Source organism: Helianthus annuus, chromosome 3 (assembly GCF_002127325.2).
Source record: "Helianthus annuus cultivar XRQ/B chromosome 3, HanXRQr2.0-SUNRISE, whole genome shotgun sequence".
Lineage (NCBI taxonomy): Eukaryota > Viridiplantae > Streptophyta > Magnoliopsida > Asterales > Asteraceae > Helianthus > Helianthus annuus.
The window spans coordinates 88,450,891-88,522,979 of NC_035435.2; the positions used below are offsets into that span (position 1 = coordinate 88,450,891).

General features: G+C 37.1%; 3 protein-coding genes and 1 long non-coding RNA gene across 5 annotated transcripts; all 4 read left to right on the forward strand.

Moving 5' to 3' along the window:
* The first annotated feature begins 3,686 nt into the window (after window positions 1-3,686).
* On the forward strand, window positions 3,687-6,378 carry LOC110929055. 2 transcript variants are annotated; one of them, XM_022172155.2, is made up of 2 exons: window positions 3,687-3,855; window positions 4,690-6,378. In XM_022172155.2, exon 2 carries the CDS (start codon window positions 4,900-4,902, stop codon window positions 6,115-6,117), a length of 1,218 nt encoding a protein of 405 aa, XP_022027847.1. In that variant the 5' UTR covers window positions 3,687-3,855; window positions 4,690-4,899; the 3' UTR covers window positions 6,118-6,378. The 2 variants fall into 2 exon arrangements, with proteins under 2 accessions (XP_022027847.1, XP_022027846.1); XM_022172154.2 differs by having other exon boundaries at window positions 3,692-3,855; window positions 4,685-6,378.
* Window positions 6,379-17,401: 11,023 nt separating this feature from the next.
* Window positions 17,402-20,649, forward strand: LOC110929056 (cytochrome c). The gene is made up of 3 exons (XM_022172156.2): window positions 17,402-17,587; window positions 19,542-19,675; window positions 20,294-20,649. The coding sequence occupies exons 1-3, from the start codon at window positions 17,485-17,487 to the stop codon at window positions 20,384-20,386; spliced, it is 330 nt and encodes a 109-aa protein (XP_022027848.1). The 5' UTR covers window positions 17,402-17,484; the 3' UTR covers window positions 20,387-20,649.
* A 989-nt stretch (window positions 20,650-21,638) lies between these two features.
* On the forward strand, window positions 21,639-45,996 carry LOC110931531. The gene is made up of 3 exons (XM_022174919.2): window positions 21,639-22,001; window positions 45,445-45,855; window positions 45,964-45,996. The coding sequence occupies exons 1-3, from the start codon at window positions 21,945-21,947 to the stop codon at window positions 45,994-45,996; spliced, it is 501 nt and encodes a 166-aa protein (XP_022030611.1). The 5' UTR covers window positions 21,639-21,944.
* A 1,968-nt stretch (window positions 45,997-47,964) lies between these two features.
* Window positions 47,965-48,479, forward strand: LOC118490158. The gene is made up of 3 exons (XR_004888412.1): window positions 47,965-48,031; window positions 48,121-48,327; window positions 48,408-48,479. It is a non-coding gene; the product is annotated as an uncharacterized LOC118490158 (long non-coding RNA).
* The last annotated feature ends 23,610 nt before the right edge of the window (window positions 48,480-72,089 follow it).

A 72,089-nucleotide genomic window follows, 5' to 3' on the forward strand; every position in this document is an offset into this window, starting at 1 on the left:
GGATTTAAAAGAACTCATTGAAAATGAAATTGTTTCCTTTGAACTTATTGTCTAACTAGTTTTTTCCCGCACGCGTTGTGGGATACTAAGTCGAATATTTCTCTCTCATAATATATACGTCAGTGTTTCGGTTACTTGTATATACTACTCGTAACACTTTCTAAACAAAATTACATCGAGTCAACCAATTAAAATAAAACACTACCATACTTTTGCTAAAAACACTAAAACGATGGAAATACTATAATTTTAAACCGGGAGCAAAATTGTATTTTTTATGACAAATGAGCATGTGTCAGGCAGTTGTCTGACACGAAAAAAAATTACATCGAGTTAACTAATTAAAACAAAACACTACCATAGTTTTGGGAAAAAAAACGATGACATGACTATAAGTTACACTTGGGGCAAAATCGTAATTTGACAAGTAAAAAAAACGATAACAAAACTGTAAATATGAACTAAGAGCAAAATTGTAATTTAGCTTAGAGGGAAAAAACAAAACCAATAGTAAAACTATAAATTCAAACGGGGCAAAACCGTAAATTGGTTGGACTAATGAGAAAGTGTCAGACAGCTGTCTTCCCATTAGATTGTAGATAATGATGTAGTAAATGTCTATATGCATCTGATCACAAGAAAACCATCGATGGTCAAATGTTGATGACGTTTCTAAGTTTATTAGTGAACATAAAAATAACGTTTATTATATTACATTTATGTAAAATATCATATTAGAATTTATTGGATGATTATCCTATTGTTGAAAGAATTTATTGGATGATTATCCTATTGTTGAACAAGTATGATGACCAAGGCCATCAAGGAAAAAGACATTTGAATAGAATTCTTCCTTGTTCATTGAATAGAATGCATCCTAAAATAGAGTCGTCATTCATTTAAAAAAAATGATTTTATCTTTTATACACAACACATTCTCAAACAAAATAATTTAAATATAAGTAGATATCAAAGAATAAGGATTGATGTTGTAATTCAAAACTTGTCTCAGCACAAATAATTTGAATTACAAAAAGGGTGCCGCTAAATGTACCCCATTTTCTACTGAACATACCCCTCCTTCAACTTTCACACTGATACAAATCAAACCCTTTTGTAATTTTTATCTTTAATTATTATTATTCTTATTACTAGTATTTGTCTTTAAAATGTTATTTTTTTTAAAAAGAAACTTTTTTTGGTTATTTGAAAAAAAAAAAACAGGTTCTTACGTTTTAAACTGAAGCAAGTCATTTTAGTTTTGAAGCAATTTTTTTTGTTCATAACGGCTTGAAGTGGGTATTCGAACTTAGTTTGTATCAATAATAATACCCAAAAAGTTCAATGAAGCTTTGAAGCTAGTCAACTTAATATAGTTTTTGGAGTTAAAAGAAGATAAATATATTTGAGAATCACCACGTGAATATACCCTCACAATAATTAAATTTCAACTTATATCAATTATTAATTGATATTACATGCTTAGATCAAATCATTTTATTACCTAATGTGCTAGTTAACGTTTTATTTTCTTTTTTCATCTTATTACTTTTAATAAATAAATGTTTTTAATTATATTATACAAATATTTTAATATAATAATAATACTAATAAAATAGAAATAGAAAGATGAAAAAACTAGAATATGAAATAAATTAAAAATATAAAATCAAATGTTTTTTTTTTCTAAAAAAGTTCTGAAACTTTTTTATTGTTTAAAAAATATCTTTTATATTAATTTTTAATAATGTTTAATAGAACATAATAAAATACAAGTTAGAGAAAAAGTCTTCAAAAACAATATTTGAATTGTATAGAGGGATGAAATTTAACAATTTTTAAACTATATTTTTAGAAAGAGAGTATGACTAGTAAAAAAGAAGGTGCATTTAGTCAACCCCTTAAAAAACACCCATATCTCATACATCCTATTTCTAAACATAGAAATTTTAATTGATAATGTAGACTCTCTCTGATTACAATAGATTATCTCACACAATCTCATTCAAGACTCAAGAGTACTTAACATATATAAATCACAACTGGGATTTGTTTTGATTCACTCAAAATATTTTTAACCCGGTGGAAAGTGAAACCATACAATGCAAGTGAAAAATATGATTTATTACAGACGACTCACATTTAATATTGACGTCTCATTTGATTCTTAACAAGTGCTTATAACATTATCGATTTGTTGACACGGTAAGGAACACACCTAACGTGTTTTCTCAATGATGGTAAAAGCCTGAATATTTTTATGATATGTAATTGGTCTTCGTATTTTAAACATGGACAAACAATTTTTTTTTGGGTGGGATAAGACTCGGAGACCATTAGATTTTGGGTTCGATTCCGACAAAGGTGAGGGGGGGGGGGATTCCCAAATTATTGGGTTTCCTCCTTAATTGGTGTTTAGACGTTATTGCCTAGTGGAGATGGATATGATCGGGTGGTTCCACTCGTGGCACAATGATACTCGAATGGTCTATCAGTGATCCAAATTTGCCGTTAAAAATAGGCTCTCAGCCATAAGGAAGGGTATATTTTACGTCTTGTCTAACTCTTGAAGGATGGGTATGAGATCAAGAATCCAACTTAAGATCACCAGATTAATGAAGTCTAGAAATTAGGTTAATATTACTACTTGTTCACCTTTTAAAAAAAATTGAATCCAACTAAAGGGGTATGTGAGATTCTTCGATACATGCTTATACAAACTCAGCAAGGGCGGACATAGAGTGATAGAAGGGGTAACCTTCGTTGCCCCTTGACGTTCCGTTGACGCTTCGATGGTAGTGTAAATTTTGGAAAAAACTGACGTTTTTTCGATTTCGTTACCCCTTTTTATTGAAACGTTACCCCTATGCGGATCTTATAGATACGCCACTGATGTTCAGTGTTTGAGTCTAACAACTGGTACTTCCAGGCTATACAGTTCTTGAATTTGATATAACATATCATAAGTTTTATTCACAAAGTCTTTTATCTATAAATTTTTATTCGACTTTCATATATAAAGATTTTAAGTTCTAAGTATCCGGATCACATCAACATTAGTTAAAACTTTATAAAAAAACTAAAACAAATAATTTCAATCAATATATCATACACAAAGTGTGAGGGTGGACGAGCCTTGAACAACAATGAAGTTGACAAGCGTAGTTAAAGAATAAATTCTTGGATAACCATTATGAATGAATAATTGCTAAAGTTTTACACATTTAATCACAACAACTCACAATAATGAACTTTCCATTAGGATTCTCACCAAAATATTATCATATCTATATCTTTTAAACAACATGATGCCCAAGTAATTAAATAATTTGGCGGAGCCAACCCCATCACTTTTCATTGGAGGTTATGGGTTGGAGATTTGGAGTCAATGCAATTTATTTTATTTTAGGTGAGCAAGTGGTTTTACTATAGTAAGTTTTCGGACGGTGAGTTTTTCTTAAAATGATGGACGGACCTGATCACGACAGATTACGTATTCACATAGTGTGAGTAACCTTTTACCAATGAGTTTGCTCATGTGACAAGACTTATACATTGTACATTGGGTGTTAAAAAAGTTAAATTATTTAATTTTTCATTTATTAAAATATAATGAATTAGTTGTTCAATTATTATTATTATTATTTATTTGATCCTATTTGTAGATTTTTATTTCTTTGAATGGTGTATTTGCTGGAGACAGGCTGTCATCAACAAAGCCCCCTCTTGCTCTCTATTTGCTTTGGTCCTCCCCTTACCTTACGTTCTCTCTCTCTTTCTCTCTAGGGTTTTCATTCGCGATTTTCATTCAAAATCTGGTTTCAGCTCACTCGATCTGGACTTCGACTTTGCACCGTAAGTTTCTTCGCCATTGATCTGCTTTTATCGCTCGATTTCACCGTCAATTGTTCTGTTTTTCTCGGTTAACTGCTTCGTTTAATGTTTTCTAGGGTTTCCAACTCATATTTGTGCAATTTTGTCTCGATTTCTAGCCGAATTTGTTTAAGTAAGGAGGTTAACTGGTTAAGAGATTGTTGTTTTTTTGATTTTGTGTATTTTGCTGTACTTGTACGGTTTTTTTTGTGTGTAATTTGAATTGCTAATTGAAGAGGTTGTTAATTGAGTTGTTAGCATGTGCTTATTGAACGAAGGATTTAGGTTTGAATGTGTGTGTGTGTTCTATGTGTTTAAGTTTATGAATGTTGAAAGTTTATGAAAAATTAGGGTTAATTGATGCAAGTTATCCTGTTTGGTGAGTTAACTAGTTGATAATTGTACAGATTATTGGTTAATATGTTGAGCTTTTTACAGATTTTATTTTCCTTCAACAATTTATCATTTGCTCTTGTTAGTGAATGTTGCTAGCCATGAGAAATTCCTGCCTGATGTTGATTATATGGAACCTTATTGGTCTTAGGTGTCCTTGAATTTAATTACAGTATATCGTTTTGTCTGCAACCTTAGTTTAAGAGCGCTCTTGTGGCGCGGTGGTTAATGCTTCTGACTGCATTGATTGCATGAGGCAACCGACGCGCTATGCGGAGCGCCGCCTATTGTATATGGGCAAATTATGTGTTTCTTTAAGGCTGTGCATATAACGTTTAATAGGTTATATACGGAAGTTATTTGCATAATAAATCTTTTAAAGATGTTTTCCTTTTATTGATAAGTCCATAACTATCAGTGCAGGCGGTGATCGTTATATCTGTCAAGTTATCCGGAGGTTTATTCCGACAGAATCAACCCTCAAGTGGCCATCTTGAATAGTCGGTTTGCCGAAGCTTTGAAAATCGATACCATTAAGTGTATGCTGGTATCCAAAAACTATTTTTCTCTTCGAGATATGATTAAACTCTGTCTTATTCATGTAGCTTGAACTCCAAGTTACCTGGGGTTTTTATGTATCCATGCTGTCGGAGAGCATGCGTGGAATCTGTCTTTTGGGTGATGCCCCTGACAAAATTAGTTGCTGATGCACTTGGTGTCGTCACAATATCACTCGTAGCTGTTTTGGGTCTTATCGGTTTCCTCTGCATCTTATACTCGTTCTACTTCCGATCTCACATTCGCGGTCAAGGGTATAACCGTCTTGGATATTTTGCGGGCCCGTGGGTCATCCGCGTCATTTTCATATTATTTTCAATTTGGTGGGGTTTTGGAGAGATTTTACGCCTTGAGTTTCTTCGACAAGACGGTCGCGTATTACGTACGCTTAACTCAAAATGGCAAGATATGGTTTGCAAATGCTACATCATGTCAAACCTAGGGTTTGCGGAACCGTGTTTATTCCTCACCCTCGTGTTTCTTCTTCGTGCATCATTACAAAAAACCGAGTCGGGCCCGTTGAGTCAAAACTGGAATTTCAAAACTGCCGTTTACGTTCTTCTATGTTGCTCGCCTATGTTTGCCCTTCAGTTAACGGTTGTTCTAGTCGGACCGCACTATAAAACCGACATGCATGTGCACACAAACAAATGGAGAAAGTTTTTCAGAATTACGTCTCATAAGCAAAACGAAGTGGCCCGTTGTTATTATCCGTTAATGAGTACCATCTTTCTTGGTGTTTTTGCCACCATGTTGACTCTCTATTTGTTCTTGCTCGGGAGGCGAATATTAAGTTTGGTTATAAGTAAAGGGTTGCAGAAACGCGTTCTCATATTAATAATTTCCATTTCTAGTTTCTTCCTGTTACGGGTTCTGTTACTCAGTCTATCCGTTTTCTCAAACCCCGGTGAAACCGTTTTTGAAGTTCTCGCATTCTTGGCGTTTCTTTCGCTTCTATGTTGTTCCGGGATCGGTGTTTGTATGCTTGTTTACTTCCCGATCGCGGATTCATTGGCGTTGAAGACTTTACAAGATTTAGAGGATAGGAGAAGGATTATCGAAGAACACAATGACACTCTTTCTCTAATTGCTAACCAAAGCCCTCTCGATGATCGCGATCGTGATAATTTGGGAAAGCAGGGGTCAATATCGTTTCGTGCAACGGAGATGAATGATCGGGATCGGTCGGGAGGGTTTGTGGAACTGAGTTTATTTTCGCCTAGTCAGCATTCGACTCCGGTGGGTTCACCTCAGATACTGGGCTGGCCTATGCTCCCCTCGGACGCAACCTGAATGAAAAAAAGGCTCAATTTTGTGGTAAATCAACAGTTTGTAAAGGGTTTTTAGACTTCTTAATAAGGATTGCTGTTTTTATTTTTATTTTTTTTTTGTTTTATTTGTTTTGGAGATTTGAGATATGTATGTTGGTTTGGCTGAAAATCCACCTTGTTTTTGTTTGGTGGGAATTATGATATGTATCTCATTACATTATGCAACTATAAACCCTTGTGAAATTTCTTCTTTCTAGTTACAATAGTTGGTGCATTCTGTTTATGATTTTTGGACCTGCGGCTTTCAGTTTTGTGTTATTGTAATGAAAATATATAACCAAATATTAGGTGTGTTGTTGAAACCGGTTAAACCGAATCAAATTCAATACGGGTTGATTCACAGTTCATTACTTTGAAAACGGGTTTAAGGATTCAACTAACGGGTTATAGTTTTATATTATAAGTTGATAAAAATAAAGGATGATCCATAGACGTTTTAAGCACACTGCCTCACAATTGAAAACGAACTTGTTTGAGGGAAATTGTGTCGGGTTGATAGATTTTGAGTTGATAGATTTTGAATTGACGTGTTGAAGCTTCTACCCATACATGACTCATATTTTTATTCATGTCAAAGACGTCAACCGTAATCTACATACACGTGAGATCTACTTACACTTGCACTTGAGATCATGCAACAAAAATATGATAATTTATTGGGGAGATAAATGCTCGGATAGCCCCCATGGTTTGTTCATTTTCACATTTAGTTCATAACTTTCTAAAATTACACCTATAGTCCCTAAGTTTTTGAATTTCGTTCCCGGATAGTGTGGATGGGAGTTAGTTTTTGTGTTAGGTGTGTGTGAAATGACAAAAATATCCTTCTTATCAAATTAATAACTAAAAAGTTAAAAGAAGTATAATTAATATTTTACATTTTATTTGAGACCCACCACCCGCCCTATCCCTTAATTAATATATATCATATCTCTTGTCAATTGTGTATATAGTTCAATATATATATGGCTTTAATTTGTTTTTCTGTTAGTTGTGAATCACCGGAACAGATAATAAAAATGAAAATTCTAACTTATGCAGGATGTTGCGGTCAAGGTATTTACATATCAAGAGTTTTCAGATGATGGCGGCGGTGGTGATTACGGTGAAGTGGGGGGAGGGGGTGTAGATGGTGGTGGTGGTTGAAGGTGGAGATGATGGTGGTGTAGAGTTGGGAAGATGAAGTGGGTAGAGTGGGTGGAGTGGGTGGTGGGTTCAACATAAATTATAAAATATTAATTATATTTCTTTTAATTTTTTAGTTATTAATTTGACAGAAAGGGTATTTTTGTCATTTCACACGCACCTAACACCAAAAACCAACCTCTATCCACTCCAGGGACTATCCGGGGAACGAAATTCAAAAACTTGGGGACTATAGGTGTAATTTTAGAAAGCTAGGGACTAAAGATGAAAATGGGCAAACCATAGGGACTATCTGCGTATTTTTCTCTTTATTGGGATATTGGATTTAAATAACCACAACTTTCACCAATCGGCCGATAACACTCCCAACGTTTAACTTGTTTTCCTCTGACACTTCCTAATTAACTGAACCCTAACCCACTTAGCTGATGTCAGATGTCACGTCATCAAAAATGCCACGTCCGCTGCCACATTAGCATCTACGTCATAAAAAAATGCCACATCAGATGCCACGTCATATGCCACATCAGCAAAAAGGGGTCACATCAAATGCCACATCAACAAATACTAACTGGGTTAGGCTTCAGTTAGTTAGGGAGTTGAAGAAACACTAGATAGCACTAAGCCATTTTGCCAGATTGTCTCATGTATGTTGGTTCAATCTCCTTCCTTTACTCGACAAATGACTGGATTTTTCTTAATGATTCTGCAAAACGAACAACACCGGTAACTCACTACAAGGAGGAGAAGATGGGGGGTTCTCCTTTTAACCACCATCCAACGTAAGAATAAGCAATCTTTTTAATGATAAAGTATGTGTATAGAGTGAGAGAGCAAGAGAACCGATCCTTAAACCTGGAGGTTGAGCCTTCTATTTATAGCCGGAGAATTGTAAAGGAGAAGGACTACCAGCTGTCCGACAAGGAGGAATATCCATTCTGTTCCCTCTGACGTAACCGGGCTTGGTACTGTACTGAAGGTGACGTGGCGTATGGATATTCGCTCCAGCTTAGCGTCCTTTTGTACCTGTTGTCGGTCTGTCCCATGAAGATCTTGTGACATGTGTTGGCGCCTTGTAATTGGTGCCACCTGTCGTCCTTTCCTGTTTGCTAGGAGCATCTTTCTATCACCAGGTGTTTCCTTCTAGAAACTTCTAGATCTCCTTGTGTGGCGAGATCGCATGTCTGGAGTAGTGTGGTCCCGTTAACACGTGTCTGTGTGTGGTTTGGGACCATACCTCTTCAAGTCCCCCAGTCCAGTGTGGCTTTCAGATGATTTTATCAGCTGTGAGCGATTCTGGACTCATAAAGTGTTTTTGTGTTTGAGGGGTATGTGCTCAAGTTAGTTGGATTAACATGTGCGACCGGCGTACAGTAATGAGCCAAACTAGCGTATGGGATTTGGCGTACAGAAGTGAGCCAGATCGGTGCATGGGATTTGGCGTACAGAAGTGAGCCAGATCGGCGCATGGAATTTGGCGGAAGTTTCTTCAAGGTGAAGTTTTCTTGCTAAGGGTGCATGTTGTTGGTTGGTGAGATTGATGTCTGACATTTGTCATTGTAACTCTGCTAGTTGAGGTGGTTGTTGCATTAGGGAGTGGAGCAGTCACCCTTTGAAGGGGTACGTCAGGGTGACAGGTGCTTTTTACGGCGATGTCAGGCGCGTGGCGGCCACACGCCTTTATAAGATGTCGTTTCTGTTTCTCCCGCCTGACGTGTCGCCTTCTTATTGGTTGGGGTTCCCCACCTGTCGGTACGGTTCCGCATCGCATTAATTGCGATGGGTATAAATATCCCGAGATCCATCGTAGCAAACCCTATCCTACCAACTTTGCCTTGGCGATCTTTTCCTCTCTTTTCTTCATTCTTCCTTCTTACATCTCATAATCTTTACTTGCAGTTCTTTGTTTTTTTTTTTTTTTGTAAATCATGGCGCTTTGATGCGTGTGAAGTGTGTTATATTTTTTGATGTATATTTTAAGCCCTTTTACACTTTTAGCCAAGTTTTAAATTTATAAAACACGATATTTACTAACACTAAACACACATATGGGCAAGTGCACCCATCGTGGACGTAGTATAGTGTTGGTAAGATACCGAGGTCGTCCAAGGACACAAGAGCTTTTAGTACCGGTTTATCCTCAACGTCTAATCAAATCAAAAAGTTAGAAAAAAGGTTTTTAAACTAGAAAAATAAAAACTAACTAAATGCTGAAAAATAAAAATAAAATAAAAACAGATAGGCAAGATGAATCACTTGGATCCGACTCGTGTATTAGTATAACCTTTGATTATTTTCGCACTTTTGCACTTGTTTAAGAGATTATCTTAGTTATTGTAGTAGGCCCCTCTTTTGAAGGCGACGTTACCCTCAACCCAGTAGTTTGAGTCAGCAAGGATACAATCCTAAAGGGTTGGATTATTGGAAGATAATGAATTAAGTTATTAATGCAAATTGTGGTAGGCCCCGCTTTTGGCGGTGACGTTACCCTCGGCTAAGTAGTCTGAGTCAGCAGGGATACAGTCCTAAATAGCCGGGTTATAGTATTAATAGTAGTTAACTTATGAGGGGGTCAAAGAGTTTGGATCCCCGCCATCCAATACCTATGGGCATTGAAGGAGATCCTACTAAATTTGACCCAGGTCCCTTGCAGGACCTCTAAACGCTGAACAAGGGCAAGACCCTTACCAAACCGTTCCCTTAACCCCCGACCAGGTAGCCAACATACCTCCATATAGACCGTGGAGATATGAATGGTGAAAATCTTTTATTTTATATAGACAGTAAAATAATGCCAAGACACCACGGACAAACGATAAGGAAAGATCACCTTCAACATAAGCAACTAGTTATTAAAGTCATTAATACAAAACCAAATAAAAAGTGCAAAAAATTAAAAATAAAAAGTATTATACTAAACACTTGTCTTCACCAAGTGATGTAAGAGACTTAGGCAAACATGGCCTTGATTGTCAAGAACTCTTACAATCAATCTTGGATCCCGAGACGACTCACACACTCTACGATGGACAATGGATGATGGTGGTGGATGATGGTGTTATGGTGGTGGTGGGTGGTGGATGAAGTGTGAGAGAGGTGGTGTGCCAAGGGATGAGTTGGAATGAAACCAAGCACTCCTATTTATAGGCTGAACAGAAGGCTGGGCACGGCCCCGTGTCCGCTGGACACGCCCCCGTGCCCGTCTGACACCCTCTCTCTTCATTAATTGTAATTCGTAATTACAATTAATGCGCCTGCTGTACTTTCGCCACGCCCCCGTGCTCACTGGACACGGCCCCGTGGTGGGCAATAGAAGCTTCTACAGGTTTGTCTTTTCTGCTGCTTCTTGGGCACGGCCCCGTGCTGGCTGAGCACGGGGCGTGTTCAGTCTTCTATTTTCTCTTCTTTGCTTGGGAGGATGCCGTTGAGGGTTCGGGCAGTCTACTTTTATTCCTTTTCTTGTATTTATGTTAGAATTAGCTGTCTTTTTGCTTCTTTTGTGAATTTGAGCTCATTTCATCCTGAAAATACAAAAGGAAGACAAAAACACTTTTTTTCCAACATTAGTACTTAAAAAGGGTTAGTTTTATGCCTCATTTGATGTAATTTATATGTTGCATTTTACACACATCAAATACCCCCACACTTGAACTTTTGCTTGTCCTCAAGCAAAACTCTTTAAATGTGGCTTACACTCCCAAATGGAATGGGTAGAAGAGAAGGTTTATGGCTTGTCATAGAGTGTCGGGAATCCAAGATTTTTTTGGGTTTTATTTTTATCTATTTACAATCCTATTCGTTATGATTTATTTAGAACGTTTCATAAGATAAATTAGTTATTTGGGCATAACATGCCTTTTTAAAATTTCATTTATATACAAGTTCACATACCTCACGGGAGAAATCACTCACACTCGGCCGAAGGTGTATTTTTTTAGTGAATCACTCGAGAGCGGCATGGAACTTACGCCTACCATAGGCTTGCCAAGCAATCAATCCTCATCCTTTTTAACTTTATACCTTTGTAAATATCAAGAGGACTTTTTGGGTGAAGGGTTAGGCTTGGGCTAAAGGTGGGTGGTTGGGTTAGTGGTTAGTAAAAGGGCGAAAAGCGTAAAAAGCGTCGGTTTTCGTAAAACACTTTGTTTTTAGTGACTTTTTATTTTGAAGTATTTCTCCAAACAAGCTTTTGTTTGCATAGCTTTGTTTGTTTTTAACTTCATCATTCAAAATTATATATATATATATATATATATATTTTAAGTCACATAAAAGAACGAGCTTGCGAAAAACCGAGCTTGTTACTAAAATAAAGGGTGAAAAATAAAAAGGGTTTTTGGTGGGTGAAAAGGGTTTAGGGTAAAGAAACGAATGGTTTAGGCTCAAATGGGTTAACTAGGGGGATTTTGGGTAGGTGGTAAAAAAAATGAAAAATAATGGTGTAGAAAAAAAAATGGTTAGTCCTAATGCCTCCATCATTTACTTACTTGGGTTTAAGTTGGTAAGGACCGGGAATGAATCGTCGTGGCAAGTTCTAGAGTTGTAAGAACCAAGCGGCTATTCACACAAGAAACGAAAAATGAGCATTTAGTCTAAGGATGTAAATTTGTATGCTCAATAAAGGCTCAAAACTCACTTTTGTGGGAATGGGTTTTTAATGTGATCAAGTATATATAATCAAATTTTAACTATACTTGTTATGCTGTTTCATAATTTTCTTATGTTGGTTCTTGTTATCACGACGCTCTCGGTTGTAAAATTTTAAAAATATAACCTTATTAATCTTAGGATTCCTAACTTAAACTTTAGACAAGTAAAAATGAAAAAAAGTTTTTTTTTTTGAAAAAAATTTGGAGTGTTTAGCGGTTCCAATAGAGTTTTGTGTAAGGCTTGTTGTTAGGACTTGCAAAATTTCAAGGTGTTAGCTTCCCCCACACACTTAAATTACACATTGTCCTCAATGTGTCCCAAAAATAAATTTTTAGGTTGATTGGATGTGTAATGTGGTGTTAAAAAGCAAAGATTTATGTTACTAGCAGTCTGGACACGGCCCCGTGGGGACCGGACATGGCCCCGTGTTCAGGTGTCAGTAACAAAAATTAAAGAAATGAGACAGAAGCCTGGACACGGGGGCGTGTCTGTTGAACACGGCCCGTGTCCAGTTACCTGAATTGGGCGCTTTTCTGCAGGTGGTTCAGCACGGGGCCGTGTTGGTTGAGCACGGCCCGTGTTGAGCCTTCTGTAATGGAGATTTGTGTCGGGTTGCCTCGTCATTGTGCATGGGGCCATTTTTCTCGTTCCCTTTTTCATCCTTTACCACCGAGAGTGTGTTTTATTTATTATAAACCATCTAACTTTAGAAACCATCATTTCATTGCAAACATAGAGAGACATTACATAAAACTAAATATTAAACCATGGAGTTCTAGCCCTATGTCTTATTTTAATTAGCAAAATTTCCAAGAAGCTACTAATCTTGGTTAGATAAGGCTTTTAAAACTCCTTCTTCCGGGTGTGGCCCTCCTCACATGTCGGCGAGCCACTCCTCCACCTCCCTTGGAAGGAGAAAAGAGGGCTCATTTGCATTAGTTTGAGGAGTTTCGATTTCCGCTGGAATCTCTTGTTGGTGTTCCATGGGAGGTTCCGCTGGAAAGTCTTCCCACCCGGTAGGGTTGTTAACCCCGAGTGCCAAGTTCCAATCCTGTTGTGGAAGGACTGGTTCCATCGGGGGTGCTACAAGAATATTTAACCTCTGGTGCAAGAGGTTAATTTCTTGGAAGCTGCTTTCGAGCCCCACCGTAAGATCGTTAATACGGTCAATTAGGACCTCCTCTACTGACGTCATTTCGTCAAGAGCCTCCCTTAATGCTATCACATAGTGCACAAGCATAGCTTCAACGGAGGGCCTCCTTCCTCTTCGGCTGTTTGATGAATGAACGGATGATGTTTCGCTGTTTTCACTCGACATTCTACGAAAAATAAACCGAAAAATAGTTTATCTGATGAAACAGTACCTGGACACGGCCCCGTGCTCATTGAGCACGGCCCCGTGTTCATCTTTCTGCAGAATTGAAGCAAGGAAACTTGAAGTTTTAAGTTATTTTCTGAACTTGTGCAGGTTTTTTAAACATTAATAACTTAAAACAATGTTACATAACATATTTTTACCAAGATTCCTTGATCAAAACTCATTGCTTCCTACCACAAAGTTTGAAGAATTCAAACTTTTAATGATAGTTCTTGGAGAAAGATGAAAAAGAAGGAAATGGCTAGAAGAGGAAAGGACAAGATGGGTTGTTGGAACCTTCTTTTGGACTTACCTAGGATAGTTTGAGAGAAGATTCCTTCAAATCTCTGTCCCAAGTTGGTCCAAATGTGCAGAATTCTTGGCTGCATTTATAGAAAACGACAGCATCCTAGACACGGCCCCGTGTGCAGGTGAAGTTCTAACACAGTTTGTCCGTATTCTGACGTAATGATCAGAAGGGAATCTTTTGGTGAACACGGGGGCGTGTTGGCTGGACACGGCCCCGTGTCGAGGGATCATTTTATGAAGTTGTCTAGTTTTTTAAGGAGCTTTCCTGTATCGGGTGGCTCTTGATTGGTTGGAACAACCCCAAAGTGCCTAAGATACCTTAATTGTCCTATACTAAGGCGAGAACGCAAGAGGTTGTCGGTGAGGGTAATTCCTATTTTCATTCTAGGTGGACAAGTCCAACCCTTTCCCGGGCTCTCGTTAAAGAAGGTGTATGCCGAATCGCTCAGGTCTATGTATGCACCGAACGAAGTCGATGGAGAGTCCTTCACGGCACAATCGGCACAGGGACGACTATCGTCCAAGTCTTTTCTAGGTATGAAGGTATTTTCGGGAGCAACGAGGTTGTCGGAATGCGGTTCCAACATTTCTTCATGGTCATCGTCTTGGGGTGGATCAATAAAATCCTTCCTAAGTTCTTTTGACCAATTTAGAATTAGTTCTTCTAGTTGAAATAACTCGTCAAGGAGCATTTCCCCTAGAATATCTGGCTGGGCGCATTCGAGGGAGAGATAGTGCTTATTTTTACTTTCGCCCCTCTTAAGGTTATAAGGAATTGGTGGGTCTATATAGTGGGGCCTATAATTCAGAAAATAACATTTTAATCGCCTCCACATAATTGACACCACATACCATAAGAGTGCCGAAAGTAAAAAAATTACTATCACTCATGTTTATGTCAGAAATTACCAACCGCCGGGATCTAACGGTTCTGTTTTCAGTAAGAGAATCTTGGGCACGGGGGCGTGTTGAGTGAGCATGGCCCCGTGTTCAGCTTACTGTCTGACTTAAAACAGGATTGCCAGTTCCAATGATTGAGCACGGGGGCGTGTTCAGCGGACACGGACCGTGCTGAGCTCTGCAGAAGCTGAAAAATTATGAAAAATCCTAAAAATTTAAAAGAAAAATAAAAATATGATTAGGCCGTTGATTCCTAACTTTCTTAAAATCCTTGTGTCCCCGGCAACGACGCCAAAAACTTGATGCGTGTGAAGTGTGTTATATTTTTTGATGTATATTTAAGCCCTTTTACACTTTTAGCCAAGTTTTAAATTTATAAAACACGATATTTACTAACACTAAACACACATATGGGCAAGTGCACCCATCGTGGACGTAGTATAGTGTTGGTAAGATACCGAGGTCGTCCAAGGACACAAGAGCTTTTAGTACCGGTTTATCCTCAACGTCTAATCAAATCAAAAAGTTAGAAAAAAGGTTTTTAAACTAGAAAAATAAAAACTAACTAAATGCTGAAAAATAAAAATAAAATAAAAACAGATAGGCAAGATGAATCACTTGGATCCGACTCGTGTATTAGTATAACCTTTGATTATTTTCGCACTTTTGCACTTGTTTAAGAGATTATCTTAGTTATTGTAGTAGGCCCCTCTTTTGAAGGCGACGTTACCCTCAACCCAGTAGTTTGAGTCAGCAAGGATACAATCCTAAAGGGTTGGATTATTGGAAGATAATGAATTAAGTTATTAATGCAAATTGTGGTAGGCCCCGCTTTTGGCGGTGACGTTACCCTCGGCTAAGTAGTCTGAGTCAGCAGGGATACAGTCCTAAATAGCCAGGTTATAGTATTAATAGTAGTTAACTTATGAGGGGGTCAAAGAGTTTGGATCCCCGCCATCCAATACCTATGGGCATTGAAGGAGATCCTACTAAATTTGACCCAGGTCCCTTGCAGGACCTCTAAACGCTGAACAAGGGCAAGACCCTTACCAAACTGTTCCCTTAGCCCCCGACCAGGTAGCCAACATACCTCCATATATACCGTGGAGATATGAATGGTGAAAATCTTTTATTTTATATAGACAGTAAAATAATGCCAAGACACCACGGACAAACGATAAGGAAAGATCACCTTCAACATAAGCAACTAGTTATTAAAGTCATTAATACAAAACCAAATAAAAAGTGCAAAAGATTAAAAATAAAAAGTATTATACTAAACACTTGTCTTCACCAAGTGATGTAAGAGACTTAGGCAAACATGGCCTTGATTGTCAAGAACTCTTACGATCAATCTTGGATCCCGAGACGACTCACACACTCTACGATGGACAATGGATGATGGTGGTGGATGATGGTGTTATGGTGGTGGTGGGTGGTGGATGAAGTGTGAGAGAGGTGGTGTGCCAAGGGATGAGTTGGAATGAAACCAAGCACTCCTATTTATAGGCTGAACAGAAGGCTGGGCACGGCCCCGTGTCCGCTGGACACGCCCCCGTGCCCGTCTAACACTCTCTCTCTTCATTAATTGTAATTCGTAATTACAATTAATGCGCCTGCTGTACTTTCGCCACGCCCCCGTGCTCACTGGACACGGCCCCGTGGTGGGCAATAGAAGCTTCTACAGGTTTGTCTTTTCTGCTGCTTCTTGGGCACGGCCCCGTGCTGGCTGAGCACGGGGCGTGTTCAGTCTTCTGTTTTCTCTTCTTTGCTTGGGAGGATGCCGTTGAGGGTTCGGGCAGTCTACTTTTATTCCTTTTCTTGTATTTATGTTAGAATTAGCTGTCTTTTTGCTTCTTTTGTGAATTTGAGCTCATTTCATCCTGAAAATACAAAAGGAAGACAAAAACACTCTTTTTCCAACATTAGTACTTAAAAAGGGTTAGTTTTATGCCTCATTTAATGTAATTTATATGTTGCATTTTACACACATCACGCTTCGTCTAGACCGGAGGGCTCTCGGAAGGGGAAGAAGTCAAAATCTAAAGAACCTTTGAGGGCAGCTCAAGCCATTATCAAATGGAGAGAAGATAAGTTTCAAAATCTGCCAGAATTTCCAATTTCCAGTTAACTGGGGTGCACGGTATCCTACCCCGGGATGTACTGCACTTGACGCTCCTCCCGGCTACATCACTTTGTATGGTGCCTTTTTCAAGGAGGGTAACTTCCGTTTGCCGATCACCAAGTTTCTCGGAGAAGTTCTTAATCGCTATGGACTTCATATTTCTCAAATTAGTCCCGTTGGCATGCCCCGGATTACTCACTTTGAGTTTATATGCCGGGCACAACGTTTAATTCCGTCGGTTGACATGTTTAATGTTTTTTACTGTCTTTTGCACTGGTGGTTTCTATTCTTTCAACTCGCGTACCGCCGATGTTTCACCTTGCAACAAAGACCCACCCAAGAGATGAAAAGTGGTTGTAAAAAATGCGGTGGACACCAATGAAGAAACACTAGATAGCACTAAGCCATTTAGCCAGATTGTCTTGTGTATGTTGGTTCAATCTCCTTCCTTCACTCGAAAAATGACTGAATTCTTCCTAACGATCCTGCAAAACGAACAACACCGCTGACTCACTACAAGGAGGAGATTGTATTCAAAACCGTAACCGGTTCAATAGTTTTTTAAGGCATATATATTTTTTTAACATATTAAAGTCACTTTGTATATATGTCTTTTGATTTGATAAGTTTTTAAGGTATTTATTATTATTTTATACTTGCTAGTTGGTAAATGAACCCGAAGTAAACCAGAGGTTGCTCCGGTTTTCGCCTATGGTTTTGAAAACACTTGTTTTTTTTTTAGTCAAAAGCTTGGTGGTTGTTTCTATTTCAACCAACGACTCTCAATAAACCCACCATGTGACTACCACCTGGAGCAAACAAAGGAGTAAAAGTAAGTGTCTATGGCGTCATTTGAAGAAGGCGATGCTAAAGCTGGTGAGAATGTCTTCAAAACCAAGTGTGCCTTTTGCCACACCCTCCAGAAAGGCGCCGCCCACAAGCAAGGTTATTATTATTTCCTCATAATCGTTTCCATTTGTTATTCTCTTAATCCTACAAGAGAATTAAGGTTTTACTAAGATGGAGCTTCTGTGCGTGTAAACTTTATTGTACGTCTTTATATATATCATATCATATAAGTTGAATCAATGCCATGCTTGGTCAAAACTAGCGCTGTTCAAAGAGCTCGCGGCGTCTCTCCAAAAAAAGCTGCTTTTGTTTTCGAGCTGAGCCGAGCTCAGCTCGTTTTGTAATCGATGGCTTGACTTGATGGCTCGTATGTATGTGTGTATATTTTTTAGAAATGTGTGTTAATTTATTTTAATTTTTGTTTTTCATGCTATCAATATTTGTTAAAGAAAACTAATAAAAAAACTAACGAGCCGGCTCGATGGGGCTTGAGCTGGCTCTAAGTTTTTACGAGTTTTCAGCTCGAAAAAATAAATGAGCCAAGCCGAACTGGCTTGTCTAAGTTCGAGCTCGAGCCCAGCCTGGCTCGACTCGACTTGATTATAGCTCGACTTTTACAGCTTGTGCCATGGTTTTTGGGACCAAAACGCCTCAAGAGTGCTTCTGGCTTGATAAATTAAGATGACATGAGTTAGACTATCTCCAGTGCTACGTATGCCCTTAGACGCCCTTAGCTAACACGTCATGTGCCACGTCATATCCTTACAAATCCTTAAAACCCCTTATTTCATCTCCAACCCTACAAATATCCTTACCTTTCTTAATTTCCACCTCATTACTTACCCACTACACACAATATTAAAATAAAACATTTTGTTTTTTTACTTTGGGTCCACTCACTTACATAAACAAAGCCTTTGTGGAAGGGCAAGTTACTAGTTACTACTGTTAGTGATCACAATCTCATATGAACTGAATGCCTTTGGTGACTCTTTTAATCGGGATTACGTTTATGTGAACATTCCAATTGATGTTCAAATCCTACAAGGTGCAGGCATATGAGTATTTAGAAGTAAGTTAGTTTGCTGTTCAAAAAAAAAAATATCTATGGCTCTCGAAAGCTACATGCCTTGATTCTAGCACATTGCTTTTGGCTCGCTCGACAGTATATCCAAGCTCCTCTGGTGTTGGGACATAGTTTTGTGATATTCTTAATTAATTACCGAAACTAAAATTAACGCCGAACTGTTATTCCACTACTAACTACTAACATAGTTATCAAAGGCGCGAAGCGCACTCAAGGCGCTTAGGCTCCGCTTAGGGCCTAGGGCCTAGGCGATAGGCGCAAAAAAAGCGTGGGCCTGAGAAAAAAAAAGCGCACTTAAATAAAAAAATTAAAAAAGTTCATTAAAGCAATAAAGTACTCAAAACCAAAACAAAAATGTTCATACTCGCATTTAAAAAGTCTCAAATAACAAAATACTCAAAACCAACATGTTAATATTTGAAAACAAATAGTTCATTAAAGTAATAAAAGAGTAAGCAAAAAAAATACTGCAATAAAAGCCCTATAAATACGGCAGAAAAAGTGGAATTTATGAATTAATACAAACTGAATATTACTAAACGAGATTTTGATCTTTAATGATATCATTTGTTAGTAAAATCCCTATAAATACTGCAGAAAAAGGGGATATTACGAATTAATAAAAAAAATATTAAATACCATTAGGATTTAGGCTGCGCTTATAATTAGCTTGGAAGCAAAAGCGCAATTACTGGGAATCGCCCAGAAAAAACGCCTAGGCGCCAAAAGCGCACGCTTTTGATAACTATGACTACTAAGTAATTCGATTTTGAAATTAAGATTGATGCAACTTGGTGAGTATGGTTGGTTTGATCTTTCTTTAGAGTAGGGAATAACTCCAAATAAGCTACTTTATTTTTCATAATAATTTTCTCTCCTAAAAAATGTAGTTGCTATTGCTTCTGATATTTTTTTATCTGTTTCATGTGTTGACTGTTGTAATTCTGCACATGTGAAAATCAGGGCCGAATTTGAACGGTCTTTTCGGAAGGCAGGCTGGTACCGCAGCAGGGTATTCTTATTCTGCTGCCAATAAGGATTCGGCTGTTGTCTGGGGAGAGAATACGCTCTATGAATACTTGTTAAACCCAAAGAAGGTATATATAGCTTCTTTTTTGTATCTATGCTGCTTTTTTTTTTTTTTTTAAATATTTGCCAACGAATTCATCCTTTTTTTAGCCAGACTGATCCACACTCAACCGGTATAATGCCATTTTAGTCTCTGTGTTTGTGCCATTTTGCCAGTTTAGTCCAAAGGTTTGAAACATTGCCATTTTAGTCCAGATAGTTTGAAATGTTGCCATTTTAGTCCACTGAGTTAACTTCATTCCATTTTTCTGTTAACGAGAAGGGCAATTCGGTCATTTTATATGGCCGAATTGCCCTTCTAGTTAGCAGAATTACATAAAAAATGACTGACTTACCCTTCTAGTTAACAGAAAAATGGATGAAGTTAACCCAGTGGACTAAAATGACAACGTTTGAAACTATTTGGACTAAAATCGTTTCAAACCTTTGCACCAAACTGACAAAATAGCCCAGACCATAGGGACTAAAATGGCGTTTAACTCTAAGCATTAAGATGAATAATTTAAAGTTTGATTAATCAGCAACTTTTTTTTCTATCATTAATATACAGTATGTTTATTTGTATAAACATTTTTTATCCTTATTTTTCTGGCGTTATATTTCACATTTCTTTTATTGTTGTGCAGTACATTCCTGGAACAACGAAGATGTTTCATGGACTGAAGAACCCGCAGGATCGGGCAGATGTTATCGCGTATTTGAAGCAGTCAACTGCTTGATTTCATCGAGCTTTTTTCAGCGGATCTTACTGCCTTGTAGCTCAAGTCAACGGATGGTCCTTTTTTCCCAGTAAATAGGCCCAAGAAAAGTACCTGCCTCTTTCAAATAAAAATTTCATGATGTACAAATACCAAGAAATCAAACTTTCACTAATTTATTTATATTTAATAAACTAAACTGCTTAATTTGGGATTTTGGGTTGTATAAGCTACTGGTGACCTCTTATGTTATTTTAATTTTAATGGATGGAATTATGATACTACATATCATATATTTATCTACCTTACTGCATCGTCCAACTTATAGGGAGCGAAAATCAAACTAGAATCAGTGCTATTTATAGGGTGAACTTATGGTAGAAGTAGCAAAAAGAGTGAGTCGGATAACATGTCAACATGGAGCAGAACTCTCTGGTGCGAACTCTCTGGTGCAACACATGGCCACAGATTCTATCTATAATTGCCTTATCCACCAAAGTAACACAAGAGAGAATTGAACCTGAGTATCCATTGGAGAATACAAGTCACCCTACCACTAGGCCACAAGTGGTGGATGGGTTTACCTCTTTATCTCTATTTGTTCTTAAAATTTCAACTTTTTTATAATTAATGAAAAAAAATATGAAGTTATATACGGATGAATTTTGGTATCAAAGCTATTAACTATTACCAATAAAAGAGGCTAATAAATAACTTTGGTTTAAAAAAACATGCTTAAGGGGCGAGGCGTATGCCTCAGCGTCTCAGCCTACAAAAGGCGAGACTAATACACGAAGCACAGGAGCGTTTTTGGGCAAAATAAAATAAAAATCCACCCGTGGCAGATTCCTAGCTTATTTATCAGGCTAGTGGGTATGGTGAGGGTCATCCCCAAGGGGATGGGCCGCCACGTCACCGGAGTGAGGATGAGCCTAAAGAGGATGGATCAAGGGTGTGGAGGATGGGGCCCCACACTATTTATAGAAACAATTAAAAAATATAAATTGATTTGATTTTAGAGAGAGAGATACCTTCTAGTCTCATATTTTTGTACATCTGGTACAACATGTTTATTGGGTGGTACATATATGTAATTTCAAGATTCAAACATATACAAAGTTTATTTATGTCTAAATATCGGGTAAATGATGCTAAAGCTTATAGTAGATATATAAATTATATAGAGTAAACTGTAATTTTACCCCCTGGGGTTTAAGCCAATTGGCACTCTGACCCCCTCTAACGGAATAATTGCAATTTACCCCCCAACGTTGATGTTATGTCGCAATTTTACCCCCTGCCGTCAAATAAGTTAACAGATCTGTTAAATGGAATGTGAAATTACTATGTTACCCTTTCATATTACCCCATATGGTTTGTTCTACTCTACAATATTACCCCCTCTCTCATAAGCCCTCCACCACCACCATCAACCACCACTGCCACCACCTATCACCACCACCATCTCCCCCACCAACCACCACTTCTAATTGAGCACATTTTTCAGAATTCTTTCCATCCACATTGATATTTAACTCTTTTTGTTCAGAATGCTTTATCCAGTCCATTTTGGAGGCAAATGGAACCGCTTTTTGGTTTTGTATCTGATGTGGACATGTCCTGTTTAAAGCAACAGGTGATGGTTGTTGGTCAGTTCTGTTTTAGGCATAATGGAAAACATGAAAACATACCTGATTGCAGTAGTACAGGTTAGCAGAGAATCCAGATGTGAAACGCAACAATAAGGTTTGACATGATTGTCATCTTGATCTGGTTCCTCCTTAGGGTGCAATCTAATGATGGTGATGATGAGAACCGATAAAGGGATAATCGGCTATGGAGAGGAGGCGATTTGATGTTATGAGTAATTAGGGTTTTGTGTAATTGTCTAACCCTTTATCCTCCACATTATTCTCCTTATATATGCACCCAGAAGGAAACCCTAATTAGTTAATAATGGTAATAAGTAGGGGTGCTAAACGGGTCGTGTTTGTGGGTTGGCGGGTTCAACCCGACCCGAACCCGAAAATTTTACACAAACCCGAACCCGACCCGAACCCGAAAATCGTATCATACATAAGAACCCGAACACGACCCGAAGTTTCGGGGGTTGACCCGAACACGACCCGTTCAACCCGAATTTTTTTATTTTTTTCTGAAATTAATATATTAAAAATAAAATTTACTTAAAAAACACATATGTATATAATAATATCATATTTAAATTATAAAATATATGTTAATTTCTTTTTTTAAGTTATAATGATTGCATAAAATACACACCCCATTTAATTTATGACATAAAATATATTGTAAAAAATATAATATAGTATAAATGTGTTAAACGGGTCAACCTGCCAACCCGACCAGGTTGACCCGAACCCGACCCGTTAACCTAAACGGGTTCGCGGGTTAAACCTGAAACTGACCCGAACCCGTTTAGACTAAACCTAAACCCGTGAATTTCGTGTTAGGTTCGTGTCGGGTTTTCGGGTCGTGTCAGCCCTAGTAATAAGGCCCATCAACAATTACCAACTAATTATTTAATGGATTGTTATATATTTTGATCCATATAATGTAAATGATTATAATGGCCATATATAAATAAATATATTATTTATTTATTCTTACATTCTCCCACTTGGCCGAGTAATCATTTACTATGAGTATTAGATAAGCCTGATCAGGAGTTAACACTCATTTTAGCCTTAAACAAGTAGTATAGCAGAGAAATACAGCCGTAGAATCATTATGCGACTCAGGACCCCCATTAATCATACTATAGCCTTAATTTAAAACCTAATCGTCATGATCAAAATACGCATAAGCCCTTTGTTTGATTTGTATCTTTATTTATCTATATGCCATTATGTCGACTTGACATATTCTTAGAGACATACAAAATCAAACTGGTGAGGAAAATTAACTAATACTTAGTCATTCATAGTACGATATGCAATTGCGCACGACCATTAATTAATACCCGTCTATGAGCTCTCTTAATAAGACTTACGGGTAATAGCCCTTCAGTTATAGGATCCTTAAGCATATCATGAATGTATTCGATACAAAACTTAGTTTCCTCAATTCGTTCATAAATGAATAATTAATTGCGTATCGAAATTTAATGCAGCACCTCTTGAACTGTTACTGTTCAAGGAGTTATGGTAGCTGACTTTATCACACTAAGTCTTCAAAACATTAATTATATGGAGTTAATAAACTTATGAGTCCACTGATAAATTTCCAACAACACTTAGTGACTATATTATGTCCTTATAACTTAGGTTGTTGATATCGGTGTATTATGACTCCCCCATGAGATAGATTTTGTCTGCTGACATAAAGATATACCCAAAATTACATTTTGTAATCTTTGAATATCACAAAGTTAGAGTAATAAACCGGTTTTTAGTTCTCACTTTTCTTCAAATTTTAGCCTCTTGTTTCTTTTAAAGATATTGTAATACTCCATTAGATGCTTCACATTAATCTAGACATATCTAGTGTGTTGCAATGTGAGTAATATATAAACGAGTATAGACTTAAACTTACATAAGGCTTCCAATTAATGAAGCATAAGGGAATAATTTCATTTATCCTATTATCCTCTAAAGGAGAGCAGTATTTTGTTACATATGTAAGGACCCATTTAATATTAAACTTACGGAACGAAACTAATGTCCCATTGGGTCTATCTCGGTATGTTATGATATCTATTACATAAGAGACATCTCTGAGATCTATTATATCAAAGTTTGTGTTAAAAATGCTTTGACTTATGTAACATATACTTGTCAAAAGAATATCATCTATATAGACAAGTTTATCTTAGTTGCTCCCACTCATTTTGAGGTAGGTTCATTAATCCACTTGATTCTTGATGAAAATAATTACGTTAGCTTTTCATCACATTATGATGTTTGCATTAACCCATACATGGATATTATTGGCTTACAAATAAAGTGTTCTTTAACCTTCAGTTTGAAAATTTAGGTTGTTATCTAATGAACATGTAAATGTGTCAGCCATTTGTTAGGGAAAATTGTTTTTAATGTTCATCTAATGTAGCTTTAAACCATTATAAGCTACTAGAACAGTGATGATCCTCAAAGAAATCTTTGATAATTTATCTCTTCCTAAGTATAACCTTTGACAATCAATCATGCTTCTTAGTGTCTTAACGCTTATATCAGGATTTGGTTTAATTATGAACACTCTTAGGTAATTCAATCAAATCCCAAGCGTTATACGAACACATAAAATCAGTTTTACTAGAAAACTGTTTTATTCCATTTAGAAGATTGATTGACACTAATGACTTAATTTGAAGAGATTGGATCAGTAAACTTTTCCATAATCCATTTCAACTTCAGTTAGGGAGGTTATGTAATCATCAAAGTTAGCAGGCTTTTAAACCTAGATGACCTCCTGAGTTGATTATTGGGTTTTAAAAGTTTTAGCTTTATGGATTAGCTCTTGGTTAGGTTGCTATCATTTTCATTCTAAGGTTTGTAAGAGTTGGTGCAGTATGGTGTACAAGAGGTGTAATCGGAGTTAAATCCGGAGTGAAATTTAATGACACTCTTCCCCCCGCCTCTTGTATTCCTTGCAAATCATGATAAGACTTTGAGTGCTCCCACTTACCTTAGAAAACTTTAGGAACTCAGCATGCTTAGGGTCAAGATTTAACGACCAACAAATTCTAATAGAGAAACCAGTTAATGAGACCAGTCTTTGTAGTTTCTCTTGTTGAGGAGTATGTTAGTTTAGGTAAGAAATCTAAGTGTGTCCACAATTAAGCAACAATGAAACTTTTGTAAGAGTAGCATTAGATTTTAATGAGACAAGTTTTGATAGAACAGTGTCGTGATGGAGCGGTGTCTTATACAAGAGGTGTAAATTTAGGTAATGTAAAATTTTCACTCCCCACCTCTTGCAACTATTGCAAGTTATTATTAAGACACTTAATGCTCCCACTGATCTTTAATATCTCTAGAATGCTACAAGAGAAGTTTCAATAAGCTACATGACGTGGGAACCTATCATATATACGTTAGACTTTATTTGATTTCTTTAATGTCCAGATATCATAAGAAACTTTAGGGACATATTTAATAGAAATCTTATTAAGTACATATATGAATAGAGTTCTTCTAAGACAGTGGGCCATATGTGACAAAATTTAGATACAAGTTGATAGCCTGTTAAATGATAAATGAATTATGTCTGAATATTCCATTTGGAATAAGTTCCACGAATGTCAATAAATGACTTATGATGGACCCATACTTATTTCTTAAGCCAAGTAATATTTAGGGCTGTAACGTCATGATTTAAAATCACTTAGAATGAGATTAGATGAATAATCATCCTCATCAACCATGTCATGATTTCTCATGAATTCTGGTTATAATGGATGAAATTTATCAGTCTCATTTTCCTTTTGTCAAATTCTCATTTGCATGATAACAAAAGTTGTGAAAATGTAAGGTATCATCTAGTTTTATCTTAGTAATGTTTCAATTAAGATATTTAGAACAAATAAGATGAGAGTTTAAGATAAATGTGACTTTATGTTGACTGTGCAAACCTCACAATCTTCATAACATTGCTTAATTATGATACTATATTCTGATTAATCTTCAGAATATATAAGGTATCGAAAAGCGTTGTTACAAGACTGCTTATTATGGTTCTTATAGTCTTAACATTTAATTTTGCCACTAACTCTCACGTTAGTTATTTGTTGACTTCTGGTAAGGAAACGCTTAAAACTAGAGTCAACTAATCATGTGTTAATAGGAATATTAAAGAATTATTAGACTTAAATATCAGTAGTAAGTGACTATCTAATTAACTTATCCAACTGTTCTTCTGAATAATGGATAATCTCATTGCTTATGCATAGTCTAATGACATAATTATGCATTGAGATTTTCCCTTTAAGAACCTTAGAGTTGGGATTTTGTACTTGTATTTTGTCTATGGACCTTAGAAAAATCCTCTTTTAAAGTTTAAGTGGTTGTAAGGTGAGTAACAACTTATTTTCCAGCTTCAAACATTTATTTCTTTGTACATATGTTGCTTATCAACACACTCGTTATACTTTGGTATTTTTGAGTGTTATAGTTGATTTATAAGGCATCAAATTGTACAAATGAAAATCTTAGTATGTAATGTACTGGAAAATGTACTTATTTCCATGCGTAAGCCCTTAATTTTATGGGTCATGGTATTGTACATTGTTATGTATTCACATATACCACTTAGCTTTATAATTTAGAATTTTAAATGAAGGCATGCATCTTAGGAGCTCTTGTGATTATTCCACAATTATAGATTAGTCTTAGAAAAGACTTAATCTGGAATAACTTTAGTGATAGCAGTTATGTTAGAGAGTTCTTGATTATCATAAGAGACATCATGTTCGATTTATCCTAATCATCATGCTCTACTTTTCTTCTGTAGTGCCTTATCAGAAGAGAGCAATACGATTATCGTGTCTTAAGAGATAATCAAGGATTTAATTTAAGAGCTAATTCTTATAGAAACTTTAAATAAAGCAAAACATATTAGATTTAGTAATTAGAGTGGATGAGATATAGATTTATAGAAGAAAACTACAGTGAATAAAATAATGGGTACTAAGAGTAAGGCAGACAAAATGATCACAAAAAATTAATTGAGGATCATTAATGTCACACCCCAACCAATGGCGGAAACATCGGGATGAGACGAAGTGTGAAGATTGCTAGAGTCATCATAACGCTATTTGTGACAATATTTAATAAACCGATTTCATTTCATAATTCTTTTGTCAACATTACAAAGAAATCAAATAACTTCAAGTTCAAAGGAAATACAATACAACATAATCAACATTGATACAACGATTAAACCTAAACGTCTATATGTGTATCTAGGCATCAACGCTACTTCATTTCATAGCATCATCGTCCTCAACCTGTAACATGTTTAAAATAAAGTTCAATGCAAAAGCAAAGGCGAGTATACAAGTTTGATACGTACATAGCAAAAGATAAGTTTGAACAATTCCTCATAGCAAGCATGTGATTCAAGATAAACATTTAAACATGGCATGTGTCTAACATATCAAACCAAGAAAACGCAATATGCTCATGACATAACCGATGATAAAGGGCGGGTCGTTAATCCTATAGCGCTACATATGTCACGGTTTGGCTCGTACGAAGTTAATGATAAGTTCAACACATAAGAATCACCCAAGTTTAAAGTATCAAGCCATCACGTATACAAGCATGTTATAGGAATGTTCACGTGTTTAAGCAAAATGTTCATGTGTAAGTTTGTTGATAGATAAAACATGTTACACCCCAAAAGTGATAAAAGTAAAAGGGGAATACGAGTATACTCACAAAGTTTGCATATGTTTTCCGATTATCCAATGTGACAAAGTTGTCGAGGTTGGAAGGTTGAATGCGTAAGGGTTTAAGTTCAAGCATGTTTAGAGTCGAGATTTGGAATGAAAGTGACATGAAAATATTATATCAAAATATTCATCTTCACACATAACACTTGTATGACACTTGGTAACCTCATGGGTTATAATGATTTTATGAGTTGAACACCCATAAGAATCATAACAAGGTTTAGGTCCTTAGATGATAACCTACTACTTTGACAAATGAATATGATTTCAACATCAAAGATTCGAGTGTACATAGATAGTATGTAGGTCGTATATTATACACATATTATTAAGTCCAAATGTTCAAGTATTCAAGTAAGAGGTAGAAGATTACATCTCCATTTAGGTACCTCAAGTTGAGTCATGGGTGTCATGGATGGGGTAGGAAGACAAGGCTTCCATTTAGGTACCCCTTTGATGTTCACCACTACACTTGATGTAAAAACAACCAAGGAGGGTCATGAACTAAGGTCTTTACATGTATGTAAAGTAAACTAACTAATAGAAATCATCAAATCATGTGAGGATTATATGTTTGGACAACCCAAGTTGTTCCATAATCACTCATGTATCAAAGACTATGTTTGACATGATTTGTGGGTTGAAACCCTAGACAAAACACCAAGTTTATGAGGTTTAATCCTCTGATTTCAAATGTCTCAACCTTGTTTTTAAGCTTAACTAACCATGGGATAAGTTGTAAGCACTAGGACATAGGCATGAGATGTGTTAGACACAAGTTGCATAGGTTTAAACAAGTTTTGAAGAACATAAAAATCAAACAGAAAGTTTATAGACTATTTCGGGGCATTTCCAGGTCTGATTTCTCCAAGGAGAAGTCTAGGAATCAAACCCCATGATTATCCAAGCAAGTAGGAAAAAGAATCAAGTGAATCGGATAAGAATTGAGTGAGTTATGCTCCTTTTCGTGAAGGGGTGTCAATCTGCTCGAACCTTTGCTTTCAGCTACGGTTTGGAGGATGTTTTGAGAGTTTTTAGTGTTGCAAAAGTGGTAGGGAGGCTGGTTATAAGTTGTATTTATAGGGGGAAGGATTAGGGTTTCAATGGGTTGGGCTTTGGAAGTGTTTAGAAGGGGTTACACCTTGAAACTAGCCCACAAAACCCAACTATATGGGGCTGAATTTTGCTGAATTGGGGCTGCCGTATTTCTTTATTTTTTTATTTTTTTAAAACATTATAATGATTAATTTTGTTAATTAAGTTGTGTAATAATATGCAACAATGTTTCCCCTAACTTGTAACAAGGTGAAATATGAAATAAAACATGATTTAACTAGGTAAAAAGTGTAATGTACAAGTATGTAACATGTTTGTAAGTGACAAGTATATGTCACATATTAGATGATTAACCGTTGTATAAATAAGCATATTATTAGGGGTTTTTAGGTATCAACAATTTAAGGACAAGCATGGACATGCATCGTGAATAAGTACCGTATAAGTATGAATTACAAATAAGGATTCGATGTACAATGAATTCCAGCGTATGAACATGTAGATGGTGAATTTAAAGAAATACAGATTTTATTTATGATCCAAGTCTTGGATTTTACAACGAAAAGACGACTACAATAATACAACATTCCAAAAATAGCATTACAAGGCGAGCTTTCTAATTATGGAAAGTATGAAAAAGCAGGGCGTTACAGTCTCCCCTCCTTTAGGAAATTTCATCCCGAAATTTATTTAAGAGGTAGATTTAAAGAGTTTTGGTAACAGTTCGAGACTTGAGATTTTGAAACGTTTTGAAAAGTACGAGATTTTGGGAAGATAAAGATAAGTTTGTAAAATGATTTGTCGAGCCGAAATGGGTTTGAGGCATAAGCAGGGGTAAACAGGTATAGGTAAAACGATTTGAAATGGCTAAAAATTAGAAAGTTCTAAGGGTAATAAGATAAGTTAGGATTTGAATGCTTAAACGAGCTTGATTGTGAACGAGGTTCGTATGAAAGGAAGGAAATAGGAGCATGGGGCGAACAATTGACACTAAATGAACGCAAGTATACGAATGATATGGGCATTAGATAGATGAAAGTAGCATGTTAAGGATGAAGTCTCGTCATGGATAATCGGACATAATATGTTTGTGAGTTGCTTAAAGCTTGTATTAGGTCCAAGAGGTCTGTAAAACACTGAATTTCCCATGGCACGTTTTACGAAATTTTGGTAACATGGTGAAAACACTTATATATAGGAAGTACCAGCGGCGTATCCACCATGTTTTGACCATGTTACGTCCGTTTCGTCTTCGGTGTCATGTTACGTTCCGTGTATTACCATACGCAGTAGCACACTCTATGGTTCTCAGACGCCTATCACTATAATCCCGTGTGCACCCGTGATTATTTTGATCGTCGCATGATCCGCATAGCTTGTACTAGTTGTGTATGAATCGGGGTATACATAAAAAGTTTAGAATGTGTGCGTACAAGAATATAGTATATAAGCAAGTCCATGCTTAAGTATGTGTGGGACCCACACAAGCGAATCCCTCAGGTTACGCTCGCGTATAGGTATGAATGTATGAATCATGAGTAAGGATGAAAGTATGAGCATAAGTTTAAGTATGAATACGCATGTATGTATGAGCATAAACATAAAACGTGTAAGTAATATGTGTACAAGCAGAAGCGTAAAACGTATAAGTAGTATGTGTATGAGTACAAGCATAAAACGTATGAACATAGGTGTAGGTATGAAAAATAAATATTGCGTATATGGTGTACGTTGAGGCATTGCGGATTAGAAAGGCTAAGTATGTAGATACGAACGATATAAATGGTGTTATCGCGAGATATCGACTAAAACGTGTATGACGATGTGCATGTATAGTTGTTCCAACAAAACGTTGAGTTTATCGAATCAAAATTAGATTGAGCCTGGTTTGAAAGGTAGAATATAGTTTGTATATGTAAAGGAACATAAAGTACTCGTTGGTTATGCATAACGTATTTTGTAACAAATAGAAATGCTAATTTTGTTTAAAAGGGTTTACGTAATCCGAAAAATGGTCGGTCCCTATGAAGTCTTCTTGCCCACGTGTTTTGTAAATTGGTGTAGGAAAAAGGTTTTCGTTAAAAAGTAAGTTCGTTTCATCACAGAAGAAATTATGAATTTAGGAGGTTCTTGTGAAAACTAGGATCCTTAGAAGAGAAATTTAGCATGTCAAGTGTTAACACATAAGCGCCATATATGCTTAAAAGATCAAAAGAGAATGAATAAGAGCAAATAAGGTAGCATGCAAGTAGTTTCAAGTAAAACATAAGAATAAGGCTCTAAAACTATAGACTAGGCTAAAGCATTCCTACTTTTCCTAATTCCCTATAGTTATGGCTCTGATACCAATCTGTCACACCCCAACCAATGGCGGAAACATCGGGATGAGACGAAGTGTGAAGATTGCTAGAGTCATCATAACACTATTTGTGACAATATTTAATAAACCGATTTCATTTCATAATTCTTTTGTCAACATTACAAAGAAATCAAATAACTTCAAGTTCAAAGGAAATACAATACAACATAATCAACATTGATACAATGATTAAACCTAAACGTCTATATGTGTATCTAGGCATCAACTGTGACAACCCGAACTTTCAAGGTTAGTGACGGGTGACCTTGTAATCTTAACTTCATTAAACTTAAACGTTCGGTAACTAGATTAAATAACTTATTGACATTTGTCGGATCGTGTATAGGTTGGGCTTTATAACTATACCTATGATATCGACCCAAATAGAACACCTAAGCTCAACTGGTCCTTAACTTGCCTTGAATGATCATCATGTGTGTTTTATTAATTTCGGCCCATAGGGAGTAACCAATGTAAACTTGTAACCGGCCCACTATAATTAGATATTAGCCCACTTTAAATGGGTGTTAACCCTTATATGTCATGAACGTAACTTATTGGTACGCATATCACAACAAACCCTACCCTACCTTACCTCCTACGTGCGGCAGTAGCGAAACCCAAGACCCCCAGTCGAGATCATCACAGTCGGTCAGTAGCTTGTTTTATTTGTCTGACTTGTTGATGGCTTTGAGTAAATGTGAACATATATTTGATTGTGTGAAAATGACTAAATGTTGGATAATAATATTGACTATCATCGATGTGTGTGCATGTAGTAAGATCCATAATAAATTTTGATGTTATAGTGGAGGATATCAAATCAATTTTGGTGCACACTAATCTTAAAGGTCCAATAGAGTTGTAGAATGGTGGGTGAGGATTTGATAGGGTTGGCTGATTTTGGAGGTGTAAATGGTGGTCATGTAATTGCTAACTTTGATGTCACCAAACCATGTGCATCCTAATATATCACAATAGTCAAAATATTAAATGTTGATGACAGGTGCTTGTGATGATAGTGTAAGAATGGAGGTCCAATAGGAATTTATTTGTTTTCATTATCACTAGAGATGTTATTCAAAAATTGCATGATTTAGTTGGTTTTTTTGCTTGTGCCGAGTGTAGTAACAGTTGGTATATATATATACATATATTAGACCGAGCACATTAACAATTGATATATATATTTTGCTTGGATATATATCAGATGCATACAATATATGATTGTTCGATTTGGGCCAGGTGTGAAGCCGTTGGGCTGCATTTAAGCGGGGCCGTGCCTAAGGCATAATTGGGCTGGGCTAGTTTGGGTCATAGGCTGCGGAATGGTTGTGGTCTAGTTAACCCAGGGTCACACCCGCACCTATGTAGGTAAGACTAGCGGGCCGTGTCTTTAGTAGATTGATGAAATGGATGGTGAAGTAGCTGTTCATCGGTTATAGTAGTGAAACAAAATGACGTGTGACATAAATGTCTATAGTGTAATGTGTGGTCTAGCTTGAGAATTCGACTATGTGACTTTATGACATTGGGAGTACGACTTGCAACATGAGGGTATTAGGGTCCGTACACTTGCTATGATAATCTGTCGGATTATGTGCTATATGTGTTTGTTACTTGTGGAGTCTGTAACGATCTATGCGATGCAATGTGAATACAAAACTGATGTGTAATGTGAATCGAAAGATAGTTGATGATTAAATGTGAAAGAATATGTGGTGTGCTTGTATGCAAACTGACTGTTAAATGTGAATATCATAGGGCTTGGTAAATCACTGTGGTTAAACGAATAATTAATTCTACCGAGCAATCCCAGGTGAGTTCACTACATTCGAGCATGCGTCCCAGTGGTTGGGGACAGTCAGTGGGTATCCCATGGGGGGGGGGATAAGTCTTTGGGTAAAAACGGGTATATTGGTTAATATTCTCACCTATCATCTTTTGTAAGTCCCTCATCGGGTATTAGTTAGTAGCGCTACTTAGGTTTGGCACCCTCACCCCGTGCCTGTAGAGGACGGAGGTGAACTAATGACCCAGTCTGGCCCAGTACTAGATAGGAGTACGTGGGAAGGGCAGTCCGTGAGCCGTCCGTGTTTGGAAATGAGATATTAACAATATTACTTGCAGTGGGTATTAAACTGTTTTACATACACCGGGTAACAAACGTTTTCTAAAACTGTGAACTCGCCAGCTTTGTCTGATACGTGTGTTACATGCTCGCAGGTCCATAGGTACTATGAAAGTAGGAACTTGCTGGCTGGAGGGCGTGAGGGGTCATGGTTGCTTGCTGGATTTATTATCAGACTTTTTATACTATGTTTGTTTGGGATAACACTTATATTACGTTACATTAATGCTTCCGCTAAACTTATGGTTTTTGGAATAATGTATGTTGGGATTTTATTATCTTTAAATAACGAAGTTTTATTTCAAACCTGTGATTCAATGTAATTGGTGGCTCATTGTTAGTCGTCACACGCCTAACAGGGACACTCCCTAGGTGGAAATTTTGGGGGTGTGACAGTTTGGTATCAGAGCCACTGGTTATAGTGAATTGGTTTTAAAAATGTTTTATAAAACCAGACTATAACTGAACTGATACGACATACTGATACGACATGGACCATGACACTCAACTCCAGGCAGCGAGGTTCGTCTCTTGTTTATTATTGTATAGCATAGTTAGTACATACTCATGATTGGTATCACACTCGAACGCACATATGATGTTACAATACGAATTACTATGCTACCTGTCTATACTACGTGTTTTAAAGAGTAGGACTCTTCTTGTGTTTACATGCTCTATGTTGTGATATCGACGGTCGTACTGTATGAATTAGGGGAAACCTTCTAACATGAGTAGGGAGGAACTGAGACAAGCATGCAAATCAGGTTATTATTATGGGTGCACACATAATAACAACGTGAGGTGCATGTGAGTCCCAGTAAATCTCGACTAGTGTGAAAAAGGGATCCCGCGTTGTTAGTCGATGTTGTAATAGAACCTCTAAAACTGTGAATACTATAGCAATACTTGACATCCGCCTGCGATGGTCTGTTAATTTGTTACTTCTTTCCATACTTATAGAATCATGGACGGACGTGGTGGAGGTCGTCGTGGTGGACGCGGTGGACGTGGTGGAGGCCGCGGTGGCGAACAAGGTGAAATCCATATGACTCAAGCTGAGCTACAGGCGTTACTCAACGCCCAGGTGGCTGCAGCCTTGGCAGCTTATCAGGCTGGTATGACATGTACCAGACATTCCTTCCTTTGAATCGTGAACTTGAGTCTTACTTGTTGGTTTATTTTCTCTCGTTAATAGGTCAGCCGGCGCCACAAAACCAGCCTCACCCACCGGTCTGCACCTTTAAAACTTTCATGGATTGCAAGCCACAGACCTTCAGTGGCACTGAAGGGGCTGTGGGACTTATACGCTGGTTCGAAAAGGCGGAGTCAGTGTTTGCGATATGTAACTGCCCAGTTGGGGATAGAGTAAAGTTTGCAGCAGGCACGCTTCTGGATGGTGCCTTGACCTGGTGGAATGCCCAGGTCCAACTGCTAGGTATTGAGGCGGCGAACGCCACTACGTGGGATGATTTTAAAGAACTGATGAGAGAGGAATACTGTCCTCGAGATGAAATAGCGAAGTTAGAGAATGAGTACTATCATCTGACAATGGTGGGGTCTGAAATCGAGGCGTATGTGAAGCGGTCGTATGAGTTAGCTGATTTGTGTCCGAACTTGTCCCGACCCATGCCCCGAAGAATCGAGTTGTTTATTAAGGGGTTACCTCCACGGGTGAAGGGTTTAGTTACAGCAGCGAACCTCAATAACCTAACCCAGATTGTTAGATTGGCACATAAAATCGTTGACCAGGAGGTGGAGAGCGACTCATTGCCACCTCGTATTTCTAGCACTACCACAGCTGCCACTACTTCCACTGCATCTGCTGCAGATGGCAAACGTAAGTGGAACGATACGGACAAGGGGTTCAACTCTACACAGCCTCAGAAGAAGACGGATACTGGCAGCACCCGCAGTTTCAGCCAGACAGCATCAGTAAATCAGAACTCGAGTAACAGATCAGGGCAGGGATCATATGCGGGGAAGCTACCCTTGTGCAGCAAGTGTGATCTTCATCACAAGGGGCAGTGTACTCGAGTTTGTTATCGGTGTAATCGACCGGGGCACAAGGCCAGGGATTGTAGGACCACACTTCCAGCTCAGCAGCAGCCAGCGCAGCAGGCGGGTAGGCAACAGCCTCAGCAAACTCAGGGTAATCAGAAAGGGTGTTATCAGTGTGGGGCCGAGGGGCACTTCAAGCGAGACTGCCCTCAGCTGAGACAGAACACAGGGGGTGGTAACGGGAATAACAATGCAGGGAACAACGGGGGTAATGTTGCGCGTGGGCGCGGGTTTGTGCTGGGAGCTGGGGAAGCGCGGAACGACGGCAACGTGGTTACTGGTACGTTTTCGGTAAACGGTGTTATTGCTTCTATTTTATTTGATTCTGGTGCCGACTGGAGTTACGTGTCTTTAGAGTTTAGCTCCCAATTAGGGTTAAGACCTACACTTCTTGTAATGAAACACTTGGTAGAAATCGCAAATGGTAAAACAATCGAAGCTACACATGTTCTATTTGGGTGTAAAATCGATCTCCTGGGTCAAGTCTTCGACATTGACTTGATTCCTATTACTCTTGGAAGCTTCGACGTGATTGTTGGTATAGACTGGTTGTCCAAGTATCAAGCGGAGATTCTCTGTAAGGAGAAGATCATACGTGTTCCCCTTCCCAGTGGGGAATTTTTTATCAGTTCAGGGTCATCGCAGCGGGACCCCAGTTAGTATTGTTTCGGCAATGAAGGCTCAGAAGTATTTGCGTAAGGGCTATCCTGCTATATTAGCTCTTGTTACCGATTCATCGTCTGATGAAAGGAAGATCGAGGATCTTCCAGTTGTTCGGGAATATCCTGATGTATTTCCTGAGGAACTCCCTGGGTTACCTCCACATCGTCAGGTGGAATTCCAGATTGATCTCGCCCCAGCGGCAGCCCCAGTTGCTCGTGCTCCTTATCGTCTAGCGCCGGGAGAACTGCAGGAACTATCGAACCAACTCCAAGAGCTGTTGGATAGGGGTTTCATCCGACCTAGCTCTTCCCCCTGGGGAGCCCCAGTCTTGTTTGTGAAAAAGAAGGACGGGTCCTTACGAATGTGTATAGATTATCGCGAGCTCAACAAAATGACGATCAAAAACCGATATCCTTTGCCTCGTATTGACGACCTGTTTGACCAATTACAAGGGTCGAGCTTTTACTCTAAGATCGACTTAAGGTCTGGTTACCATCAAGTGCGAGTCAGAGAGGAAGACGTTCCCAAAACCGCGTTTCGGACTCGATACGGTCACTATGAGTTCTTGGTTATGCCATTCGGGTTAACCAACGCACCAGCAGTTTTTATGGACCTCATGAACCGCGTGTGCAAGCCATACCTTGATGACTTCGTTATCGTTTTTATTGACGATATTCTAATTTACTCCAAGAACAAGGAGGATCATGAGCGGCACCTACGCCTTATTCTAGAACTCCTGAGGAGGGAGCAGTTGTACGCAAAGTTTTCGGATGGTACTGAGGATTTTGTAGTTTATTGTGATGCTTCGATTCAGGGTCTCGGTTGCGTGTTGATGCAACGCGAGAAAGTGATAGCTTACGCTTCTCGACAGTTGAAGGTTCACGAGAGGAACTACACGACACATGACTTGGAGTTAGGAGCAGTAGTGTTTGCGCTAAAGATCTGGAGGCACTATCTATACGGTACGAAATGCACTATCTACACTGACCACAAGAGCCTTCAGCATATTTTCGACCAAAGAGAATTGAATATGCGACAGCGTCGTTGGGTGGAATTGTTCAATGATTATGAGTGTGCCATCAAGTATCACCCGGGTAAAGCTAACGTTGTAGCGGATGCTCTTAGTCGCAAGGAACCAAAACCGAAGCGTATTCGTGCCCTACAGCTTACTATTCACTCTGATTTGCCTGCTCAGATCCGTACAGCTCAGATTGAAGCATTGAAGGAAGAAAATGTCGAGGCTGAAGGATTGCGAGGTCTACACAAGAAGAAGTTCGAACAACGGTCTGACGGTATCTACTACTTCATGGAACGAATATGGGTTCCTTCATTTGGTGATCTTCGAGAGCTTGTGATGGACGAAGCACACAAATCACGATATTCTATTCACTCAGGGTCCGATAAGATGTATCAGGACCTCAAGGTTTTGTATTGGTGGCCGAATATGAAAGCTCTCATTGCAACATACGTGAGTAAGTGCTTGACTTGTGCTAGGGTCAAAGCAGAGTACCAGAAACCTTCGGGTCTACTTCAGCAGCCGGAGATACCCATGTGGAAATGGGAACAGATCGCTATGGATTTTGTTACGGGGTTACCGAGAACACAGGCTGGGAACGATACTATATGGGTGATTGTCGACCGTCTCACAAAGTCAGCACATTTCTTAGCGATCAAGGAGACAGATAAGTATTCGCAACTCGCAGCGGTGTACCTTAAAGAGGTGGTTACTAGGCACGGAGTGCCGACTTCTATTATTTCCGATCGAGATCCTCGTTTTACTTCGGAGTTATGGCAGGCTATGCATAAGTCGTTCGGCTCGCGTCTCGATATGAGCACGGCCTATCACCCACAAACGGATGGTCAGAGTGAACGTACCAATCAGACGCTAGAGGATATGTTACGGGCATGCGTTATTGATTTTGGAAAGGGGTGGGAGAAGCATTTGCCGTTGGTCGAGTTTTCCTACAATAACAGCTACCACACCAGCATCAAGGCAGCACCATTTGAGGCACTGTACGGGAGGAAGTGTCGTTCACCTCTTTGCTGGGCTGAAGTGGGTGATAGTCAGATCACAGGTCCTGAGATAGTACTCGAAACTTCAGAGAAAATCGTGAAAATCAGAGAACGTATGGCAGCTGCTCGTGATCGTCAGAAAGCCTATGCAGACAAGCGTGCCAAGGAGGTAGTGTTTGAAGTGAATGACCGAGTTATGTTGAAAGTCTCACCGTGGAAAGGGGTTGTACGCTTTGGGAAACGTGGCAAGCTGAATCCACGATATGTTGGGCCGTTTAAGGTTCTGGAGCGTATTGGAAAGGTGGCTGATAGATTGGAGTTACCTACTGAGCTGGGTAATGTTCACGACGTATTTCATGTGTCGCAGTTAAAGAAGTGTTATGCTGACGACCCATTAACGGTACCTTTTCAAGAGTTAAAGATCGACGACAAGCTGCAGTTTGTAGAAGAACCCATCGAGATTATGGACCGTGAGGTCAAAGTGCGTAAACACAGCCGTATTCCCATCGTTAGAGTTCGTTGGAACTCAAGGCGTGGACCGGAGTTCACATGGGAGCGCGAGGATCAGATGAAACTAAAGTACCCTCACCTTTTTTCCCAAAGACAAAGCGGAGTCAAGCAAAACTGGCGAATCTCGGGACGAGATTCCCTTTCAAGTTGGGGATGATGTCACACCTGAGCAAAATCCGCAACAAACTTGAATCCTCACTTCATTCTTTCGTATTTACGTGTCAAATTTCGGGACGAAATTTCTTTCAAGTTGGGGATGATGTGACAACCCGAACTTTCAAGGTTAGTGACGGGTGACCTTGTAATCTTAACTTCATTAAACTTAAACGTTCGGTAACTAGATTAAATAACTTATTGACATTTGTCGGATCGTGTATAGGTTGGGCTTTATAACTATACCTATGATATCGACCCAAATAGAACACCTAAGCTCAACTGGTCCTTAACTTGCCTTGAATGATCATCATGTGTGTTTTATTAATTTCGGCCCATAGGGAGTAACCAATGTAAACTTGTAACCGGCCCACTATAATTAGATATTAGCCCACTTTAAATGGGTGTTAACCCTTATATGTCATGAACGTAACTTATTGGTACGCATATCACAACAAACCCTACCCTACCTTACCTCCTACGTGCGGCAGTAGCGAAACCCAAGACCCCCAGTCGAGATCATCACAGTCGGTCAGTAGCTTGTTTTATTTGTCTGACTTGTTGATGGCTTTGAGTAAATGTGAACATATATTTGATTGTGTGAAAATGACTAAATGTTGGATAATAATATTGACTATCATCGATGTGTGTGCATGTAGTAAGATCCATAATAAATTTTGATGTTATAGTGGAGGATATCAAATCAATTTTGGTGCACACTAATCTTAAAGGTCCAATAGAGTTGTAGAATGGTGGGTGAGGATTTGATAGGGTTGGCTGATTTTGGAGGTGTAAATGGTGGTCATGTAATTGCTAACTTTGATGTCACCAAACCATGTGCATCCTAATATATCACAATAGTCAAAATATTAAATGTTGATGACAGGTGCTTGTGATGATAGTGTAAGAATGGAGGTCCAATAGGAATTTATTTGTTTTCATTATCACTAGAGATGTTATTCAAAAATTGCATGATTTAGTTGGTTTTTTTGCTTGTGCCGAGTGTAGTAACAGTTGGTATATATATATACATATATTAGACCGAGCACATTAACAATTGATATATATATTTTGCTTGGATATATATCAGATGCATACAATATATGATTGTTCGATTTGGGCCAGGTGTGAAGCCGTTGGGCTGCATTTAAGCGGGGCCGTGCCTAAGGCATAATTGGGCTGGGCTAGTTTGGGTCATAGGCTGCGGAATGGTTGTGGTCTAGTTAACCCAGGGTCACACCCGCACCTATGTAGGTAAGACTAGCGGGCCGTGTCTTTAGTAGATTGATGAAATGGATGGTGAAGTAGCTGTTCATCGGTTATAGTAGTGAAACAAAATGACGTGTGACATAAATGTCTATAGTGTAATGTGTGGTCTAGCTTGAGAATTCGACTATGTGACTTTATGACATTGGGAGTACGACTTGCAACATGAGGGTATTAGGGTCCGTACACTTGCTATGATAATCTGTCGGATTATGTGCTATATGTGTTTGTTACTTGTGGAGTCTGTAACGATCTATGCGATGCAATGTGAATACAAAACTGATGTGTAATGTGAATCGAAAGATAGTTGATGATTAAATGTGAAAGAATATGTGGTGTGCTTGTATGCAAACTGACTGTTAAATGTGAATATCATAGGGCTTGGTAAATCACTGTGGTTAAACGAATAATTAATTCTACCGAGCAATCCCAGGTGAGTTCACTACATTCGAGCATGCGTCCCAGTGGTTGGGGACAGTCAGTGGGTATCCCATGGGGGGGGATAAGTCTTTGGGTAAAAACGGGTATATTGGTTAATATTCTCACCTATCATCTTTTGTAAGTCCCTCATCGGGTATTAGTTAGTAGCGCTACTTAGGTTTGGCACCCTCACCCCGTGCCTGTAGAGGACGGAGGTGAACTAATGACCCAGTCTGGCCCAGTACTAGATAGGAGTACGTGGGAAGGGCAGTCCGTGAGCCGTCCGTGTTTGGAAATGAGATATTAACAATATTACTTGCAGTGGGTATTAAACTGTTTTACATACACCGGGTAACAAACGTTTTCTAAAACTGTGAACTCGCCAGCTTTGTCTGATACGTGTGTTACATGCTCGCAGGTCCATAGGTACTATGAAAGTAGGAACTTGCTGGCTGGAGGGCGTGAGTGGTCATGGTTGCTTGCTGGATTTATTATCAGACTTTTTATACTATGTTTGTTTGGGATAACACTTATATTACGTTACATTAATGCTTCCGCTAAACTTATGGTTTTTGGAATAATGTATGTTGGGATTTTATTATCTTTAAATAACGAAGTTTTATTTCAAACCTGTGATTCAATGTAATTGGTGGCTCATTGTTAGTCGTCACACGCCTAACAGGGACACTCCCTAGGTGGAAATTTTGGGGGTGTGACATCAACGCTACTTCATTTCATAGCATCATCGTCCTCAACCTGTAACATGTTTAAAATAAAGTTCAATGCAAAAGCAAAGGCGAGTATACAAGTTTGATACGTACATAGCAAAAGATAAGTTTGAACAATTCCTCATAGCAAGCATGTGATTCAAGATAAACATTTAAACATGGCATGTGTCTAACATATCAAACCAAGAAAACGCAATATGCTCATGACATAACCGATGATAAAGGGCGGGTCGTTAATCCTATAGCGCTACATATGTCACGGTTTGGCTCGTACGAAGTTAATGATAAGTTCAACACATAAGAATCACCCAAGTTTAAAGTATCAAGCCATCACGTATACAAGCATGTTATAGGAATGTTCATGTGTTTAAGCAAAATGTTCATGTGTAAGTTTGTTGATAGATAAAACATGTTAGACCCCAAAAGTGATAAAAGTAAAAGGGGAATAGGAGTATACTCACAAAGTTTGCATATGTTTTCCGATTATCCAATGTGACAAAGTTGCCGAGGTTGGAAGGTTGAATGCGTAAGGGTTTAAGTTCAAGCATGTTTAGAGTCGAGATTTGGAATGAAAGTGACATGAAAATATTATATCAAAATATTCATCTTCACACATAACACTTGTATGACACTTGGTAACCTCATGGGTTATAATGATTTTATGAGTTGAACACCCATAAGAATCATAACAAGGTTTAGGTCCTTAGATGATAACCTACTACTTTGACAAATGAATATGATTTCAACATCAAAGATTCGAGTGTACATAGATAGTATGTAGGTCGTATATTATACACATATTATTAAGTCCAAATGTTCAAGTATTCAAGTAAGAGGTAGAAGATTACATCTTCATTTAGGTACCTCAAGTTGAGTCATGGGTGTCATGGATGGGGTAGGAAGACAAGGCTTCCATTTAGGTACCCCTTTGATGTTCACCACTACACTTGATGTAAAAACAACCAAGGAGGGTCATGAACTAAGGTCTTTACATGTATGTAAAGTAAACTAACTAATAGAAATCATCAAACCATGTGAGGATTGTATGTTTGGACAACCCAAGTTGTTCCATAATCACTCATGTATCAAAGACTATGTTTGACATGATTTGTGGGTTGAAACCCTAGACAAAACACCAAGTTTATGAGGTTTAATCCTCTGATTTCAAATGTCTCAACCTTGTTTTTAAGCTTAACCAACCATGGGATAAGTTGTAAGCATTAGGACATAGGCATGAGATGTGTTAGACACAAGTTGCATAGGTTTAAACAAGTTTTGAAGAACATAAAAATCAAACAGAAAGTTTATAGACTATTTCGGGGCATTTCCAGGTCTAATTTCTCCAAGGAGAAGTCTGGGAATCGAACCCCATGATTATCCAAGCAAGTAGGAAAAAGAATCAAGTGAATCGGATAAGAATTGAGTGAGTTATGCTCATTTTCGTGAAGGGGTGTCAATCTGCTCGAACCTTTGCTTTCAGCTACGGTTTGGAGGATGTTTTGAGAGTTTTTAGTGTTGCAAAAGTGGTAGGGAGGCTGGTTATAAGTGGTATTTATAGGGGAAAGGATTAGGGTTTCAATGGGTTGGGCTTTGGAAGTGTTTAGAAGGGGTTACACCTTGAAACTAGCCCACAAAACCCAACTATATGGGGCTGAATTTTGCTGAATTGGGGCTGCCATATGTCTTTATTTTTTTATTTTTTAAAACATTATAATGATTAATTTTGTTAATTAAGTTGTGTAATAATATGCAACAATGTTTCCCCTAACTTGTAACAAGGTGAAATATGAAATAAAACATGATTTAACTAGGTAAAAAGTGTAATGTACAAGTATGTAACATGTTTGTAAGTGACAAGTATATGTCACATATTAGATGATTAACCGTTGTATAAATAAGCATAGTATTAGGGGTTTTTAGGTATCAACAATTTAAGGACAAGCATGGACATGCATCGTGAATAAGTATCGTATAAGTATGAATTACAAATAAGGATTCGATGTACAATGAATTCCAGCGTATGAACATGTAGATGGTGAATTTAAAGAAATACGAATTTTATTTATGATCCAAGTCTCGGATTTTACAACGAAAAGACGACTACAATAATACAAGATTTCCAAAAATAGCATTACAAGGCGAGCTTTCTAATTATGGAAAGTATGAAAAAGCAGGGCGTTACAATTAGTATAAGGATCATTGTGTGAAGAGGTTGTGATATGTCTATTACTAACATCAAAATAATAGACTTATTTAAAATTCTACTTAAACGAAGACAAATCAGCTTTGGCCAGAAGTGTAATCATTTAAGCATGTGTGCAAAGTAATCATGACAAATCAGCTTTTGCCAGAAATGAGACAATCACTTTAGTTATGCACTTGTCAAGCATGCTAAACATAAATGAATTAAATCAACTTTGGCTAGAATTAAGACATTTCACGTTTGTAATGCATACTCAACGTAGCTTTTATAATACTTGAACAATAAATAGATGCATCAAATCAGCTTTGGCCAGAAGTGATACATCAAAAGCTCATTCAAGTTAAGCCATTTTGGTTTTGTAAAACATTATTTGATCCTTATTAATTAGCTAAGTATTTACAAAAACCAATTATTTAGTAGCAAACCACCTGTTAGCACTAGGGTTGTAGAGGGGCAGCGTGCCCCCGCACGGGGTTCGGGGCGGAGCCCCGAGCTAAATCTTAGTTCACATTAAACAACCTAAAATAATGAAGTTTCGAGTGAGATCTCGACTCAGTTATGAGATCCCGAGTGAGATCTCGAGTCAAGTCTCGACTCAGCTTATAACATTATGAGGTCTCGACTCATTAATGGTCTCGAGTCGCAACCTCAGTGTCTCGAGTCGTAATCATGGTCTCGACTGCTGTGAATTATGAGATCTCGACTCCTTATGAGGTCTCGAGTCGCAACCATGGTCTCGAGTTGTGACGTTGTGGTCTTGAGTTGTAGCTTTATGGTCTCGAGTCGCAACCTTATGGTCTCGAGTTATGACCTTATGGTCTCGAGTCGAGACCTTTGTCTCGAGTTGTAAAGATTGAAGCCCTTAGTCGAAACCTCAGTGGTCTCGAGTCGAGACCTTATGATCTCGAGTCGAAATCGTTGTCTCGAGTTATAAACATTTGAGAACACTTATAATTTCGAGTCGAGTTCGTGTGGTCTCGAATCGAGATCTTGGTCTCGGCTCATTAAAGGGATCTCGAAACTTCCTGTTACAGCTGTTAGTGATAATAACTGAAAATTCAAATTCTAAGGTTTTTGAGATATGGTTTCTTGTTTTAATGATGATCTAATTTTGTCAAAATATTTCGAAAATTTTATCTGATTATCAATTAACAGTTTTCGAATAAACTTAGATGATAAAATTGGATCAAAACAGGAAAAAACACTCAATAATCCTAATTACATTCCAAAACATAAAGGAATTTCGAATTTTCCTAAGAACATGATGAACCCTAAAAAATTAAAACATAAATTCTGGAACCCAAAATCTGTTATTTTAATGATTTCGGAAAGGTGAATTAATAGGTTATAATTTCGGAATATTTATAAGACATCAAAACATAAGATCCGAAATTGTTTATGAAGAAAAACTCGAAACAGGGTTTCGAATTTATGTTTTTCCCGAAACAGTGATTTCGAGATACTTGGTCTCGAAACAGACTTTTAAATTTTATTAAGTTTTCAAACTCTGTTTTCCAGATTTCAATCCCAGAATAATGGATACGAAAACAGAACTGACTAATCAACATATGCTCTGATACCACATGTTGGTCAGTTCTGTTTTAGGCATAATGGAAAACATGAAAACATACCTGATTGCAGTAGTACAGGTCAGCAAAGAATCCAGATGTGAAACGCAGCAATAAGGTTTGACATGATTGTCATCTTGATTTGGTTCCTCCTTAGGGTGCAATCTAATGAGGTGATGAGGAGAACCGATAAAGGGATAATCGGCTATGGAGAGGAAGCGATTTGATGTTATGAGTAATTAGGGTTTTGTGTAATTGTCTAACCCTTTAACCTCCACATTATTCTCCTTATATATGCACCCAGAAGGAAACCCTAATTAGTTAATAATGGTAATAAGGCCCATCAACAATTACCAACTAATTATTTAATGGATTGTTATATATTTTGATCCATATAATGTAAATGATTATAATGGCCATATATAAATAAATATATTATTTATTTATTCTTACAATGGTTCTTCAGGGTTGTAAAGGCAATATTAGATGTTGTAAATTGCAACTTTTAATTTACTTTTTTCTACTCTTATACAGGGAATCACTCACTCCAATATTAACACAATAAACTCAGTTCATCAAGACAATTATAGTTCTGGTACACTTCCTAACGGAACAGAAAACAGAAGCATTGAACCAACCGTTGGTGCGGAGGGAATTCCCCTTAGTCAGAGACTACTTTCTGCCATAATTTTCGAAGAAGGAAATGACGGGCTTCCTTTTAGTGGGAACAATGAAAACAAATTTAATGTTTATAGATCTTCATTTGAGTTTGAAACAGATGTAGAGCCAAATGCCGTCAATCATCAATCATTGTATGAAGCCAAAGAAAGTGCAATAATTTTTAACGCAAAACACTTTCGTTTTGGCCAGCCTGATCTACCATGTAACGGGAATGAAGACATTAGTGGAGAAATCCGCCGACTTGGAGAAAAACATCGTGAACAGGTAGGAGTCTACTGCAACTTAAATGGGTTTTTTTAATTCAATATATATTGAGGGAAAATGGGATTATCTGCTGTTTGGTGTTCTTTGTTTGTGAGTTGTGTTTGACAGAGGAGAGTAGAAGATGTGAAGGATCACAGTTGATCAGGTATCGCCGGAGAAGAAACAAGAGTAACTTATAAGGTTGGGGAAGGTGGGGGGTAAGAGTGCAAGAGTGTGATATATGTAAGGTGGTATCTTGAGAAAGATATAAAACTAGAGTGGAAAAGACCATTATACCCTTTGACCGTTACTTACTTATGTTGACTTTAAACAGAAGTTGACAGCAGGGGGTAATTATGCGACATAACAACAACGTTGGGGGGGGGGGGGGGGAATTGCAATTATTTCGTTAGAGGGGGTCAGACTGCCAATTGGCCTAAACCCCAGGGGGTAAAATTACAGTTTACTCAATTATATAATTATTTGCACATACAATAGGGAATGCAGTACGCTTTTACGTGGCGCTTGGTTTTAAATCTTCTTGCTTTTGTGCGCTTCTTGCTTTTTAAAACCATGTAAATAAATACAACAAATTTTTAATCTTAATCAAGCTTGGTCAACAGCTGAAGGTTTACAGGTAAGACAAATGTGACGATTATTGGGTGGTAACAATACTTGGTTGTGATGGTGTACGGTGACGGAGACGGAGACGGGTGATGACAATAAATAAATACTATATTTACTTCCAAGTGTTTCAATATATATATATATATATATATATATATATATCTACTTATCTATAAAAGGAGAAGTAATGCTGACCTAAGAAAAGCTTAGGTGTCATCCTCTCAGTTATGTCAACTAGGATTTTCTTACTTCATTATTACATCATAAATCATAAATAATTCACTTTAAAACTTTGCCCTCTTCATTTGAATTTCAAATTTCAAATTAGAAAATGAGCTCTATTATTACATCCTCCAATCTACTGACATTTCAAATTCACATATGATTTTTACTCTCTATATCCCCTCTCTCTCTCTCTGCAAATTAGGGCTTTTTTCTTCACAAATCCTTTGCAACCAAACGATGGATCGCGATGCTACTGTCGAGATCAACGCTCCTCACTCCATTTGAACAACAATCATCGGAGTATTGTGATGATTCACTTGCAACAAACAACTACAGTTTGGTCTTGAAAGTAACGCCAACAGATTCAGTTGCAATGAGTTGAAATCGATGCATTTCTACTTCACAATCTGATATGATTCTGTTTATACACCACCAGAGCTCAATTTTGGTAAAGTTTCTCTACATTTTTGATTTTGTATGCTTCATTGTTCTATGATTGAGCTCGTACGGATGTTGATTATTCTTGAATGATGAAATGAAGTATTGTGTTGTTGATTCTTTATGTGTTTTTAGGTTACTTATGATTGAATGGGTTAGTTAGGGCTTGTAGTTTCTGTGGTTTTAGGTTTGGATCTTGAAATTAGGGCTGATTAATCCTTTTTTAGGATTTTTTTTATTTTTTTATTTTAGGGGTTAGGTGTTGAATGTGAAATGTTGCTTTTAGTAGATTTTGATCTTATCTTAAGTGTCAGCAGTATATATAAACACTTTTGTTTCCTGTTTATTTCTTGAAAGTTATATTCATTGAATTATATAATGAGAGATGTGACATTGATGCAAATGACTTCAAGTTGGTATATAAAAGCTGAAGCAAATTGAATGTTGGTATAAAATGATTTTAAATTCTGAATGTTGGTATATAAGAGCTGAAGCAAATTGAAGGGGCTCTCTATGTTTGGGAAAGTTGTTTTGGTGAATTGTTCTCATGTATATTCATGTGTAGGTACATGGAAGAGACTAGCCATACTTCTTTAAACAACGGCTGAGCTTCATGTAACGTAGGACCTATGAGAACTTACTTCGTATAGTTTACACTTCTCTTTTCAGTTTATTATTATTGCTGTAAATATCTTAGATTTGAAAAGGATCTTGTATGTTGTTTAGATGAAATAGTTTAGTAAGTAATTCATCTCTCACAAAAGAATTCACCTGATTCATGTCTGCAGGATAATGATCGATGAGTTTCTTAATTGATATCTGTAAAGTTTCTCTCTGAAACTCGATATCGATATCCGTTCAAACAGATGCTTTAAGACTTCTCTTTAGTTGTTCACTGACTTGGATGGTATGATCTTTAATCAAACTTGAACTGATAAGTTTCTTTATTTTTAATGAATCAATCATGGTTTTCTAACGAGTAACCATGGAATGCAGTTTCAGATAACTTAAAAGGGATGGGACATTAAAATTTGTTACTGAAGATCATAAAGGGAAAAATTGGTCTGGTGTAAGACAAATGTCGGATTCTGTAATGCTAAAGACCAATTCAACTGCTCTTTTAGTAGTATGTTTCGCTGGGTATGCTCAAGATGCTTGAAAGTTATCATAATTGCACATGACTCTCGATGAATAGTACTACATGTAAAACTTTTATACCATATTTTTATCATGATGATTTTGATTGCAAATGGTTTTTAACTATCTATAAATATTTGTTTCAGGTGCAGTGGATGGAAAATGAAGGAAATTGGCTTTCATGGTTCCAAAGAATGTGCATGGTGAAGGTATACACCCTTTTAGCTTAATCTTTTGATTTTACCTATGTGGTCCAGTTGAGATATAAATGATAATCCAAATTGACATGTTGATAAGTAGCTTATTTTGGTGAGTTTGTTGTTACCTTTTGTGAGCAGACCCACGGCCGGAAGCAATGGTATGAGGAGACATCTCATTACTTTGAATTCTCAAATGGTAATTTTACTTTTACATTGCAAAGTAGTTTTGGTGTTGTACATATCACTTCACATTTTAATTATAAAAATAACATCATTGCCTATTTAACTCTGAACATTGTGTTAAATATATAGATTCTTTGCAATTTTGGCTTACTCACGAGACGTCTTTTATGCGAGCACACACCAGTTTTGGACTCGAATCTCTATATTTGTGTCAAGGACTTTACTAAACGTTGATGGTTCATAACAACCTATAATGCAAGCTTCGATCATGCAGAGATGTTTCTACCATAGTTTTTTAGGTATGTTTGCAAGTCTAAACACACAAGTTCATGAAACGGATTAATAAAAGTGAGACCTTTTTTTGCTGATGTTTTTAGTTTTTTACTTTCAGTTTATTTTCTTCATCGCAAAACATAGATGGTCCTATTGTTGTTGACAAAAAACTGTGTGGAGCTGGAGCTGTTGATACAGAAGTCATGACAGGTACTCATCTGGTCACATAATCATCTAGACAAAGCCACAAAGGGCAATTTCTTAGGTAAGAAGTGTTTACTTAAAAATAGGCATTTTGGATGGATAAAGTGCATATTCTTAATCCAGTCACCCCTAACTCTTTTTTTTCTATAAATCATAGAATCATTTTAGATAGTATCAATTTTGTAATCAAAGTAGATACTTGACATACTGATTGTTTATATGAACATAAAGAATTGCCCAAAAAGTGTATATACTAGGGTATTTTGATATAACATACATATAAAAATTTCAAAAACAAATTTTACAGTGTAATTGTATTTATAAAAAAACACACGCTATTTATCGCTATTTGCTATGTAGCATATAAGTATGAGTCTATGGTCCTCATCCCTATCCCTATAATCAAACACTGGATGAAAACATATAAACGGTTGCATGTTAATATTAATAATCAAACACTGTCTTTAAGATGCAGTAATATTACCCGTTAAAATACGATCGTTACCTTTTTGTATATTTTGTTTTTGCAAATTAATTTTTATTTCTAAGATTTTTTTTATTTTGTAAAATTAGTGTATAAGTGGCACAAAATGCTTTCCAGAATCCGGCATAGGTTTGGAATCCATGATGATGATAATATATGAAACACAGAGGCTGACCATAAGGATCTTCATCTTAAGGTAAAGTGCACGTTGTGCTGTATTTTTGCTCGATTTAATGCAATTTGTAGTATACTAATTGGTTGTGTATTCGGTAAACTTCCATGCAATATGTTGGTTTTAAAGTGTACTAATTGTTTACTACATTATTCAGGGGGTCTTTTCAAAGAATTGCTTTCATTCAAGGGTAAATTAGACAATGCAAACTCCTAAAACAAGGTATGAGATCCAAAGTAATCATGCTTGTGTGACTGGTATTACATGCATTGAAATTCGTATATTGCACTATTGCAGTAATTTTGTCAGGTTACACTTAGGTCATGGGCTTAGTCTTTTACACTGGTATTACATGCATTCAAATTTATACATTGCATTTAGTTGTTTGTAAACTTCCAATTGAGTCTTTCCATTTCCTTAGAAAGTTGGTTAGCTGAGAACAAGTCGTTTTGTGTTTGAAGAACCTATAACAAAAAAAAAAAAAATCAGCATTTAAAACAAAACCAAAAAAAATTCCTCAGCCTAAAACCATACCTAAAATTATAATGAAACAGACGCAGGAGGGTCATAAACAAACTTAACGACTGAAGTAAATGAAGATACATACAAGCAAGAATTTAAGAGATATAATAAGAATATATATGTGGATAACTCACAACAACCATGTGTAAGATACTATGATCATCATCAACTGTAACTAACAAAGAATCATTAAAATGTTAATAAAACACAATAAATAAACAAATCTTCAGATGAAAGATTTTCTAATTTATCGAGAATGGAACACTGTCTCTTTATCTTCAGACTCATATCATTGAGCAAAAATAAACTGTCATAAAATAAATTAATACGATTAAAGTATAAAGTATTAAAAAAAGTAACAATTACATATAAAAAAGAAAACTAATCAGACACTTAAACTCTAATTGCAAGAATCAAGAAACTTTAACTTCAACTCCATGGAGCACTGAACTTCTCGATGTATGTCATTGATCTTTCTCATAAAGTCCAGGTCTCTTTCTCCACACTCTATATTACTCGCAATACATAGGTCACGAACAGAAGTAGTCGGCCAATACATCAGGTCTCTCGAAACTTGGTCTCTTGTCAGCAAACCAAGTTGCAGTCCATTAAAACACCTCTTCAACTCTTTAAGAGTAGCCATATCAACAAAAACTTGCTCTTCGATTTGTTTACTAAAGCGTTGCTTGAAATCCTCAGATTGTGCAGAAGTATGTGACTCCATTTTAATGTATTTATAAGAACTAAGGCAAAACAAAAACAATAAGAGTTGCTCTTCTATTTCACTGAATGAATCTGGGTATGATGAAACAACATTTGAATTTGCAATGGTATTATATAGAACTAGTGCTAATACCCGCGAATTTCGCGGTGTTGAAAAATGACATGTTTATACTTCTTATATAAATGATTTATGTTAGTTATCATAAACGGACTGTACGGATAAAATTATAATGGCAATCTGAATTTAAAATACTAAAAATAACAAACGCATTGTACCGCAAACGTAAATAAAGGGGGATCGAAAACTAAATGTAAGATATATGTTTTTTCGGGTTTTAAATAAAAACTGAAACTGTATTACTGTATCACTTATGCTTGCTGGACTTCCGTAACCAATAACTTGGAATTCGTTTTCGACCAGTTGAAAAAACAGTCGTCACCTAAGGAAATATGTTCAGCTTCAAGTATATCATACCATCCAACAACACCGTACCTATGGTAGATAAGATATGAAAAAAATTGTTAGTAATACATATACAAATACGGTAAAAGATAAATAATAAATAAGATAATAAATTGATTGACAAACCTTCTTTGACCATCAATATTGTGTGTACGAAGATTCTTAACCCAAGTATTTCCTTTAACAACTTTGATCTTTACTTCAGAAAACTCATTTAAACCACTTAAGTCAGTAATCAATTTGGGAAGGATCTACATTTTGTATGTCACACCCCCAAATTACCACCTAGGGAGTGTCCCTGTTGGGCGTGTGACGACTAGCAATGAGCCACCAATTACATTGAATCATAAGTTTGAAATAAAATTTCATCATTTAATAATACTGAAATCCCAAACATAAGTTGTTCAAAAACCATAAGTTCAGCGGAAGCGTTAATGTATCATACTGTAAATACTATCCAAACAACCATAGTAAATAAATGTCTGATAACTAAGTTCATTAATGTAACCATGACCACTCTCGCCCTCCAACCAGCAAGTTCTTGTGTTCCCAGTACCTAAGGACCTGCGAGCATGTAACACACGTATCAGACAAAGCTGGCGAGTTCACAGTTTTAGAAAACGTTTGTTACCCGTTGTATGTAAAACAGTTCAATAACCAATGCAAGTAATATTGTTAATATCTCATTTCCGAACAATGACGGCTCCTGAAATACACGACTGCCCTTCCCACGTAATCCTATCTAGTACTGGGCCAGACTGGGTCATTAGTTCACCTCCGTCCTCTACAGGCACGGGGTGAGGGTGCCAAACCTAAGTAGCGCTACTAACTAATACCCGATGAGGGACTTACAAAAGATGATAGGTGAGAATATTAACCAATATACCCGTTTTTACCCAAAGACTTATCCCCCCCATGGGATACCCACTGACTGTCCCCAACCACTGGGACGCATGCTCGAATGCAGTGAACTCACCTTGGATTGCTCGGTAGAATTAATTACTCGTTTAACAACAGTGATTTACCAAGCCCTATGATAGTTACACATAACAGTCAGTTTGCATACAAGCACAACACGTATCATTTCTCATTTAATCATCAGCTGGTGTACACGAATACAAATGTTCACATTCATCACTAGACATGGTGTACTAATTAGTCAAGCACAATATCTTTCGGTTCACATTTATCCTTCGGTTCACAGTTATCATTCGACACATTAGTCATCTTTCGATTCACAGTTATCATTCGACACCTTAGTCATCTTTCGACACACTCATCTTTCGGTCAACAACAGTTATGTTTCGATACACTCATCTTTCGATCACAACAGATATGTTTCGATCATAGTTATCTTTCGGTCACAGTATCATTCGGTTACAGTTATCAAACAGTTACATCCTATCACAGCCCTAATCATCGCTTACAGTTACATGATCAAGCATCATGAAAACTCTTGCATCAAATCATTGATGTGTTTACCAAAACAGTAATTCGTGATCATTCAATATTCAAATAGCATAATTCTTTCTAAACTTCCTAATCAGAATCGTGCACACACAACAATCTGATTATCCATATAACTATTCGCATAAATCACAATATCATAGTTTGTTAACCGGTTAATATGTAACACAAAACAATAAGTATATCCTTCGGTCGGTTGTGTGTCAATCATCAACTCAAGATAACAAGAAATCATCATACACCAATTCGACTAATTAGTATCATGTCATAAGCAATCATAATTGAACACAATCATCTTTCAACTACCAATGGTATTACACCAACTAACAATCCAAGACAACACAATCGTTTAGCATAAACTTCATAAACACAACAATTAGTAGATACAAGACTAACCGAGATTATCAATCGAGATGTAGTATCGAAAAAGGAAGAGGGATCTTGAAGTCTGCTGTCGTCGCACAAGAGGGAACTAGGGTTTGCAATTGTTCAACTAATCCTATGCACTCTACGTAACTTCTGATAATGTAGGTGGGGGTTTGGGCCGGTAACAAGTTGGGCCGAAAGTTAAGGCCTTACATCGAAGGATTGGGTCTTGGCTCGAAAGATCTACGAAAGATGGAGTGTTGTATCGAAGGATCCTTCTTACTCGAAGGATCTCCGAAAGATAGAGTTTTGGATCGAAAGTTAGGTCTTATGTTTCGTGATCCTCCGAAGGTTGGATCTTTCGGTCGAAACATCTTTGGTTGAAAGATGTCTTAGTATAAATCGAGTATTTCAATGCGTTATTCATTAACAAGTTTGCAACATAATCACACTAGTACAATGATCTACAAGATTCCAAGGATATGTAAATACAACAAAGGAGTCGGGGAATAGGATAATACTAACCTCAAGAAGTCGGGTTGTCACATCATCCCCAACTTGAAAGAAATTTCGTCCCGAAATTTAGCAAATAGGTACAAGAGAGTGAAGCGACAATTCAAGATCGTTGCGAAATTTCCTCAGGTGTTACATCATCCCCAACTTGAAGGGGAATCTCGTCCCGAGATTCACTAGTTTTGCTTGACTCTGCCTTGTCTTTGGGAAAGAGGTGAGGGTACTTTAGTTTCATCTGATCCTCGCGTTCCCACGTGAACTCTGGTCCACGTCTTGAATTCCATCGGACCCTAACAATCGGAATTCGACTGTGTTTACGCACCTTGACCTCCCGATCCATGATTTCAATAGGCTCTTCAACAAACTGCAGCTTGTCATCCAACTTGAGCTCTTGAAATGGCACAACTAGTGTCTCATCAACCAGACACTTCTTTAGTTGAGAAACGTGAAACACATCGTGAACATTGCCTAATTCCGCAGGTAACTCGAGTCTGTAAGCGACTTTACCGATCCGCTCAATAATTTTGAATGGCCCAATGTAACGTGGATTAAGCTTGCCACGCTTCCCGAAGCGTACAACGCCTTTCCACGGTGAAACTTTCAACATAACCCGATCATTAACTTCGAACTCCAAAGGCTTTCTACGCTTGTTAGCATAACTTTTCTGGCGATCACGCGCTGCTGCCATACGATCCCTTATCCGAGCTATATTTTGTGAAGTTTCCAGAATGAGTTCAGGACCTGTGAGTTGACTGTCACCTACTTCTGCCCAACAGAGAGGGGAACGACATTTCCGTCCATACAATGCTTCGAACGGAGCTGCCTGAATACTTGTGTGGTAGCTGTTGTTGTAGGAGAACTCCATTAACGGCAAGTGTCTTTCCCATCCCTTCCCAAAATCGATCACACATGCCCGCAGCATGTCTTCAAGTGTCTGAATAGTGCGCTCACTCTGACCATCCGTCTGTGGGTGGTAAGCGGTGCTCATATCAAGTTTCGAACCGAACAATTTGTGCATAGACTGCCATAATTCAGAAGTAAAACGCGGATCTCGATCTGAGATGATAGAAGTTGGCACTCCGTGCCGAGCAACTACCTCCTTAAGATACACCGCTGCAAGCTGCGAAAACTTATCTGTTTCCTTGATTGCTAGAAAATGTGCCGATTTCGTGAGTCGATCAACAATCACCCATATAGTATCGTTTCCAGCCTGAGTCCTCGGTAATCCAGTAACGAAATCCATAGCGATCTGTTCCCACTTCCATTTGGGTATTTCCGGCTGCTGCAGTAGACCCGAAGGCTTCTGATGTTCCGCTTTAACTCTTGCACAAGTTAAGCATTTGCTCACGTACGTGGCGATGAGGGCTTTCATATTCGGCCACCAATACATAACCTTAAGATCGTGATACATCTTGTCCGATCCCGGGTGAATAGAATATCGTGACTTGTGTGCTTCATCCATCACAAGTTCTCTAAGATCACCAAACAGGGGAACCCATACTCTTCCCATGATGTAGTAGATGCCATCAGATCCCTGTTCAAGCTGTTTTTCCATACCGCGTAAACCCTCAGCTTTAATGTTCTCTTCCTTCAATGCCTCAGTCTGGGCCGTACGAATCTTATCAGGAAGGCTGGAATGGATAGTGAGCTGAAATGCGCGAACGCGTTTAGGCTTCGTTTCTTTGCGGCTAAGTGCGTCCACCACAACGTTAGCTTTACCTGGGTGGTATTTGATGGCACACTCATAGTCATTGAACAATTCCACCCAACGACGCTGACGCATATTCAATTCTTTTTGGTCAAAGATATGCTGAAGGCTCTTGTGGTCGGTATAGATAACACACTTCGTACCGTATAAATAGTGCCTCCAAATCTTCAGCGCAAACACCACTGCTCCTAACTCCAAGTCATGTGTCGTATAGTTCTTCTCGTGAACCTTCAACTGTCGAGAAGCGTAAGCTATCACCTTCTCGCGTTGCATCAATACGCAACCGAGACCCTGAATCGAAGCATCACAATAAACTACAAAATCCTCAGTGCCATCCGGTAGAGATAAGATTGGTGCGCTGCATAACCTTTGTTTCAAAAGCTGGAAAGCATCCTCCTGCTTCGTCCCCCAAGAGTAAACTACTTTCTTCTGTGTTAACGAGGTGAGTGGCTGTGCAATCTTTGAGAAGTTCTGAATGAAACGACGATAATACCCTGCTAGACCGAGAAATTGCCGCACCTCCGAAGGGTTCTTTGGTGCCGCCCAATTTCTAATGGCGTCAACCTTGGCAGGATCCACATGTATGCCTACCTCATTGACTATATGCCCCAGAAAATGTACCTCCCGTATCCAAAAATCGCATTTAGAAAATTTTGCGTACAACTGCTCCCTCCTCAGGAGTTCTAGGATGAGGCGTAAATGCCGTTCATGATCCTCCTTGTTCTTGGAGTAAATTAGAATGTCGTCAATAAAAACGATCACGAAGTCATCAAGGTAGGGTTTGCACACGCGGTTCATGAGGTCCATGAAGACCGCTGGTGCGTTGGTTAACCCGAATGGCATAACCAAGAACTCATAGTGACCGTATCGCGTCCGAAACGCGGTTTTGGGGACGTCTTCCTCTCTGACTCGCACTTGATGATAACCAGACCTTAAGTCGATCTTAGAGTAAAAGCTCGACCCTTGTAATTGGTCAAACAGGTCGTCAATACGAGGCAAAGGGTATCGGTTTTTGATTGTCATCTTGTTGAGCTCGCGATAATCTATACACATTCGTAAGGACCCATCCTTCTTCTTCACAAATAAGACTGGGGCTCCCCAGGGGGAAGAGCTAGGTCGGATGAAACCCCTATCCAACAGCTCTTGGAGTTGGTTTGATAATTCCTGCAGTTCCCCTGGCGCAAGACGATAGGGAGCACGAGCAACTGGGGCTGCCGCTGGGGCGAGGTCAATCTGGAATTCCACCTGACGATGTGGAGGTAAACCAGGGAGTTCCGCAGGAAATACGTCAGGATAGTCACGAACAACTGGAAGATCCTCAATCTTCCTTTCATTAGGCGGTGAATCAGTGACAAGAGCCAGTATAGCAGGATAGCCCTTACGCAAATACTTCTGGGCCTTCATTGCCGAGACAATACTAACTGGGGTCCCGCTGCGATGACCCTGAACTGATAGAAATTCCCCACTAGGAAGGGGAACACGTATGATCTTCTCCTTACAGAGAATCTCCGCTTGATTCTTGGACAACCAGTCCATACCAACGATCACGTCGAAGCTTCCAAGAGTAATAGGAATTAAGTCGATGTTGAAGACTTGACCCAGAAGATCGATTTTACACCCAAATAAAACATGCGTAGCTTCGATTGTTTTACCATTTGCGATTTCTACTATGTGTTTCATTACGAGAAGTGTAGGACTTAACCCTAACTGGGAACTAAACTCTAAAGACACGTAACTCCAGTCGGCACCAGAATCAAATAAAATAGAAGCAATAACACCGTTCACTGAAAACGTACCAGTAACCACGTTGCCGTCGTTCCGCGCTTCCCCAGCTCCCAGCACAAACCCGCGCCCACGCGCAACATTACCCCCGTTATTCCCCGCATTATTGTTCCCGTTACCACCCCCTGTGTTCTGCCTCAGCTGAGGGCAGTCTCGCTTGAAGTGTCCCTCGGCTCCACACTGATAACACCCTCTCTGAGTACCCTGAGTTTGCTGAGGCTGTTGCCTACCCGTCTGCTGCGCTGGCTGCTGCTGAGTTGGAACTGTGGTCCTACAATCCCTGGCCATATGCCCTGGTCGATTACATCGATGACAAACCCGAGCACACTGTCCCTTGTGATGATAGTTACACTTGCCGCACAAGGGTAGCTTCCCCGCATATGACCCCTGCCCTGATTTGTTACTCGAGTTCTGATTCACTGATGCTGTCTGACTGAAACTGCGGGTGCTGCCAGTATCCATCTTCTTCTGAGGCTGTGCAGAGTTGGACCCCTTGTCCGTATCGTTCCACTTACGTTTGCTATCAGCAGCAGATGCAGTGGAAGTAGTGGCAGCTGTGGTAGTGCTAGAAATACGAGGTGGCAATGAGTCGCTCTCCACTTCCTGGTCAACGATCTTATGTGCCAATCTAACAATCTGAGTTAGGTTATTGAGGTTCGCCGCTGTAACTAAACCCTTCACCCGTGGAGGTAACCCCTTAATAAACAACTCGATTCTTCGGGACATGGGTCGGGACAGAGTCGGACACAAATCAGCTAACTCATACGACCGCTTTACATACGCCTCAATTTCAGACCCCACCATTTTTAGATCGTAGTACTCATTCTCTAACTTCTGTATTTCGTCTCGAGGACAGTATTCCTCTCTCATCAGTTCTTTGAAATCATCCCACGTAGTGGCGTTTGCCGCCTCAATACCTAGCAGTTGGACCTGGGCATTCCACCAGGTCAAGGCACCATCCTGAAGCGTGCCTGCTGCAAACTTTACTCTATCCCCAACTGGGCAGTTACATATCGCAAACACTGACTCCGCCTTTTCGAACCAGCGTATAAGTCCTACAGCCCCTTCAGTGCCACTGAAGGTCTGTGGCTTGCAATCCATGAAAGTTTTAAAGGTGCAGACCGGTGGGTGAGGCTGGTTTTGTGGCGCCGGCTGACCTATTAACGAGAGAAAATAAACCAACAAGTAAGACTCAAGTTCATGATTCAAAGGAAGGAATGTCTGGTACATGTCATACCAGCCTGATAAGCTGCCAAGGCTGCAGCCACCTGGGCGTTGAGTAATGCCTCTAGCTCAGCTTGAGTCATATGGATTTCGCCATGTCCGCCACCGCGGCCTCCACCACGTCCACCGCGTCCACCACGACGACCTCCACCACGTCCGTTCATGATTCTATAAGTATGGGAAGAAGTAACAAATTAACAGACCATTTCAAGCAGATGTCAAGTATTGCTATAGTATTCACAGTTTTCGAGGTTCTAATACAACATTGACTAACAACGCGGGATTCCTTTTTCACACTAGTCGAGATTTACTGGGACTCACATGCACCTCACGTTGTTATTATGTGTGCACCCATAATAATAACCTGATTTGCATGCTTATCTCAGTTCCTCCCTACTCATGTTAAAAAGGTTTCCCAAATTCATACAGTACGACCGTCGATATCACAACATAGAGCATGTAAACCCAAGAAGAGTTCTACTCTTAAAAACACGTAGTATAGACAGATAGCATAGTAATTCGTATTGTAATATCATGCGTGCGTTCGAGTGTGATACTAATCATGAGTATGTACTAACTATGCTATGCAATAGTAAACAAGAGACGAACCTTGCTGCCTGGAGCTGAGTGTCATGGTCCATGTCGTATCAGTATGTCGTTTCAGTTCAGTTATAGTCTGGTTTTATAAAACATTTTTAAAACCAAATTCACTATAACCAGTGGCTCTGATACCAAACTGTCACACCCCCAAATTACCACCTAGGGAGTGTCCCTGTTGGGCGTGTGACGACTAGCAATGAGCCACCAATTACATTGAATCATAAGTTTGAAATAAAATTTCATCATTTAATAATACTGAAATCCCAAACATAAGTTGTTCAAAAACCATAAGTTCAGCGGAAGCGTTAATGTATCATACTGTAAATACTATCCAAACAACCATAGTAAATAAATGTCTGATAACTAAGTTCATTAATGTAACCATGACCACTCTCGCCCTCCAGCCAGCAAGTTCTTGTGTTCCCAGTACCTAAGGACCTGCGAGCATGTAACACACGTATCAGACAAAGCTGGCGAGTTCACAGTTTTAGAAAACGTTTGTTACCCGTTGTATGTAAAACAGTTCAATAACCAATGCAAGTAATATTGTTAATATCTCATTTCCGAACAATAACGGCTCCTGAAATACACGACTGCCCTTCCCACGTACTCCTATCTAGTACTGGGCCAGACTGGGTCATTAGTTCACCTCCGTCCTCTACAGGCACGGGGTGAGGGTGCCAAACCTAAGTAGCGCTAATAACTAATACCCGATGAGGGACTTACAAAAGATGATAGGTGAGAATATTAACCAATATACCCGTTTTTACCCAAAGACTTATCCCCCCCCATGGGATACCCACTGACTGTCCCCAACCACTGGGACGCATGCTCGAATGCAGTGAACTCACCTTGGATTGCTCGGTAGAATTAATTACTCGTTTAACAACAGTGATTTACCAAGCCCTATGATAGTTACACATAACAGTCAGTTTGCATACAAGCACAACACGTATCATTTCTCATTTAATCATCAGCTGGTGTACACGAATACAAATGTTCACATTCATCACTAGACATGGTGTACCAATTAGTCAAGCACAATATCTTTCGGTTCACATTTATCCTTCGGTTCACAGTTATCATTCGACACATTAGTCATCTTTCGATTCACAGTTATCATTCGACACCTTAGTCATCTTTCGACACACTCATCTTTCGGTCAACAACAGTTATGTTCCGATACACTCATCTTTCGATCACAACAGATATGTTTCGATCATAGTTATCTTTCGGTCACAGTATCATTCGGTTACAGTTATCAAACAGTTACATCCTATCACAGCCCTAATCATCGCTTACAGTTACATGATCAAGCATCATGAAAACTCTTGCATCAAATCATTGATGTGTTTACCAAAACAGTAATTCGTGATCATTCAATATTCAAATAGCATAATTCTTTCTAAACTTCCTAATCAGAATCGTGCACACACAACAATCTGATTATCCATATAACTATTCGCATAAATCACAATATCATAGTTTGTTAACCGGTTAATATGTAACACAAAACAATAAGTATATCCTTCGGTCGGTTGTGTGTCAATCATCAACTCAAGATAACAAGAAATCATCATACACCAATTCGACTAATTAGTATCATGTCATAAGCAATCATAATTGAACACAATCATCTTTCAACTACCAATGGTATTACACCAACTAACAATCCAAGACAACACAATTGTTTAGCATAAACTTCATAAACACAACAATTAGTAGATACAAGACTAACCGAGATTATCAATCGAGATGTAGTATCGAAAAAGGAAGAGGGATCTTGAAGTCTGCTGTCGTCGCACAAGAGGGAACTAGGGTTTGCAATTGTTCAACTAATCCTATGCACTCTACGTAACTTCTGATAATGTAGGTGGGGGTTTGGGCCGGTAACAAGTTGGGCCGAAAGTTAAGGCCTTACATCGAAGGATTGGGTCTTGGCTCGAAAGATCTACGAAAGATGGAGTGTTGTATCGAAGGATCCTTCTTACTCGAAGGATCTCCGAAAGATAGAGTTTTGGATCGAAAGTTAGGTCTTATGTTTCGTGATCCTCCGAAGGTTGGATCTTTCGGTCGAAACATCTTTGGTTGAAAGATGTCTTAGTATAAATCGAGTATTTCAATGCGTTATTCATTAACAAGTTTGCAACATAATCACACTAGTACAATGATCTACAAGATTCCAAGGATATGTAAATACAACAAAGGAGTCGGGGAATAGGATAATACTAACCTCAAGAAGTCGGGTTGTCACATTGTAAGAACTTTAAAAATATGTAAATGTTATTAAATGAAAAACACTAAAAATTAACAAAAAAATAAACATAAAACAACATAGTATAATACCAATTCATTAGTTACTGTCATTGCGAAAAAAGGATAGTTAGGATCGTCACTAACTTGTCGATAACCTTCCACATTGCTAATATGTTCATATTCTTGCTCAATAAAAGGAGTGTTGTTTAACAAAACTTGACGACCGTGTTTATTGAATATGGTAATATTAAAATGTTTCACGTCGTTTATTTTAAAACACAAAATATCCCCAAGATTTAACCTTAGATCTTCAATAAATTTAAACCAACCATCAGCAAAACAATAATTTGGACCAATCTTTCTAATACGGACTTCCCATTTATGATTCTCGGATACGTTAAGTATAACCTTGTTATCCGGTAAAGGATAATCATAATGTTTTGAAAGAAATGTATCTGGTAGAACCTGTAAAAAAATCAATTATTACAAATTTATGCGTATTATGTTTTTAATAAATCGAGATAAAAAATAAAAATCTATAATAAAATTACATACCATTGGACTTTGTAAAGGATTTTGAATAATTTTACAAAACGGTTTCCCCCACTCATTATTTGGATCATGACAGAAGAGCTTGAACTTGAAAGTACGATCACCAAGATAGTTGAAAATAATAAAGAAATATCCATGGCCAAAGTAATTTAAAACCTCAGACCATCCATCCGTAAAGTAGAATACATCTTCTATTAATTTGATAACAACACACCATGAATGCGTTTCATCAAATTTAAGACTAAGAGTTGAGGATTCTAACTTATTCATCCATATAAATCTACTCATACATATAGGTATAGCCTGAAAACCAAAAGAAGAAAGGGAAAATTTCTTTCGAGTAAAAGATCAAACAATACTAATCATTAGTTTAAATAAAATAATAATGAAAGTTATGTACCTGTTGAAGGGATAGCGGATCAAGTATAGTTATGATAAAATACGGACCATGACGATACATGTTAACCGAAACACGAAAGTTCAGAAAGAAGACTAACAATCGAATAGTACTGGCAACACATAGAATGAAAGAAAAAAATTATGAGTATGTATTTATATGAGAAAATTGGCAAAGTATAATTAAAAATACTATAGAATCAAAAGTTGTTATAACTATTTATGTAAATAATTATTCAACTAAATATTGGCAAAAAAATATAGAAATTCATGTAAATGTGTAATAAAAATTTAATAGATTTATAAAATCTTGCTAGGTAATAAAAATTTAACAGATTTAACGGATTTATAAAATCTTTGTAGTAATTAGTTAATATCTATTTATGTATGATATTCAAATAAACAATGGGCAAAAAAAAAAAAAAAAACAACAACGTTAATGTCAAATTATGAAATAAACGGATATATACAAAATAAAAATATCAATACTTAAATATTAAAATTAAAATACCTACTACAATCATAACATATCAACTCAATACTCCTTCAACACTCATATCATCTTCAATCAAAAATCACAAAGCACAAGAAACGTAAAACGACGGTTGAAGAAGAAATTGGTAAAGTAACTTTACCGTCTTATTTTCCGAATCATTTTAACGGCAATCTTCGCTTTGATTTACACACTTATTATCAAATCACTTGAACGCCAATTTTCTCTTTGAGTGACTTCACCGACTTGTTTCCGGTGATTATTGATAAATTACACGTGAAATCAGGTTTTACTTTTTTATGAAATTAAATGTTCTGTATCTTATGTGTATCTAAAAGAGATTAGATTCTATTGCATGTGTTTCAAACTATATAATTTCTGTTAATTAGATGATTTGGTTGATATATTTTGTGGATCTTGTTGTGAAAATTAAAATTTCTTGATTAACATTGTTATTTGGATGATTGAATAGGTTATAACATAAAACTTCTTGATTAACATTGTTATTTGTTGTGTATGTTATGTGTATCTAAGACGGATTAGATTGTATTGTATGTCTTTCAAAGTATAAAATTTAGGTTAATAAAGTTATTTGGTTGATATATTTTGTGGATCTTCTTGTGAAAAAAGTTATGATTTTTTTGTTTAACATTGTTATTTGGATGATTGAATATTTTATCAGGATTACATAAAATTTAATATTGATAATATTTTTTTTGACTTATATTGAAATAGGATTACATTGATGTCATATACTTTTCTTTTTCATTATATATGAGAATATATGTATACACTAAGATTAAACACTAAAAAAAGAGGTATCTTGTTATAAATTGATGAACTAAATAGAGTATTTATTTAGTTGTAATCAAATACATTAATCAGATAACAGTTCCTTTGTTATTGTTTATATGTAGATTGTAGATTGTATATTGTATTATTGTATATTGTAATCAAATATATAGATGCTATGTTACAGGTATATAAAAATGACTTCGTCATGCGTAACTGTGTTAGATGAGGATTCCTCGATGAAACTGGTATGCTACAAATGTTACAAAAAAAGTATATCTAAATTGTGTTAGATAATATCTAAAACATAAATTTAACCACAGGTGCTGCCAATTGACTTTGTTAAGAGTGTATATGGTGATTATTGGCAAAGAACTAAACTAATGATACATCATGAAAGTCGAAGAAGTTGGCCAGTTTATTTGAGAAGTATAAGCGGGGAATCTGTTATAACTGACGGTTGGAATAATGGGGTAAGGGATCTTCAGTTGACAAAGTAGACATTCTTGCGCTTAAGGATAATCGAAGATAAAAATATTGAAATGGATTGTTTCGTCGAGAACATATGTGGTGAATCTTTTTTAACAGTAAACTGTTACGACATTTTAAAGATAATAGTAAGTATACGACTATGTATGAATCTATTTTTTTATTATAGTTGTAAAATAAATGATATACATATATATTTGAGACTAAAATGCTACATAACTTTTCAGGTGATTCCAGAAGCTTATGTCACAAAATGTTACTCTTACACGCCAGTCAACGATTATTATAACATATGTGCAGCAGGTCAGATTTGGAAAGTTGAGACGGACAAAATAAATGATAATTATGTTTTTACAAAAGGTTGTCCGAAGTTATTTGATGATCTTGGGATAGAAGATGATGATATAATGTTGTTGATGAAGACGGACAGCAAAACATTTGAGTTAAAGATTTATCGTCGAGGAGTTGAGGTTGTTTTGACCAACAAAGAAGAAAGTGAAGATGAGTCTCTACTGGAAATACCTAAAGACACATACTACAAAAACGTCTAGTTTGTAAGTATTTTCAACTTCAACTATAACGGTTTACTAATAAATACGTCTCTTTTGCTAATATCTTATTGTATACCAGACATTCTGTGATGATGATGACTCGATAGATGAGATGATTTCTGAGGTACAAAGCTTATATTTATGTAGATTAAAATACATTACAATCCAATTTTGTAATTTTATTAACTATCATACACAGATTCATGAAGGTAGTAAAAAACAGGAGGTGAATAAGAAGATTGCTGGAAAAGAAAAGTCGAAGGTAGAAACAAAGATTTCGATGACAGAAGAGACAAACAAACCAACAAAAGATGATGTACTTATTTCAAACATAATAATAGATGATTAGTTTCATTAATATATGTAGACATATTTAATTAATAGTCGTTGGTTATTGTTATCTAAAGTTAGTGGTCCTCTTAACAGGTTAAGAAGAAAGGAAAACAGGTAGAGGCATATTGTCATGCGGAGGTCAGTAAGGAGCTGATATGCGGGATAGAAGTTGAAATGCCAAATGTCTCAACAGTTGGACAGAGAACTCGGAAACGGATGGTACATATATGATAAAATAACAATATGTAGTGATCAACATTTGTTATAATTTTAGATATTAGTCTAAATATAATGTATGTCTTATAAAATAAGGTAAACGAAAAAAGAAAGAGAGATGATCATGCATTGAAGATATTGGATGTTGAAGGAAAAGTTGTTGCAAGGACAAATACTGTTGATAAAATTGGTAAATATGATTTCACACAGAAAGGAGAAAACCGTATGGTATGTTTTTTTACATAGTCAATAATAAACTGAAATACTATAACATGCATATGGCTGATTTACTTGTTAAATACGACATTCATGCAGAGAATGCCTGCTAATGTTGTAAGACTTGCCGAATTCAGAAATAAAGTGCATGAGTTAAAAGTGAGGAGCATGAATGGAAAAACCATCAAAAGGAATCTTAGGCGCCAGAAGAATGGAAATGCTGTAAGGTATGCAATAGAAGGTTGGCCGATGTTCATGAAGGAGAATGGCCTTCGTTTGGGTGAGACACTGCATTTCACATTTGTAAGTTCAGGAAATCTCCTGATCTTATCACACGTGGATGGGGTTAATGCATGTTAACAGGTAATCTAATGATGAAGGTGTTTGTGTAGAAGAAATGATGACTCTTTTGTGATCATGTTTTTATGTTTACTCTTTTTTGGACAAATCATCTATGGTTATCATGTTTTATTTTGTTCCTAGGTAGTTTAGGGTTAAAGACAATTACTATTATATCATCCAACCACGTACCATATTTTTGAATGTAATTAACAGTTGGTATTGTGTATAAACACTTGTTGGTTATCAATGTTTAAATATATCTATTTACAAACTAACATGTGTTTGTTTATATGTGCTTCAGATTGTTTATATAAATTTTATGTAAGATATATTACAAATGTAATGTAAAAAAATTACTATATCCTACAAAAAGTAACTACGGTTGCGTCTTACTAAATTGGGTTGCGTCTTACATTGAGATGAACTATCCAAACAAGGCACCGATTGAGAATACACTTTCAAAACTGCCAACAATGCTATTTAACAGTTCTTGAGGTATATCAATAGGGTTAGTGGACTCAGTAATCAACAGTTCTTGAGGTATATCAATAACAGCTTCTCCGTCGTTGCGACTACCAAGTTTTCCCTCGCCAATATCCAAAAGCCATTTAGCAAACTCTTTTGTCTTGTCAATATCACCATGATTCATGCCAACAGTGAGCCTCATGTTTTTTGTTAGCGTTAGTAACTCGCATTTATTCCATATATATGACGAACCCAGTGAAGCATTCACGATATCTTGTCTAGAGCCATTAGGAACAACAGGAAGAATCTGTCTAAAGTCATCACCAAATACAATTACCTTTCCTCCAAATGGTAAAGCTTCGCTATTTGAACAATCAGGCATCAATATATCTTTAAGGTTCTATCCAATGCTTCAAAGGCATGTTTATGAATCATTGGAGCCTCATCCCATATAATAAGTTGTGTTTTTTCTAAAAGACATGCAAGTTCAGATCCAGGCTTCATGCGGCAAAGAGAATCCTCATTTAGATTCAGAGGGATGGAAAACTGAGAATGGGCTGTTCGACCTCCAGAAAGTAGCAAAGAAGCTATACCGCTTGAAGCAACATTTAAAACAATTTCAGACTTACTTCGAATTGCTGCCGACAATGTCTTCCAAAGAAAGGTCTTACCGGTGCCACCATATCCGTAAAGAAAAAATACACCGCCTTTGTTCGTTCTAACAGATTCCATAATCTGATCAAACACATTACGTTGCTCATCTGTTAAAAGTACTAACGTATTATTCAACTCATCTTCCATGGTATTTTGGTAATAAGATAACTCCTCGTTGATCAATCGATTGTTAGACGAAGAAATAGACTCATCATCAGGGTAAGGCATATTTGAATAGTTCCTCAGCGATGAGTTATTACGAAGTAAGAACTTCTCAATCTCTAATAATGCCAAATTCTTTATTTCTTCGTTAGAGTAATGTAAATCTGCAAAAAAAAAAAAAAAAAAAAAATAGAAGATGTATTTAATAATACAATAAGTCGTACATTTGAGTATTAAAATATATTTTGGTAAATATGATATAAATGAATTTGAAGGGTAAATAATAAACATTTTTTTTGGACAAATGAAGTTTTTTTTAATTTCATTCAAATAATAAATTTATAAACAAAAAATAATTTAATTGATAAATATATTAATTGAATATTAGAAAACATGCAAAAATTAAAAAAAGACATGCCATCAACATTTAAATGTTTTTCTTGTCTATATAAAATGTCATCCGATAAATACGTCCATGTCTTCTCCCATACAAAATCAGGTCTAGACAAACTACCAGACATCAGCATTGTTCCAAATAACGTCCGTAGATAAGTAACGCTTCCATACACATTAGGTTCTTTAAAAGCTTCAATGTACTCGTTGTCATCATCCAAAAGCCCTAGCGCATAGCATGCGTCCCTGAAAGTTGGATACAAAGTACCATTTACAGTACGAATATCTTCAAAAGATTTTGGTCCCTTTACTTTGTTCAATAATATTCTGAGGTAGTATGCTTCCCCAACTGAAGGAAACACCAAATGAATCCTACCGATTGAAGGATGTCGTTTCCTTATATCCCAACTGCGAGTACTTAATTTAAAAATAAACTTTGAAGGAAACTCAACATAAGTAAGCTTACGTGCCTCAGGTAATCTTTCGTTACACTTCATCCAAGATAAGAACATAGTAGAAGCAACAGATGGTTTGTTAAGAACCTCGTCAATGTCATCGTCTGCACCATATACTACGTTTTGCTGACCCGGTAAATGAAACGACAATCGAATAACTGCGGGATATCGATAATGAATATCATAGGAAAAGATCCTCTAAGCAGATTCGCATGCAGAAATATACCGGCAATCGTAATACTTTTCTATCTCATCGACTACAGGTTCCTGCTCATCCTGATTTCCACTTTCAACAACTCTAAGAGTAGTTCTATCTGGGCCTTTGTTAATGTACTTGAACAAATATTTGATAGAACCAACTTGATTGCACCATTCAACGTTAATATGCGCCTGGTATCTTTTTAACAACACTTTACTATATGGAACAACATATCTATTGTCTACGTTCACACGTGATTTAACAACAGATAGGCCAGAATCCCTTCTACGATAAACCGGAAATCCTTTTTTATCCAAACATGTTTCGTTAACAAATTTTTTAGGAAACTTCTTCGAACACTTACGATCGATCATGCAAGGACAATTCATATTGAGAGGACCACACGGACCATGAATCATGTAGTCTGCCACAAGTTTATATAACTCTGGATCATCGGCTATGTCTGGAATTTCGGCAAAATTGATTGGATCTAGTTGGTCAACCGATAGTATCTTGCTGTCAGAATGCATGAATACACATATGTGTGCATGAGGAAGTCCACGTTTTTGAAATTCAACAGTATAGACAACTACAGAGTACAATAACAAAAATATCATAAATTAGAAAAAAATATATAACTAACTTATATTATCAACAATAAATATAGATTAACAATAATAATATTAATAAAAATTAAAGTAACGTTATTAAAAACATTAGCCTTTAAATGTTATCGTATAAAAGAAACATACCAGAATTAACTCTACCCAGCAACTTGCCTTCTTTCAAGTCTTTTGTTATGGAATCTAGTTTTATCTTGAAAATTCGACACAAAATGTCCGGTCTATCTTCAGGCCTTATCGTCGTATCTTTTAAAAACCTTTGCACTTCTGGCCATTTTGGATTACATGTAATAGTGATGAAAAAATCTAGATACCCAAACCATTTGCACAAAGACATTGCATCTAAGTAATTTTGCATCATATATCGAGAACCGCCAATGAAGGAAGATGGAATAAAGATACGTGTTCCAATTTTTGACATATCTTTTTTTTCCAGCATTATTTGCATTTTGTATATTCTGAACAGTTTCTGACCTCAAAAGCGTTTGTTGTCGCCGTATGTAAAACAACCTTTCACTCTCGATCATAGTGTAAGCATCAACAACAAGTTGTTGGAAAAGTCATTTTGCATTATGAATAACAGAAAACTTATCGACACGATCTTGTAATCTATAAGCAAAGAACTCACGCATAGTACACATTGGACGTTTGCTGTTCGTGTCTGGATTGAGACCTCTATGAAGAATGTCATCCCTGTACATATTTTCTCCATATGGAAATAGAAGAGGGTATTGTAGAGAAAGATAAGAAGGATGTAATTCACTTATGCGCTCAATCCGACCAGATCTTCTTTTCACTACTATATCACGATTCTCAACAGCTTGAGTCAGATCTCCAATAACTAATGCAACACCTTCAGAAGCTTCAGGAAGTTTATATGTCCTACCATCTTTGGATCTTTTACCAATAAGACAAAGCTTCAAGTCGATGTAAGGGTTTTCATTTAAACAGTTTCTAGCTTATCTATAACTTTTAGCCAAAGCGTTGTTAGTGTCTAACATAAGTGTAAGTTCCTCAATGATCTGAACATCAAAAGCTGACTCAGTTATTGTAAAAGAAGTGTTTGAGCCCCTGTAAAATTAACAAAATGTATGGATTAATAATGTTTATATATGTATTACTAATATTAATAGCATATAAAATAAATCTACCAATATAGGTAATTATAAAGACTACGAAATTAATACATACCCAACAGCATTTTGTCGATTAAATATTTCATTATCTGTGTCGTATATATACAACTGGCTGAATTTTGGCTCATTTCCGTCATCAGGTAATAGACTCCCAATAGTATGATAATTTTGACCACTTAATCGAAAGACATAAGGTGCATTTCCATGGTTGATAGTTTTGTCAATCCTTCCTCCCATAGATGTAAATGAGAACATAGAATTATAACGCCGAATGTTTTTTAAAAAGAATTTGCTCTTCACACTGACGCCAACATATAGATCTTTCAAAATTTCAGGAGGCTGCTTAAAACCAGGTAACAAAACATTACCGTATGAACAACAAATGAAATAGTTAAGTTTATTTCGCTTATGTTCTCCCCTATCCGCCTCTGCTTTCCATAGCTTTGCATTACACGTTCGACAAACGATGATCTGGTCACCATGATCCAAGTAGTTTGTATGTTTTTTTTTGTATTTCAGTTAAAAGATTAATATTATTAAACATAATAAATCTATGTTGTTCGAAGTCAATATAAAAATAAATATGTGAAGCAGTAATAAATAAAAGAGGATTAGCTTTACCTTTTGAAACACCTTTTAAATGTTGATATATGTTATCAGCAACCTCGTTATCATCATCTGTTGTCAAATCAATAATAGGTATAGGTGTTAAGTTTCGTCGTTTTCTTACTAATTTACGCTTTCCTGATGACATTCTTGTCAATGGTGAAGGTTCGTCTGATGCGAGAACAATATTTGGTGGAATTCTAGATGAAGACGAAGGTATGATGTCAAGACTTAAAGTAGATGCTGAGTTGCTTGTAATGTTTGTTGGAATACCACTGGAAGATGCAATGTTTCCTATAAAATTATTATAACATATGATATAAAATCATATAATAAAAAACAAACTGAAAAAAATATATAATTTCTTTAAGTATATATAAAAAGTTTGATAATAATAATGTTTCATCAACCAAAATTAATGTACAGAAATTACATGGATTAGTAAAATTAGAGAGAAATAAAGTTGTTATGTTTTTTAAAACAGTTGATGATAGACGAAAAAAATCTTATTTCATAATTTGATAAACACGACATTCCTCGCGTCTTACTTGAATTGAATTTAGATGAACTGGAAGAGACATTGATGCTTGATAGGACGCTAAAAGATGATCTATTCAACGTAAAAGTTGTGTTCGGACTAATATTCTCTTTATTTTTAGTATAAGAAGTTAATGTCGATTGAGTCTGTGTTGAGATTTTATTTAATCTTTTGCTATTCAAATATATCCATCTAGCCTTCCTTCTTTTTGCAGCCTCATCCTTGTCTACATTACGTATAGCAACTAAAATGACATATACATTAGTTAAAATTATATCAATAAAATATTTGTAATAAAGTAAGTAATATAGATTTGAAAATACCATTGGAAATATCATGTGAAGGATATGTTGAAAAAGGAAGATTCGTCTTATGAATTTCCGAAGATGATAAACCGCAAGAAAAATTGATGTTTATACCACGGCTAGAAAATGATATGTTATACATGGGAGATGTGGATGAACTTAACTTCTCTTTATTATTAGAAGTTGAATAATTTAGTGTGGATTGACTCTGCGATGAGGTTGTATTGAATCTTTTACTATTGGAATATATTCTTCTAGCTTTTGTTCTTTCAACAGCTTCAGATTTGTCAGTGTTGCTGCATATATTAACTGAGATGATATATGAATTAGTAAAACAATGAAATGAAATGAAATGAAAAGATAATTGAATAAATAATATTTCATAAAAAAGACTTTAAGAACATACCGTTAGATATATCAGACAAAGGATTTCTTGAATTCACATTTATGTTACGAAAATCGGGACTTGATGCGGATGAACCTTTACGAATGTGAGACATTTTCTAAAATGCAAAGTATAATTACTTGTCATATCTTGTTGCACATAAATAAATATATAAAGTTAGATACACTAAATGTATAATGAGGATAGAACACGTACCTTATATCACGTGAAAGCGGTAAGTATAATAGTATACTTTATCAAACTCGATCAGTGATTTCTTTGTTGTGAGAACAAATGATGTACATATAAATAACAATATATGAGAGTGTATTCAAGTACTGAAAAGGAAATAACCTTAAATATGGATATAAATTTAATTGATACTAA

Excerpts from the sequence above, each read along its gene's own strand:
- LOC110929055 (XM_022172155.2), top strand. The coding sequence starts at position 4,900 with ATGTATCCATGCTGTCGGAGAGCATGCGTGGAATCTGTCTTTTGGGTG.
- LOC110929056 (XM_022172156.2), top strand. The coding sequence starts at position 17,485 with ATGGCGTCATTTGAAGAAGGCGATGCTAAAGCTGGTGAGAATGTCTTC. Across the intron at positions 17,588-19,541 it reads AGGCGCCGCCCACAAGCAAG|GGCCGAATTTGAACGGTCTT; the intron begins GTTATTATTATT and ends TGTGAAAATCAG. Across the intron at positions 19,676-20,293 it reads ACTTGTTAAACCCAAAGAAG|TACATTCCTGGAACAACGAA; the intron begins GTATATATAGCT and ends ATTGTTGTGCAG.
- LOC110931531 (XM_022174919.2), top strand. The coding sequence starts at position 21,945 with ATGGAACCGCTTTTTGGTTTTGTATCTGATGTGGACATGTCCTGTTTA. Across the intron at positions 22,002-45,444 it reads TGTCCTGTTTAAAGCAACAG|GGAATCACTCACTCCAATAT; the intron begins GTGATGGTTGTT and ends ACTCTTATACAG. Across the intron at positions 45,856-45,963 it reads GAGAAAAACATCGTGAACAG|AGGAGAGTAGAAGATGTGAA; the intron begins GTAGGAGTCTAC and ends TGTGTTTGACAG.